The sequence below is a fragment of the Dryas octopetala genome, chromosome 8 (assembly GCF_963921425.1).
Source record: "Dryas octopetala chromosome 8, drDryOcto1.1, whole genome shotgun sequence".
Taxonomy (NCBI): domain Eukaryota; kingdom Viridiplantae; phylum Streptophyta; class Magnoliopsida; order Rosales; family Rosaceae; genus Dryas; species Dryas octopetala.
In genome coordinates, this window is record NC_141373.1 from 20290273 (window position 1) to 20361912 (window position 71640).

At 36.0% G+C, this 71640-nt stretch overlaps 6 protein-coding genes and 1 pseudogene across 15 annotated transcripts in view; 5 read left to right on the forward strand and 2 right to left on the reverse strand.

Moving 5' to 3' along the window:
• LOC147277889 (Restriction endonuclease, type II-like superfamily protein) overlaps positions 1–1863 on the forward strand; it is a 7460-nt gene extending 5597 nt beyond the window's left edge. For 6 of the 7 annotated variants that reach the window (XM_086254316.1, XM_086254318.1, XM_086254317.1 and 3 more), the window contains 2 exons: positions 827–899; positions 1584–1863. The gene's annotated coding sequence lies outside the window, so the exon portion shown is untranslated. Of the gene's footprint in view, positions 1–509; positions 664–826; positions 900–1583 lie in introns of all 7 variants that reach the window. The other variant, XM_086254321.1, reaches the window with a different exon arrangement.
• Positions 1864–7208: 5345 nt separating this feature from the next.
• Positions 7209–7625, forward strand: LOC147277890 (uncharacterized). The gene has a single exon (XM_086255754.1). It carries the CDS (start codon positions 7209–7211, stop codon positions 7623–7625), a length of 417 nt encoding a protein of 138 aa, XP_086111880.1.
• A 1836-nt stretch (positions 7626–9461) lies between these two features.
• Positions 9462–12517, forward strand: LOC147277891 (phosphatidylinositol N-acetylglucosaminyltransferase subunit C pseudogene; annotated as a pseudogene). 3 transcript variants are annotated; one of them, XR_015124002.1, is made up of 2 exons: positions 9462–12041; positions 12159–12517. The product of XR_015124002.1 is annotated as a phosphatidylinositol N-acetylglucosaminyltransferase subunit C pseudogene, transcript variant X2 (transcript). The 3 variants fall into 3 exon arrangements; XR_015124001.1 differs by having other exon boundaries at positions 9462–9595; positions 9918–12517; XR_015124003.1 differs by having other exon boundaries at positions 9462–9595; positions 10036–12517.
• A 34-nt stretch (positions 12518–12551) lies between these two features.
• LOC147277892 (sequence-specific DNA binding transcription factor) lies at positions 12552–14798 on the reverse strand. The gene is made up of 5 exons (XM_086255242.1): positions 14574–14798; positions 14149–14278; positions 13860–14060; positions 13449–13616; positions 12552–13278 (listed from the first exon to the last, which is right to left on the reverse strand). The coding sequence occupies exons 1-5, from the start codon at positions 14717–14719 to the stop codon at positions 12775–12777; spliced, it is 1149 nt and encodes a 382-aa protein (XP_086111368.1). The 5' UTR covers positions 14720–14798; the 3' UTR covers positions 12552–12774.
• A 389-nt stretch (positions 14799–15187) lies between these two features.
• LOC147277893 (Polynucleotidyl transferase, ribonuclease H-like superfamily protein) lies at positions 15188–24959 on the forward strand. Its single transcript, XM_086253911.1, has 14 exons — positions 15188–15341; positions 15707–15763; positions 15904–15969; positions 16648–16781; positions 16883–16962; positions 17816–17941; positions 18037–18107; positions 19150–19209; positions 19944–19999; positions 21656–21716; positions 21897–22164; positions 22664–22845; positions 22945–23240; positions 24676–24959. The coding sequence occupies exons 1-14, from the start codon at positions 15225–15227 to the stop codon at positions 24797–24799; spliced, it is 1698 nt and encodes a 565-aa protein (XP_086110037.1). The 5' UTR covers positions 15188–15224; the 3' UTR covers positions 24800–24959.
• A 5146-nt stretch (positions 24960–30105) lies between these two features.
• Positions 30106–34554, forward strand: LOC147277894 (thymidylate kinase-like). Its single transcript, XM_086255756.1, has 4 exons — positions 30106–30111; positions 33091–33150; positions 33604–33708; positions 34234–34554. The coding sequence occupies exons 1-4, from the start codon at positions 30106–30108 to the stop codon at positions 34348–34350; spliced, it is 288 nt and encodes a 95-aa protein (XP_086111882.1). The 3' UTR covers positions 34351–34554.
• Positions 34555–43089: 8535 nt separating this feature from the next.
• On the reverse strand, positions 43090–49787 carry ETR1 (Signal transduction histidine kinase, hybrid-type, ethylene sensor). The gene is made up of 7 exons (XM_086252919.1): positions 49637–49787; positions 48216–49163; positions 46609–46977; positions 46243–46509; positions 46017–46144; positions 45674–45871; positions 43090–43746 (listed from the first exon to the last, which is right to left on the reverse strand). Exons 2-7 carry the CDS (start codon positions 49119–49121, stop codon positions 43389–43391), a joined length of 2226 nt encoding a protein of 741 aa, XP_086109045.1. The 5' UTR covers positions 49122–49163; positions 49637–49787; the 3' UTR covers positions 43090–43388.
• Positions 49788–71640: the final 21853 nt, after the last annotated feature.

The window sequence follows — 71640 nt, forward strand, 5'->3', positions numbered from 1 at the left end:
AGAAGGAGAGTTTATTATTTGAAAAGAATTTTAATGTAATAAGAATTAGATGCAATTTTACATGAAGGTTTTCATAGTTTTATTGTCTATCTCCATCTCCATCTCCATCTCATTCCCATTTTATGTTAGTAAATTGTTACTAAGGCCGGTGATTGAATCATTGTTGTCTCTTTCTGTTCTTTTTTTCATTTTTGAAACAAGATCTTCTTTCTTTTGCATTTTGTAGTAGTGCGTGTTTTATTTGTCCACGCACATTTTTAGATTCTTTTAGAGGGGCAAAATGCTGAGTGCCAAATCAAATGTTTTTGTGTTACTAGCATGTAAAAGGTTGATGCTTTAATGCAACTACTATTTAGGTCTATGCTCACTTTTGGAAGGAGCAGAGTATTTGCTTCTTCGTATATATTCTTAAGGAGAGCCAAAGAAATTAAGGTAAAAATATGGAGATTATCTTCTTCAGAAGCTTTATGCTAACAGAGCCTTTTCCCTCCTTCTTTTAATACTTCTAGGCTTCTAGCTTCTCGGGGCCAGAGGGGGGGAGAGACAGAGACAGAGACAGAGACAGAGAGAGAGAGGGACAGAAACTACATATCCAATGACTATTACAATTCCTTAAAACTTTTTACAAAGTTTATTCAATTGGTGGATGCAAATCCTTTATGGGTAATTTCTGTTGATTTTTTTTATTTTCATTAAGATGGTTTGAAGCTCCATATTTTGATGTGTGTTTTGCACAAATTGACTTTGGTACAATTTCTGATTCTTTTTTTTTTGTTGTTCCCTTCTTTTCTTTTGAACTTTGCTACGACTATCTGGGTTTTTGTAGGTGCAGTCAACCTTACAAAAAATTTCCTGTACACTAAAGGGATCTTAACCAGATTCAAATTGGTGCTAAAAAGGTATATATATGATCATCAAGTATAGCTTTACTTTAACTTTGGTGTTTAAAGATTGCCGTGAATTTTCTCTCCTTCCATTGACGTTGTCTAAATATTGGTTAGAAACACTTTGTGAATTGGTTGAAAATGATGCTACTAATGGTATCAAATGTTTAGTATACAACAATAGCCCATTAATGCTAGCCTCAACCTCTTATTCTGCAGTTTGAAAATGATGCTATTATACTTTTTGATAGGAAAAATTATGCTATTATTGGTGTTTGGCCTCAATCTCTTATTCTGCAGTTTGAAAATATTTTGGCCGCTGCTACTTATTTAAAGTTTTAGGTTGTGAATGATGTTAAGAAATGAGCTGCTTCTCATTTTCTGTTAAATGGTTTGTACTTTATCTTCCCTTGCAGTTTGTCATAATATGATACAGTGGACCTTCTTAGTTTAATTAAACTTTTTTCTTTGTTTGTAATTGTACCCAACTACTCTCATGCGGAAAAGAAGTATATTTAAGAATATGGCTCAGTAATTCTGTAAACTGGGGTCAGATGGAGGTTGAATCCGAATGTAGTAAAGTTAAATCATGAATCCTCAATTCCAAATTTTTAATAGTATTTCTCCCTCTCTCCCTCTCTCTCCCTCCCTCCCTTCTCCCTCTCAATGTAGTTCAAGAGTTTGGTTTGTTCTGTGCAGGATTTGGCTTTTTGGGACTCATAACTTTTGTGTGTGCATGTATTAAAAGATAGCATAGTTACTATCAGGGTGACTGGTGAAGGGAACATAGGTGACTTTTGAAGCTGCATAAGCAATGATAGGCGAAAACATTCTTTGTTCAGGACTATTTGAGATGCACATATTTTTGGCATATACTATTGTGGAGAAATTTTCATTATTTTGTCTCTTGCTAGGAGAATACTATATTCTTTATCCTATTGGAAACTCGCATAAAGGAAATAGTATCAGGTTTTGGGAATTGTTGCAAGTTCAGTCAAACAACACAACAGCTGAAGAGAAAAAGATTATGGAACTGTATATATATATATATATATATCAACAAAGTATCTAAGTCACATTTAATATATATGCTAGATTTATGGGTGATATAGGTTTACACACTTTTATCAACTTTTTTTAAAATTTTCCGTTAGAATTTTAAGTTCATGAAGTTATTGCAAGAAAGTATATATTGCGGATTGTTAGCTAATGTGTCAAAGTCATTGAGTTTATATATGCTTAGATTGTTCTTTTCCCACTTTTTTTTTGTGGGGGCCAAAGGCAGATTGTAGTATAAAGTGTAAACCAAAGGCAGACCAAACCCCACAGAAGCCATAAAACCAGCAATTATATTTCGTTTCCTATGCATATTATTTAGTTATTTATAGGAATGCATGTACTTTACATGTATCATGTATGTGACATTGCAGTCTCATTCTTTATCCATATAAGTCTTGGTTATATACCAATTTTGAATTCTTGGATACTATTTATAAGAGTTCTTTATTAATAAGCCAAAAAATATAATATTTTTTAGTCATAAACTCAAAATTTTAATTTATTTATTTTTGAGCCACAAAATATATTTTTAAGCCACAAAACGTATTTGTAAGTAAGAATTCAAGAAAAATCAAATATGGAGCATTCAATACTATTTAAACTCCAGCATGCCAAAGTTAGGTATTCAAGCATATCCAAATTTTAGTTAAATTAGTTTTTGAATTCTTTTATTGTATAGGATTAAAATTTAGGGCAAAAGTCCTAAAACCCTAAATATGAAATCATAAAACCCTAAATATGAAATCATAAAACTTAAACTCTAAATACTTAAACATTAAAACAATACTAAATCATTCAAATAAAGTGTAATTTTATGAAATTATAAAGTGTAACTCTACAAGAGTTATATACTGTATCAAAACAAAGTAAAGTATAACTTTTTATATACTGCATCATAACAAGATCAAGTATAACTTTGTGGCCTCGTTTGTTTCACCTTCTTACACAGAGATTGACTAAGGTAAGACCTTAAGCCCATGTTTGGTGAGCTTGAGATTAAAAAAAGTGGGGCTTAGTGAATCCTCTCTAACTTAAATGAACCTTCTTAGGTAGGTTTAGTGAAATCCATGAAAAAGTGAAGGTTTAGCTAAGAACCTCCTTGGCTTGCCTCACCATCATTATTGGACCTCCTCCCTGTGATGCCCTCCATTGCCAGCCGCACTGCCACCAGTTGCCTCTACAGCTCCAGCTCTCCAGCAGCTTGCCCAACCACCCTCGTTGATAGCCTCCGCAACTCCAGCTCTCTGGCTGCTTGCCCAACCACCTGCACGTAGCCCAGCCACCCTCGTAGATCGCCTCCGCAACTCCCTCTAAATTAAGTACCCACTTGAAATTTTAGTTAAAGGAAATCTCAGATGTCTAGCTTGTTAGTCCTACATTGCACTAAATATAAAGACAATTCTTAGCTAGCTTAGTCCATGCCAAATCAGTCCATGTCAATCCTTATAGCTAGTCCATGCCAAGACAGTCATGTGAAACAAACGGGGCCTATGAGTTTTACATATGTCGTCAAGAAAAAAATTTAGTTTTAAGCCACTCATTGTGGCTTAAAAATAAATAGATCTTTTACATGGGTTTTAAGTGAAACAAATTTTTGTGGCTTTTTGCTAATTTACTAACAATTATATTGTGAAAAGGTAGGTTGACATAAATAAGCACTTATGGTATAGTGAAAGAAAAAGAATAAAGAATAAATATGAAGAGCTATTATGTAATTTAAATTTATCTCACCGATTGACAATAGAAGCATGTGTTTGTAAATCTATAAAGTTGGGCACATATAAGTGATCATTCTAGCTTCTTAAATATATTATTTTTCTAAAAAAAATTTTACATGCATTCTAGCTAGCTTCTTTATTGTCATTTCAATCTCCAGCCGATTATCCATATAAGTGAAAATTTATAGTGAGATGGTATTTATATATGCACATTCGAAAAAGTTTTGGAGACACTGTTTGTGTCAAAATATTGACGTTTGCACAATAAACAAAAAAACCAAAAAAAAAAAAAAACCCATTCGCATGTGTGTTAGAAGAAACATGGCATGGAGATGGATTAGAAATGTAAATGAAATTATTTTAAGAGAAATAAGATGTATAGGAATTGTAAAAAAGTTTCCCCCTAGAAGATTATTTTTTATATATATTCTCTTTAGAAAATTTTTAGACACACACGGTATGCGTATAAAAATATCTCTATATTTACACAGTAGGAAGAGCCAATTTACACTAACGAGTGCAGAGAGGCTAGTGTTAAATAAAAATATTAACCAACACCTAATAGGTTTACTTTGTACTCCCTGTTATCATTTGATGAAACAGCTTGGATTTTTGAAAAAAAAAAAAAGGAATGGAAATTAAAGTTGGTTTTGATCAAACTAACTAGGAATTTTGCACTTGAAGGAGTAGGGTCTGTTATTTTGGGTTTAGGAATAATTGTGCAGTATGTAACTCTTACACTTCATAAATTCATATAGTTACATTTTGTTGAATGATGTATTATTGTTTTAAGGTTTAAATCCTTAGAATAGGTTTTATGGCTTCATATTTAAGATTTTAAGGCTTTAGCTCTATGTCTTAAAGATTACACCATAAACCCTAAGCTCGAAAAAGAATACGAATTTAACTAAAACTGTAACTCTCAATGAGTGTATATTTTATTAATTTTCACCAATTTATATTTTACTTCAATGTGTGTAAAATTTTACATGATTGAAGTGATGTATTAGATTTAAGGTCTTAAAAATTTGGACTAAAATAAATTATAAAAAGTAAGAAAACTAAAATAATAATATATTAGTCATTCGAACCCTTTATTTGGGTGTTTGAATGCACACTTAGCTCAAAGATCTTACTTAGAAGTTACAATGCTTTATGCTTGAGTTTGAAAAAAATAATAATCCTAAAAGAAAGTTTAAATTAAAAAAAAAAAAAAAAGATAAAATGTGTCATCCATTTGAACACTTTACTTGGGTGTGCTGGAGTTTGAACAGTATTTAATATTTCATACTTGATTTTTTCTTGAATTGTGGCTTCAAAATAAATATATTAGAAGTTTGAATTTATGAATAAAAAAAAGTTGTATTTTGTGGCTTATTGATAAAGAAATCCTAACAGATTGAAGAACAACCTTTATCCTCAACTCTCTTTTCATCTTTAATTAATTTTGTTAAAAGCAGGAATTTTGTGCATTAATTGACTATATGTTAGAGTATGTACAATACAATGGCTAGCTAACAGTTATGACTATATCTATATATGGCTTTTTATCCCCAAAACCCTTCTTCAATGCAAGTGTTAGAGCATGTACAATGGTTGGTGCTATGCTAAATTGCTAAATGCTATATTTAGCATAATTTTTTTAGCTTTAGTTACAGTTTTTGTTGGTTTTGCTCCAATGACACAAAAGCTATAGCTAAATGTTAATATGTTTATCTTTTAATATATTCATATATATTTTAATAAATCAAAATTCATAAATTATATTATTTTAATTAGATCTTTAATATGAGCCCAATATTGAAAATAAATAGATCTTTTACATGGGTTTTAAGTGAAACAATTTTTTGTGGCTTTTTGCTAATTTACTAACAATTCTATTGTGAAAGGTAGGTTGACATAAATAAGCACTTACGGTATAGTAAAAGAAAAAGAATAAGAATAAATATGAAGATCTATTATATAATTTATAAAGTTGAAAGATACAAGCTGATTGACAATAGAAGTGTGTACTTTGTAAATCTATAAAGTTGGGCACATATAAGTGAACATTCTAGCTTCTTAAATATAGTATTTTTCTAAAATTTTATTTACATGCATTCTAGCTTCTTTATTGTCATTTCAATCTCCAGCCAATTATCTATATAAATGAAAATTTATAATGATATAGTATTTATATATGCACATTTAAAAAAGTTTTGGAGACGCACAGTTTGTGTCAAAATATTGACGTTTGTACAATAAACAAAAAAACAAAAACAAAAAAACCCATTCGCATGCGTGTTAGAAGAAACATGGCATGGAGATGAATTAGAAATGTAAATGAAATTATTTTAAGAGAAATAAGACGTATAGGAAATGTGAAAAATTAAAGTTTCTCCCTAGAAGATTTATAAATTAGATTATTTTAATAATTATATCATTGTAAATATTTTAATTAGATATTTAATATAAGCACAATATTGAATATATTTAAATATTTTTTGTTTTATAACCAAATTTTAATATCATGTCAACTTGCTATTTCGAATTCTACATTCCATCTACTTCCCACTTTCTTCTCATTTACCTCTTATTTACCTCCTCACCTAACTTCTATATAGCTCCTATCTACATCTCACTTAACTCTCCTCTACCTCTCATCCAACTCCTCAACTAACTTTTATCTATCTCTCATCTAACTCTTCAACTAACTCTCATCTACCTCTCATTTCAACCGCTATAAAGAGAACGACATTACACACTCTTCATCCACAACTCTCATCTCCTCATACACATTTTTTCATTCTAAATACTACCTCATCCTGAACATCAAACACCTTCTCAATGGATCCCAACAACTTAATGGATCCTTACTCACATGGTTTTAGTGATGAGGAGGATTACAATCTTGCAAATTTCATTACTGTGTACACCTAAATGGAGGAATAAAGCGCAACTGAGGAGTGTACGAAAGAGAGGAGAAGGCGTAAATACGTGCATCGACGGTCGGTTGAAGGCGCTCAACGACTTTGGTTAGACTACTTCGCCCTTAACCCAACCTACAATGTCCATTTCTATCGGAGGCAATACAGAATGTACCCCTCCCTCTTTGATAGGATCCAACAAGGGGTATGTAATTTTGACCCTTACTTCATCCAAAAAGCAAATGCCGCTGGTCATAATGGGTTATCCACGGAGCAAAAGACGACAGCGACCATGTGTCAACTAGCATATGGCGTGGCTAGTGACGCTTACGACGATTTGTGCAGAATAAGAGCATCCACGACAATCAAGTGCTTGAAGAAATTCTGCAAGGCTGTGGTCCACATCTTCGAACCAGAATACCTTCGTGCTAGTAACACTTGCCGATATGCAAAGGCTGCTACGCCATGGAGAGTCATGTGGCTTCTCTAGACTGATCGGGAACATCGATTGCCTGCATTGGGAGTGGAAGAATTGCCCCACTGCTTGGGATGTCAAATATAAAAGGCATGTGAGCAAACCCACATAGAACTTAGAGGATGTGGCTTCATTTGACACATGGATATGGCATGCGCATTTTGGGATGTCTGGGGGTAAGAACGACCTCAATGTCTATTTTGCATCGTCAATCTTCCATGATCTATATCATGGAAAGACTCCTGAGGTTAATTTCTCCATCAATAAGTGTGAATACAAGATGACATATTACCTTGGGGATGAGATCTACCCAAAATGGGCAACTTTTTTCCAGACTATTATGCGGCTAGGCAACTGCAAGAATGCACACTTTGCAAAAAGGCAAGAAGCATATAGAAAGGATGTGGATAGAGGATTTGGGATTCTACAATCGCATTGGGAAATTGTCAAAGGAGCTACCCGGTATTGGAACGTGAATGTCTTAGCATACGTCATGAAGGTGTGCATCATCTTGCACGAATGGGTTTCGGATGATGAAGATGCACTGCCAATAAGACGCAACATGATCGTGGAGCACGAATGAGTTTCGGATGATGAAGATGCACTGCCAATAAGACGCAACCCTGGGGATTACGATCACCAAGAAGGAACACCCAGTGCCAAGCCTCCACTAGAACTAGGTTGCTCTACATCCGTAAGACGTAATTTTGTGGCGAGTCGTTACGACCCAAACACTTTCTCAATGGATTGCTATAGACATGTTCGGAATGAAAACACACATATTAATCTTCAAAATGATCTTATTGAGCATATGTGGGCGCGAGAGGAGGGGTGGAAATTAGCATATGGCTTTTATGTCTTGTTATGCTTGATCGTCTTTAATTTTTTGTGTGTCGTTTTATTGTCTCCAAAATTAACCTTATCAAAACCCAATAAACACACCCAACAATTCCTATTTTCTATGCCCAACACCCATCACCACCACCACCGCCGCCATCCAACACCAAATTGGGTATTAGCAATGGCATAACTGAGATCCATTCAAGAGAAGTGTTAAAGACGTCTTCAATCAATTGAACAAAAATATTGTTGAAAAAACTTAAAATTCATATACAAAGGGATTTGGGCATTCTTGCATTTATATAGAACAACTAAAAGAGATTCATTCACAAATCATAAAAATCAAATAGAAAATGCCACAATTCATATTTGAAGAGACCAAAATATATCATTTATATCAAAGATATGTGGCAATTACAATTTGTATTTGACAAAATCAACCAAATTCAAAAGAAAAAAAAAAAGAATAAACGTTTGATTGATAGAGAGATAGATCCACACAAATTGCGCCATGAAACGATTCCTACTTTCTATACCCAAATCCGAGGACGGAGACCACCGCCTCCCTTGCTCTGTATGTGGTTCTGCAAATTGATAAAGAGAGTGAGAAAGAGAGAGAGATGAGGTGGAGGGTTGCTGATCTTCTCCGTCCGTAGTAAGGTGACAGAATGAAGGGGCTATCGGCAGGCTAAGGGAGAAGAAAGAGGCTGTGGCAGAGTGTTGGGTTGCTGTGGGGATGAGACGTGGGTGGCTGTTTTTTTTTTTTTTTTTTTTATTTTTTTTTATTTTAGAAATACTGAATAATTAAGATGCAAAAAATCCAATTTTAATTGAGAAACATATTTTTTTAGTTTAATGAAAATACTTCAATTTATTTAATTTAAAATAAATGTTCGTGTTGTGTTGGATATAGGTTTAAGTTAAAATACTTTTAAATAAATGTTTGTACTTAATGGTCAATTTACATTAGGATAAAATTAGAAATTAACATTTGATTAAATTGTTGAGGCTACTAAGGTCCGTTGACTTTATGTACCAAATTGCAATGTTTTTTCATTTTAACTACCAAAATGTTTATGTCATTTCACTTTAGATACTAAAGTTTAGTTTAGGTACCAACTTTAAAAAACATGGTTATACTGAGTTGTAACTGTCTAACAATCATAACTTTTTTATTGATTTGTTATTTTTTCAATGTTTGCAAGGTTTAAACTTTAATGTTCAGTTTCTCGGTTATAAGACTTCATCCCCCAATCATAAATTAAAAACATTAAACTCATATAAATTTTAAATTTTTATGAATTTGAAATAATTATAACTATATACCAAACCGATTTGTTACCTAATCTAAAATGTCATGCTCTAAATTAGTACCTAAACTAAAAAAAAATTAGTGTCTTACACTCTTACTTCTTTATTGAAAAACTATTAATATTTGATATTTAATCATAATTTTTAATAAAATAATTAAGTTCGAAAAGCGGTAACCAAACAAAATTATACATACAGCCTTTGTTTTCCTACTATTATTACAGTCCATAGTCTATACAGTTAGTTGCTATAATCTTGGAACCAAAGATTGATTATTTGCTTTGCTTTTGTGTGCCGAAGATTTCTCCTTAACTACGTTGTGAGAACACCCAACTCAGCCCTAACCATGAGGCGGTGGAGATGGGATTTGTAACGATACTCCGTCCTGTTTGAGGAATTGAGGTATTACTCTTTCTTTATTGACACCCACTCACCCAGAGCTACATTTTCTTTTCTTTTATATGAATCTTTGAAATCCAATCCTTAGTGATAATTCTTTTCAACAAAGTTCTAAATTGAAGTCTGCAGATTGTGTTATTCTTCTTTCTGTTGTTGGTGTCTGGTTTGTCATATTACTATTCATTGTTGTCTATGTTTCACATTCTTTTCAACAAAGTTCTAAATTGAAGTCTGCAGATTGTGTTATTCTTCTTTCTGTTGTTGGTGTCTGGTTTGTCATATTACTATTCATTGTCGTCTATGTTTCACATACTTGAACAAACAGGTTGAAACCAAACAGAGCAATTTTTCATTTTCTCTCTGCAATATAATTGATTGCAAGACCCAATTGGGTTTGGGCGTGATTTGTTCAACTGATCAGGACAGATTTGGGTTTTCCTCAGCATTTGGATTGTATATGATGGATACCCTTATGAGTGAGTTGATGATCACATCTCCCACAAGACCCAGATGGAGAAAAGTGGCATATGGAGGAATGCAACCTGGGTTTGATGACAATCACACTGATGATTCTTTTCTTGAAGATATGGTCATGAATGCCAATGTTGTCAAAAGGGACATACTAAAAGTCATGCTGGATTCTGTTTCCATCTCCCAATACCTCTGCATTGTTGCCCTTGTTGGTTTGGTGTGGACCTACACCCTCAGATCAATTCTCAATGAGAATTCACTCTTGCTTCTTGATGTCTCTCTTCTCGGATTGGGTTTCCTTGTTCTCCTTTTAACCAAAGAAATGCTTTCCCTCAATCTTTTCTTCCATTACTTGCTCAATATTTCATTTTTCATCAGTGGCTTATATGTTTTAGCTCCCATTTATCAAACACTTACAACTTCCATTAGCCTAAACTCCATTTGGGCAGTAACTGTTTCACTCCTTGTGCTCCATCTCTTCCTCCATGACTACTTTGGATCCACCGTACGAGCTCCTGGGGCTCTACACAATCCGACCTTGAGAAGCTGCATTTCTTTAAATGCCTCTGTTGTGGCCTCGGTTTTCATAGCTTCGTGCCTTCGGTCAAGGCTGCTTGTTTTTGCCATCATGCTTTTCTCTTTGCAAGTTTTCCTTTTTGCTCCGTTGGTTACTTACTGTATCAAGAAGTATTCCTTCCGTTTGCACCTTTGGTTTTCTTTTGGTCTGATGATTGCCACCTTGGCTTTTGTTTACACCCTGCATTTGTTGCTTTTTGTGATGTTGTTAGGGTTGTTGATCTTTGTAACTGTGGTTTGCCCATATTGGCTTATACGGATGCAGGAATACAAGTTTGAAATCAATGGTCCTTGGGATGAGGCTAAACTTTGTTTTGATATAACTGATTGAGGTTTTTAGGGACATTTTGACTATTTGTGGTAACCTTTGAAAATCAATGAAGAAAATCAGTTGTTTTATAATTTTGGTTGTATCTTTTATCTTCTGTGTCTCTTACCATCCATCGTATTTAATCATTTTTTGTATCTGCATAGAAAATGCACTCTTCCATTTCATCATGGATGGATTTCATGGTATTCCATTGTCTTTCCTTTCAAGGAGATTAAAGTTGGGATATGTTAGGTTGATGTTATTAGGAAAACACAATACATTATTCTCATGTGATAATTATATGCACTTTTCATCTGTTGTTGACGGTACGAGATAACAGAGGTCGCTATTCAACATAATCTAAAAGTTCTGGGGGGACATTACAATGGCATGAAAAGTTAAAAGTATAATTTGATAAAACCCCTTATTTTTCATAGTTCATAGGGGTATTCGTGCACATTGGTTTTGTTAATGAAGCCCTGCCTTCTACTTTTGATGAAAGACATTCAATGCTATAATGCTAAAACTATGTCTGCTTCAACATTCATTTGAATGCCATCTGTCAACTAATCTATGTGAAGATACAGTCTGTCTGCAAATCATTGCACACTTACTTAATTGAGTTAATATCAGTTTTCACCATAACCTGTTAATTTCATATATGGAAAGCAGACAGACAAATTGAAAAGCAAAACTGATTTGGTCTTCTTGCATTTATCTGGGTGATGAAGATAGATATGATACATAAACGAATTCAGTTGTAACTGTTTCAGCAGTGAATTATGATAATTCATCATACATTTACTTTTCCATTTCTATACACTCAGATATGTTTTCCATTGATCTCATAAATTCAAGATGTACACCTTCATGACCTCCCAAACATTTTAAAATTTATAATAAAAGCTTTTTTTTCTTGAACATAGATTCTGATAAGTTGTACAGATAAGCAGTCTTTGTTGCATATTACTGCTTATTTTTCCAGCAAGCAGCCTCAGAAGTTCATTACAACAGAAATAGTTCTTTCCGGAATGGTAAGGACTGCCTGATGCGACCAAAGGTCACATCTTCAAGAGCTATGAAAGCCTCATGGTAAATGATCTCATTTTCATTTGTATCTGACTAAATCCAGTGGAAACTCCATCATTTTGGTAGGTAAAAAAGAACTTTTGTTAAGTAGTTGCTATTAATTGTTTGCCCATTTTGTAGAAAGAGTAGCAATTAACAAATGCTGAATGTTCTTTGCTGTTGCCATTTGCAATGCATTCTTCCCGGCTCTGAGACTAGAATTTGCCAACAACGTCAGTTCATGGTTCCAGCATTGCAAATTTGACATACACAGAAACTTGGGAGTCCATTTGCATAGTATACCTACAGGTTCAGGGGGTCCATTTGACATACACAGCTATGGGCGTTGCTCTCCTTCCACATAAGATTTGTACGCACCTATTATTATTAGGTGCCCTTTTGTGAAAATGAACTTCTGCTATATCCATTTATTTTAAAAAAAAAAAAACACGGGCTTTTTCTCTATCCATTTAGTGCTTTGGTAATTGAATAAACAAAAAGACAAGCAAAAGTATAAAAACGAGAGTGCAAATCTACAAAATAGTAGCGCAAAAACTACTACCATTAAATAATGAAACCCAGGTCACCAGGGAACCATATACACAGGAGATAATTTTTCCATACAAAATTGTAGAGTAATTTAAGTCCAGTTTACATTGGTTTTTGAGTAAACAAAGAGATATATGTCAGATCACGTAAATCAATTTGCAGAGTAACCAACTATCTCAGGCTTTCAAAATTTTACATTTAATCTCCATTAGAATGAATAATCCTTCAAATCAGACTTTGAGTCACCCATTTCAATGTCAGCTGCACATTCTTCTTCAGTAAGAGGAGGGAGTTGTCTGGTTTTGCGTCTTAAATTATGCTTGTGCCACTCACTCTTGAAGTGATCCCTATACTGCTTGGAATCACCCACAAATGCATTGCATGTGCTGCATCTGTTTTGCTTTCCATCGCCTGCAGCATTTCCATTCCCCGTAGAGATGCTCTGGTTTTGCATTTTCTCACTCAGTTTTAGCACAGGATCAGCTGATTCCTTCGTTGATAAGTCAGAATTCGTAGTTTCTTTTTTCTTTGATACGTCAGAATCAGAGGATTCATTGAGTGAGCGTGACGGTTCATCCTCGTGATCATCATATTGATCGACAACAGCGTCACCCTCCGCATGCACAGAGAGTGCAAGAACTTCATATCTTCCATGCAAATTCATCAATACCCCTTCACAGTCACGGTAAAAACCAGGGTCCAGTTCACAAATCTGCACAACAATCAAATGCAAGAAATTTCACAATTACTCCCACAATGGTAGTGCATAAACCATTGTAATGTGCGTGACTCAGTAAAGTAGAATGCTTATAGGCACATAAGTTTCTAATGCGCTTTAGGAAATTAAGTTGCCAAATAATAAGGAAAATACTTGGGACTGACAATTGATAGCTGACTTCCAGATTGTTCTTTTGAAACTATGCTAGCATTCCAGGCAGTCAGCTTCTCCGAAAGAGATGAAAATTCATGTTCAGGAACTGTGAGCCGCAATTTCATAGGAGACCGTTTTATTGGAAAGTGCTTCTGAAGCTCATGAATAACTTCCAGAGCCTGCATAAGAAATAGTATTAGCCACATATCCTCAGACAATAGCACTAATTTGCAAACTGGGAGACCCATTCTAGGACTCATTAATCTTTTTCCTATCCATTATGTATTTACCACAACTAATAACAAACTTAATTCTCACGAACATAGCCAGAATTCACATCTATCAGGCACATAGTGAACTCCATACAAGTATACAACTATAAAATTCTTATGTAAGATACAGCCAAAATCACATTCAATTACCTGCTTCTTTGAACCTCTATGTGGATCTACAGCAAAATGAATTTCATGCATCAATCTCTCAATCAAGCTAATAGTGTAAGGGCGTCGAGTTTCAGGATTATAGGTTTTCTGCATAACAATCGTTGCAATGTCCCGAAACTGACTGGACAACACCGATTCCCTCTCCTTCCCAGCCACTTGAAGCTCTCCTTTATCCAAAATCTACAACAACAAAGCTTACGAGTCAACTACATATTTACAACAATAATGGAACCCGATAAATAACTGGAACGATATTCATTTCACTGACCTCCAAACAAATCTTGGTCTGATCATCTGACCCAAATGCAGCCACCAAATCTTTTGTCTTGGCAAGAACACCTTTCGAAACATTTGTGAAAACGGTATGTGACTGCAGCACTTCATCCAAATCTTTCTCTCTGTCCGAAAACATATCATTACCACTTTTTATATTCTTTCAATGAAAAAATGTTAATGCTTTTGATGATACTAAACAAAATTCAAAAAAGTTCTAAACACAAAATAAAAAGATAACATATTAAACAAGTTTCCTTTATATACACAAAATATCAACACCACCACAAGTTTGCCAAACATTTCTTGTAACCATTGTTTTAATAGTAATATATATATATATATATTTTTTTTTTTGGGTTTTGATTAAAAAAATTAAAACAATATTGGGGCTGAGAGTGAGAGATAGAGAAAGCTTACACGCCAGAACGCCATGATAGGACCTTGTTCTTGTAGGAAGCGATTTCGAAGCGATTGCCGTGCTTTCTCAATCGCACCACCGCCACGTTCGTCAGCCTCTTTTGCCCTATGGGCTGCACCAGTGACCGAGATTGCCGAGACGACATCCTCCTCTCGCTCTCGCTCTCGCTCTCGCACTCGCACTCGCACTCGCACTCGCACTCGCACTCTCTATCTCTCTCTCTCTCTCTCTCTCTCTCTCTCTCTCTCTCTCTCTCTATTTGTGAAGAGTTGTGCACATTCTGGAGTCCTCTGATAACTATATATGGGGGCTGTTTGGCAGCCCACAACCTGTTGATATTTGTGAAGAGTTGTGCACATTCTGGAGTCCTCTTATAACCATATATGGGGGCTGTTTGGCAGCCCACAACCTGTCATCAACTTGACACTAACACTGATTGAGGTTATTCTTATCCCCATTCTGGATAGTAATACCACAACACTCGCAAATTTCGAGCCCAGCCCAGCCCAACTTAAGTTTTGGGTCTCAGGCTCATTCTTCTACGGTCGGCCCAAACAAAATAAAAGGGTTTGTAAGTCTTCTACGTCGCCTTTGTATCGCTGTGTGCCTGTCTCTCAATGTAGTTGGGTTTGTTAAGCTTCACAGAGGCCATGCCTTCTTCCCACGATAAATGCGAAGCTTTAGCTTCCGAGGAAGATAGCTCAAACAACAACACCAACAACAATGATTACAAACTTCCCAGTTTCTTCGATGTTTATGGGCCTCAAGTACTCTCTCTCTCAATTTTTCTTTATTTAAATTTCATTGCCTTCTATTTTGTTTTGTTTTTTGTTTTTTCATGAATTGGTATTTGGGTTCTAGAATTTGGTGCTCATGTTATTGCATTATAATTCAAAATCGTAACTATTTTTTTATTTTTGAACTTGGGAAGTCCTAAATAGAGGCTTTTTTTAGTGCATCTGTAATTGGTTTTATAGCTTTGGATTCGATTTTGTCGGTTTGAAAGTGTTAGAAGCTTAAAATGGTTATGCTAGTAATGCATTTTCTGCCCAAAAGTTTTATTCTGTCTGGTGGGCTTTTGATAGAAACTGAAGTCTAGTGCATTTGCATTTAATCTTATGTGCCTTTGCAGAGTAAAGCAGAAGTGGTTTTTAAGATGCCAGAGGCCAACTCAACTCTGAATTTGCAAGTAAGTATAATTATTCACCCAAAATTTTTGAAATCTTGTTTCTTCTCTGTGAAGTGGTATGAAATTTTTTATTCGAGTTTGACAATTTATTAATCAAGACAAGAAGAAAGAATGAGTGGAGTTTTGGTGTTGTGATATAGGAGGTTCAAGAACTAGTGACCTGGGTACTTGCTGAGGGATTCATGCCGTCATGGGTTTTTATTAAGGTAAGGAATACTTCCATTCCTTTTTCTCTATTTTGATGATTCCAGTATTTGTATGGTTACTGATCAATTTGATGAGAGTGTATTACCAAAAATAGGTGGAAACTATTCATACCTAAAGGGTTATATCCATTGATCAGTTGTGAAGATTTTAACCATAGATAATTTCTTAATCATCCCATCAAATAGGTGGAAGACTCATGAAACTATGAACTCTGTGTGTGTAGAAAAAGCTTCTTAAGTGGTCGGCCGAACATTTTTACGTGTCACCGATCGAACGATCGGCACAGAAATTTTTTTAAGTTCTGCCAGCCAGTATTGACCCCCCAAGGGTTTTGTGTCTCGTTTTATAGATTTTAATCCCAATCTTGACTGGTTAATTACTTCGGATGTAGAATTGTCGTTTGAGATTAGGTTTTTAGTTTTAACTCTGCCCAAAACTCGAGAGTTAAAAACCTAGAGTCTAAGTGATTAGTGGTTCTGATCATTCTGCATCTGAAATTCACCAAAAATTATTATGTGCCGGTCGATCTGCATTGCTCATGGATTGATCAACGGCTGCATCCGGATACTGTGAACATCCAAATATTCTTAATCTGTTTGGTGCATGGTTTATAGACATACAGTAGAAAGAAACATGGATGCTTAGAGTTGTTTATACAGTAATCTTACATTTTGCAGAACAAGCCTCTCATTCCCAAGGTGGTTATGCTCTATGTACCGGGCCTGGATGCAGCTTTGTATTTATCACAGCATCGACTGCTTAGGAGTCTCAAAGAATTCTGTGGCAAGCCAAGGCCAGTGTTAGCTCTCAGGTTGGTAATAAACATGATATCTTCCTTTGACTTTCGAGACTATTGTTAGTATTTTTCTGTGCTGTGCACTTTTTATGGCTTTGTTTTTTGTTCTATGCTAGCTGTATCTCAGATGGAATGCAGACAATTGATGCACTCCTAACATGCAAGCTGAAAAGAAAGAGGGAAGAAAATAGTTCAGGTATGAGGAATTTGGCATCTGAACAAGGTCTGTGACATGTTTGAAGAACATCAATCATACTGAGCTTCTTGCCCTTTTCTCTCAATTTTGTGTATTTGCATGACAAAGTTGGGAATTTTACAGAGTTAAATGATATGAATACTATTCCAACTTGTGTGAGTAGAAAAGCAAGAAACAAGCACCCTAAAGCTCTGTCCATATAGGTCTCTGGTGTTTCAGTAATATGCATGAACTGAGATTCTTTCATATGGAAGTCTAGAAAAGCTTTCTTTTTTGAGATTCATGCATTCATGCTATAACATTAGTTTAATCGGTATGAATAGAACCCAAGTATCTTGTTACTTTTCTCATGTCTTGTAGAAATCTTTTGTATTGGTTGCTTGGCCATAAAGTTTTTGCATTTTCAAGTTAATTTAGGTTCTTATCATTTGAGGTGAGCTGCATATTAACAATTATCAGTTTTTTTTTTTTTTTTTTTTGTTAAAAAGAAAATTAAAATAAGTAACTTCCTCACTCAAGTTAGGCAAGAAAAAGGAGGTCTGTACTTGACCTTTCTTTGGTCTTATTCCTATGAAAAAAAAAAAAAAATTCCTTTGATCTATGCATCTTTCATTTTACCTGGACTTTATTAAGGTATTTTTAACCTTTCTTGAGTTTCTGCCGTTCGTGCCCTAAATTAACTTACACAATTAGGCTGTTCTGTGATGGGAACATGTTAAATGAAGGCTTGTAACTTTTGTTTATATATAACTTGTATGCATCCCTTTGTTCTGTGAAATTATTTTTCCACTCCTTGAGGATCCCCTTAACATTTTTTTTTTGTTTTCTATATGGAATCTTTGTTATACCGAAGAATGTGGTCATGGTACAGATGATCCATCCTCTGTTGAACTTATGAAGGATCTACCTTTCCCCATTACATTTTACACTCTTACAGCAAAACAACTGGAAGACAATGGATATTGCTTCAATCAGCCAGGTCAGAAGACAAATGTTGTTTGAGTTATAAATTAATTTTTTTCTTTGATTTAATCAATGGCTTGTTCTTTAAAATCTTATATTGATTCAATGCAGATTTTCTCTCTACTCTTCCTGCCCCTTCAGGATCAACCCCCTATGAAATATTGGCACTTGATTGCGAGATGGTAAATCCTTGAATGTCAATTTTGAGAAGATAAGAAAATGTTTTAATTTATTTCCATAAAGTGCTAGATAACTGTTAGCTTGTGGGATTTCAATGATGAGGCACATTATTCCTTCCTATTTATTTTGTACTTGTTAGCTGAATCCTAAATGGGTGGTTTTTCCACCAGTGAGTTCTTTTCTAGGTCTGTAGCTTCTTATTGGAATGTTCACTCATACGGATAGAATAGAGATGATACCCTGTTGTATTTTTAATTGGTCTTTGGTGTTATGAATTATCAATTGATATTTTTGGCCCACCACTGCTGAATTTAGTTGCATCGTATGAATTTAGAAACAAAGAACCAAAACGAAAAAAAAAAAATCATGGTTTTACCCTTAAATTCTTGTTCATTTAATGCTAGAAAAAGATTTGATCATGTGAATAACTTGTATTTGGAATTTTTCCTTTCCCCTCGAGTTCACTTCCTTTATGTGTGTCCTGTAATTGCCAACTTCAAGCTCTGTTAGTGATCTTGAGCTTGACAGTTATGTTTGGTAGATGTTTTTTTTTTTTTTTTTTTTTATTACGGGCGGGAGGGGGGTTGCTTCTACTAATTTTTTTTTTATAGGGAAAATTTGATTGTGGGAGAATGGTGTTGGTTGTGGGGGAGAAGGGGTGGCACAGTGTCTTCTTTGTAGAAGAGAAAGGACAATGGGTAAAGGAATAAGAATTAGAGACTTGGTTATAGATGAAACTCTTTTTTATGACATACAGAGTGCTAGTTGTTAGTGATTGATAAGAGGTCACATACTTGCATTTTGGCTTTAAGCTCCACAGCTAGATTCATTACCTTCTGAAAGTTGCTTTTTGAATGCATCTGGTTTTGCTTTTCTCAGAATCATACATGCTAATGTTTCTTGTTGTAGTCAGTGCTTCAGCTTTTAATCTTCCCTCCCTTTATCTAACTTTGTTGGGATAGTGGGAATTTAAGATTTTTCTTTTTTGCTCAGAAAGTATTGGCGTACTCATGTCATCTTGGTTGATCTATTTTGTTTTGTCAGTGTGTCACAAGTGAGGGGTTTGAGCTAACAAGAGTGACATTGGTGACTATCAAAGGACAGGTATGTTGTGTATTTTTTCTTTCCTCATTTTGCAAAAGGAATTGGATTTGAATGTGATTTGGATGCAAGATTTTGTGTATTTCTTCTAAATTTAATTTAATCTAAAAGTTGCTTTTTAATGTGACTTCCTAATTGTGTTTTGCTCTTATTTAAATTAGAATGTTTTAACACCTGTAAGTTCAATTGAATAAAATATCATTTTCGAGTGATATATGATGTACCTTTTTTATACTAGCTTATGTTATAGGATTTAGGAAGGATTCAACTTTAAATTTACACCAGATGAACATTTTGTTTTCCATTCCTTTTGGGGGTTTGCTTTCATAACTAACATTTCATGATTTCTATATAAGGTTTTGCATTAATGGAACAAAAATTGTTTCTCTGATATGTCTACTCTCATCTCAAATATGTGGACACATATTGTGATTAGTACATTGGTGATGCATGGATCTTGTTTGCCTTTCTGGAATGCAGTATTTTCTTAATGATATAGCCACTGTGGCAATGCCCCGTATAAGTTTTTTGGAATTCCTGATATGACATGATATCAAGAACTTGTACATCAGCTTTGTGTAAATTTTGACTAGTGATTATGAATCTGATTTGAATGCTTTAAAATTTTTAATGTAGCTCTAGACTCTTAAAATTTCTTCTACCTTTATATATCTTTGTTATCATAATTAATGATCTGTCTTCTTCAATATTTTAATGTGCCCTTTGATGAATCTCAGGTTGTTCTAGACAAATTGGTTAAGCCAACAAATACCATAATAGATTATAACACCAGGTACGTTTTTATTTTAGCTTTGCTAGTCCTTTACTGAATATGTTTTCTTGAGTATTGAAACCATTATAGCTTCTGATGCTTTGGCTAAAATATATATATATATATATATGTATGTATATCCTGTGTATGTGTGTACTTACATACGTATGTATGTACACATATGTCTCTGCTGTCTTTGTGCTCACATAGATAATGTGTATCCTTTAATTGATGTTACTCGAATAAGATGCTTGTTTCATTTGTTGGAATTGTGTTTCAGTATACTCATCTCCTCTACCATATGAATTCTAGTCTTACAGTCTTTTCTAATATGCAAATTAAATTTATATTTTTAGATCTTTTCACGATACTTTTTCATGTTAGTTTTGCTCAGCCTCGTAGTCTTTTACCTTCTACTTTAACTAGTCTTCATATGGTTATAGGTGTATTTAGTAGTCTGTTGATGATGCAGGAGCATTTTCTAGGGTTCCAAGAATTAGTATTTTTGTAGTGTCTTTCTAATTATTATTTCCTAGTTGGATTAAGAGCCTAGTTTCCTGATTTCATTAGCTCTTTTAAGGTCATTTTACTCTATGTTTTCCTAGTTAGTTAAGGTTTATTGCTTTCCTAGTCAGTTGAGTAATATGTTTTCCTATATAAGTTTAAGCTTTAGGTTGTAATAGACAATTTTTTTATCAATATTATTCTGAGTTTTCTGATTTTAGTGTTTCTCTTGGGTTCCCAAACCCTAGAACTCATCTATCTACATTCCAACTTTGATTCTATAGCTTTATTCTCTCTCTTTTCTACTGTTTATTGCTGGAATTTCCTTCCTACTGTGGTTTTTTGCCTATTACTGAAGCAAGACAGCAGCCTTTGCTTCTGTCCTGCATCATCTGTTGTATATGTCCATCCACCAAAGCCTAGTTTCTCTTATCTTCTCAGTAATAGGCTTCACACTGTTTCGGTAATACATTGACTTTAGTTTTGTTTTGTTCTTTTTTCCCAAATCACTCCTATCATCGAACGTTTGTCCTTTAATACGTGTTTTTTGTATACTACATTATGTTGGTCGAATTAAATGCATGGTGGTCATTGTATTTCTATGGGGGGTAAAAAGAGTGAAGCTCAGTCACTTCTGAGATGGTAGGACTTTGGAGGTACTGTTTGACATGCTAGTTAAATATTACTGAGTAGAGTGAAAAATAAAGTATCCTGAAGTTTTGAACTTTTAAGTCTCAGAAGAATGAAAGATGGTTTAATTTCTATTACAGTTGCATTACAAATTTCGCCTAACCTGGATTCACATGTAAAAATAAACTTGATGGAAATAGGAAGGGTAAGAAATCAAGACATTTTGTTACAGTGCTCGAGTGATCCGTAAACAGGAGATGATTAGCAGGAAAAAAATGAAGAGAATGTGCTAAACGGTTATGATCTTTTTTTTTTGACTTAAGCTAAACTTGGGGCTTTTATAGTTTGTTATTCAATAAGAAAAATAAAGACAATCTGGAAAAGTTGTAAAGATTTAAAGAAATCACCGGTTTCTTATGATTTGATTTCTTGATATTATTCTTACTGTTGATTCTTTTCTGGATAAACATCAGTCCTATAATTTGATTGCAGGTATACTATTTGATTTACTGCGGTGTGAATGACAAGAGACTTTCTATGCAGGTTTAGTGGAATCACAAGTGAGATGTTAGATGGGGTGACTACAAGTCTTAAAGATATTCAGGTTCATTACTTGAGTCTTACCATTCATTTTTGTAAATACGTATGTGTGTATTTATTTATACATGCTTACTGGTTTGCCATGGCTGTGACTTGTGAGTAGTTCCTTCACTTATTAATTTCATCATTTCATGTTAGGACACTATTGCATTCTGGTTTACATACAGTTGCTTTCCATGCTCAGGAGGACTTTCTAAAGCTGGTTTACAAAGAGACCGTCCTAGTTGGGCATTCATTGGAGAATGACTTGCTAGCATTGAAAATCTCTCACAATCTAGTGATTGATACAGCAATATTGTACAAACACTCTGGTCGTGGTTCTTACAAATCTGCTCTTCGAGTTCTTGCCAAGAGATTTCTTTCTAAAGAGATACAGCAGTCAGGGAATGGTCATGACAGTACTGAAGATGCAAGAGCTGCTATGGAACTGGCACTTCTAAAGATTAGACATGGTAAGTGAGTCTTTCTTATGCATTTACATTGCACCATTGACTAGTGGAATTTATGGACATTGTCGGAGATAAAAAAAAGTGTAGGTAGTTTGTAAATACGAACAGGCACATATGCAGCCTGCCAAAGAGTTTAAATTTTGCGAAACAGCCTTCGCTGACACCTTTTTTCTGTATCATGGTGCAGTGTGTCCATGTCAACAGCATTGCTTTTCTTAAACTATATGAATTTTGTTACAAAGACTTATGTTGAACCTTGTCATGGTGAGAAATACATTTGTTATAATTTATATGGAAAATAGAAAGTAAAACAAAGGGCAGTTTATTGCAAAAATAAAAATATAATTGCTTCTGAATGTAGAAAGAAATAATTGAACAAATAAAAGTAGCTAGATATATTTCTGTGGCTGAGACGATGATTATTTGCTTTTGTGTTCATCAATCTCTTTTAATGTAGAAATTTATTTTTAATTATATATTTATGCTTCTTTTGTTGGATTAGGACCTGACTTTGGTACGTCACCATCACTGGTGCGAAAAAGGCTCCTAACAGTTTTGAGTGAGAGTGGAAAGACCACTTCTATCATTGATGATGTTTCCATTGTGAAGCGTTATGGCTCTGAATTATCCCATTCATTTCCTGTGTCCTCTGATGATGAAGCTCTATCCAAAGCTCAAAAGGAGGTAGACTGTATAATAAATGGTTGTGTTCACTTGTTTTTCTCATCCCTATCATTTGGCTGCATATTTTAACCAGCTTGTTTACATCTATGTTGATTGTAGGCAAGGAATGAGAGAGTGCAATTTGTTTGGACTCAATTCTCAGAATTGAATCGTCATTTAAAGAAACAAGCAGAGGATGTGGAGAAATTAAATGGAAAACTTGCAGAGATGATATCTTTGCTTACATGTCAAAAGAAGTCTGGAAGTAAAAAAGGTATTAGATGCAGCTTAACATCCGAACTAAAGGAAATTCTTATTCGCATGGATACTAAAATACGCACTCTTTACGCTGCATTACCCACGAATGCCATGCTTATTGTTTGCACCGGTCACGGAGATATAGCAACTGTCTATAGGTATGTACTACATTTCACCTTGATAATTATTTATGTTATTATCATTTCTTTTGTCCCTTGCAAATACATTAAAAGGGCAGTAGATGAAAGGTGATTATTGGCTTACTGTACATTGAAGATGTTTGGGGGCTGGGAAATATCAATCCATTGTGCTCATAGAATTTATTTCCACTGGTAAAGAAACGCTTGTCCTGGGCATGCATTTCTTAATATTGCCATGTGACCCATAAAATAAATGAAGTCAATAAACCAGATGCTTATTTTATAAATGATATTTTTTATAAAATCGTCAATTAAATATTATTTTAAAAGAAGAAATCAAGATATGTGAAGTGGTTAAAAACTTAAAATATTCCAAAGTTCCATAAAGATCGAACAGATTACTGTCATAAGCAAAAGAAAAGAGAAAAAAAAGGTTATTTTCAACCAAAAGAACAAAGAAATCAAAACCAATCTGAGAAGCTTTTAAAATATTCAGTGTGCATTACACATCCCCGCCCTTGAGGTTTAGTGAAATTTCAAAAACATCCATTGTCCATAAGATAACTTTTGAAGTAATTATAAAATAAATTATCATTGCTATTTTCTTGATCGCTTATATATCACTTGAGATGTTTAATTAAGCGAAAAAAATATCATATGCAATAATAATCTTTAAAATGCTTCATATAAAAAAAAAAAATTCTACAAAAATGCTATCATCAGAAAATGGTAATTCATACTTTCAAGCAAAAATTGTTAATAAATTCATCTCAGAATTAAAGATTGTATGTCCAAGTAAAACTTATTCTGAAATCAGTCATGAGAATGGAGTGTTATCTCTAAAACTGAAAAACATTAAACCTCAAGGAAGGTTCGTGTAATTGATTTAAATACTTGATTAGACATGGGGTTGAGTTTGGTATTTGTCAATAATGATGGCATAGTTTATTATTTTAAAGAATATTTTTTTTATAGGAATTACAGAGAGTATATAAATGCCATATGTAAAGAAATCAGAGCCTCCGCTTCAATTTTATATGGGTAGAATAGATTGTAATACATGGCTACTTGAACATTTATGCATAAATTCTAGGACAGGGTAAGCACTTAATTCCATAATTTAGTCACCTCTAGTGTTAGAGTTTTGTGAACATTCTGTAGAGTTTTGTCTCTTGGAAGTATTGAAGTTGGTAGAACATTCAAAAGTGTAACTTGATGAATCCAAACCTCACTTTTGGTATGTGTCCCAAGAGAGATGCAGCCAAGGGACAGTCGTCTTTGATTGGTGAAGATCTCGTGGATGTCATTGTTACATTGGAATTAAACGCTTTGAATTCAACCGTATGGTTGACATCTAGAAATCTTATAGATTTGGATTGTTACATGCCGAGTTGATATATTTCAGTTGATTCACATGTCTGATCCCCCCTACTTTTCTTGTGCATGGATGAAGACTAAGGAAAATGCTTTTGGATCGTGGTGAAACCACGATGTGCCGTGAGAGCATTGTAAAGGTCTTGGAAGAGGTCCAGGCCCAAGCTGAGGTAGCATTGTGTTTTGTTGGTGTGAAGAGTTGAGTATAGAATATAACTGAAAATTTGTCGTAATTGTAATTTATAACAGCTTTCACAATTTTGATGTAATGAAATTTTCAATTCCAGTATGGGAACATAATTAAAATTAAATGTGTCACCTTCTGTCTTGGTGGTTGGGAGGAATTCAACGTTGGCATGAGATTAAGTGTTGGTGTCATTTGCTCAATTTTAAAGAGCCAAATTTGTCTACATAATACCTTAGTCCCATTCATTCTAAACTCCCACCCTGCAATTGGAGATCATTGTTTTGTGCATAGACAATTAGGCATCATCGAATTGACCAGCAGGAGTTGGTAATTGATTTGCCAAAAGGGAAAGCAGGTTATAGAATATAACAGATTTGAACAAACTCTTAAAATGATAGCTAATGCAGAAACCAAGGTATATTGAAGAAAAACCAGTGCGGGAGACGGGGGAATGGGTCGAGTAAACTCCCATGGGGCCGAAAAATAACAGATGAAGCTTTACTTAGATAGGGCTTCACTGACCGCGTTCATCAATGTCTCCCCACTAATTAAGTAATTAGGCAGCGGGACAATTTTTCTCTTAACTGCGCGGGCAAAATGCGTGCATCCAAACACTCGCGCCTGTAGGATGGTGCTGCCCCAGTAAGAAGTTCAAAAAGAAGTTAATTTTAACTTCACTTCCATGAGTTTTTGTAGTGTGCTTCCGTGAATTAAATCTTTTATTAACTAGAATAGCTGGTAAAGACCTAGATAGAGAGAGAGAGAGAGAGAGAGAGAGAGAGAGAGAGAGAGAGAGAGAGAGAGAGAGAGAGAGAGAGAGAGAGAGAGAGAGAGAGAGAGAGAGAGAGAGAGAGAGGGATTGATACTGTATGTGAGAGTGTGAGAGACTGAGAGGGATCTACTCTTAACATAGAAGATGATATCTATACAGATGGATCTTATATATATTGTACAATTTATATATATATCATATAATGAAGTACCATATGAGTGGATATATAGGAATCAAAATATGTCGAATAACTCATCTTATGATCTTCTACATCCTAGGTATTCACGTTCCTTCATCTGGTTTATGTTCATGTAAAACGCCGTCATTTCAATGAAGATGAAAAACAATGTTGACTAGAATCATGATGCAAGCGTAAGGTATTATTACCCAAGGAAACTTATGGTTAAAAGCATATTATTTTTTTGGCCAAAAAAAAAAAAAAAAAAAAGCATATTATTTCCTTTTTGAGAAGCTTCATGAGCAATTAGAATATTGTCTTGAATCTGTAGGAAAAGAGAAATGAGATGAGGAAGAGATACCTTCAATCTGTTAGCCAACACCTTTGAGAGAATCTTTGGAGGACATGATGATCCCCAGTCTTTTGGTTCCAGCTTGGGCTATGACAAGAATGATAAGATGCAGTCCTACAAAATTGCAGAACTAGATGCATATTCTTCTCTCAAAGTTGTCTTGAAGCACAAGTTTGTTGAAGAGGTGATGGTTATAAGAGTGAACAGAGGTGTGATTGAAAGCCTCAATTAAACTGAGGTTAATCCTTTGTATTTATTAGAAGCAAAGTACATGTGCAGAAGTAAAACTCTATATATTCAAAATACAAAACAGGGAGTGCTTTAGATAGGATAGAGTTGTTGTGTAGCTGAGATAGAGTTTATCCCATGTGCAGTATATGACTAAGAGGATGGGCTTGGGCGCAGGTGGTTTAGACGGGTTAGGACAGGTCTCTATTACACCCCCGCAAGCTGAGAGTCCGTGGTCGGACTGGAAGCTTGTTTACCAGAAGTGAGAAGCGTGGAGAAGACAGCCCCTTTGTAAAAATATCAGCACGCTGATCGTGGGTAGAAACAAAACCAACTGACAGCTCACGACGAACCACTTTTTCACGAACATAGTGGAAATCCACTTCGATATGCCTGGTTTTAGAGTGGAACACAGGATTGGAGGCCAATGAAATAGTCGAAATATTATCACACCAAACCTTTGGACATGTGAGGTGCAACCGGAGGTCACGGAAGAGAGCACGAAACCAGGATAGAGTAGCAGCAGTAGCAGCGAGCTGACGATACTCGGCTTCTGTGCTAGAGCGAGAAACACCAGATTGTTTCTTGGAGCTCCATGAAACCAAGTTGGAACCAAGATAGACACAATACCCGCCAGTGGACCGCCGATCGTCAGGGTCACCCGCATAATCAGCATCAGAAAATGCCACTAAGTGAAGAGAGCTGGGAGAGTAGAAAAGTCCATGACCATAAGTGCCTTTAAGATAGCGAAGAATCCTCTTAACTGCAGTCCAATGATCAGAAGTGGGAGAGTGCATGAACTGACAGACTTGATTCACCGAGAAAGCAATGTCTGGCCTGGTAAGAGTAAGATACTGAAGGGCCCCAACCACACTACGATACGTAGTAGGATCAACCAATGGATCACCATCGTGGAGACTCAGCCGACGACCAGCAATGGCCGGTGAGGGAAGCGGCTTGGCGTCAAGCATATTGGTGCGACGGAGGAGCTCAAGTACATACTTGGGTTGGGAGAGATGAAGGCCAGAGGATGAGCGAACAGCTTCAATGCCAAGAAAGAAGTGAAGTGAGCCAAGGTCTTTGATCAAGAAAGCACGGCCCAACTCAGCAATGAGTGTTTGCATATGAGCGGAGTCATTACCTGTCAACAGAATATCATCCACATACACTAATAAGTAGATAATCACAGACCCATGAGTATAAACAAAGAGAGAGTAATCGGCAGTAGATGGTTGGAAGCCTAGGTGTTCCAAATGTTGAGAAAGACAGGTGAACCAAGCCCGCGGGGCTTGCTTAAGACCATACAAAGATCTCCGGAGCTTGCAAACATGGTGAGGATGGGTCGAGTCAACAAAGCCACTGGGTTGGGCCATGAACACATCTTCAGTGAGATAGCCATGCAGGAACGCGTTTTGAACATCCAATTGCCGAATAGGCCAATGATGTTGGACAGCAAGGGCAAGGACAAGGCGAATGGTGCTATGATTAACCACTGGGCTGAAGGTTTCGCCATAGTCAAGACCAGATTGCTGGCGGAAGCCATTGGCAACTAGGCGAGCTTTGAAACGCTCGATGGCTACACAACAACTCTATCCTATCTAAAGCACTCCCTGTTTTGTATTTTGAATATATAGAGTTTTACTTCTGCACATGTACTTTGCTTCTAATAAATACAAAGGATTAACCTCAGTTTAATTGAGGCTTTCAATCACACCTCTGTTCACTCTTATATGGTATCAGAGCTTGGTTATCCGCGTGTAAGGCCCAACGGTCACACGTGCTCCCACGTCACCCAATATAATTTGTTCACGTGTAAGGCTCAAAATATCGCCACATGTGCGGGGGCGTGTTGAGAGTAATGTGGAGCAATGTCCCACATCGGAAAACTAAGGCTTACCATATGTGCTTATAAGTCTTGGGTCTCTCCACCCATAGCCAATTGATTTTGGGTTAGATGTTCTAATTTTATCAATGGTGAGTGATGATGATAGGACTTCCAAAGCTGTTGGTCCATTCTCTCTCGTTCAGTGTTCAAAAGGTTTGGTGGGTCATCATTTTGGGTTTTTAAACCCAGACACTGGTTAGGGGTTGGAAGGTAATCCTTCAAGAACATGAAGGCTGTACAATTGCTTCATTCATCTGGAGACTTTTTCTCCACATTAAGATGGATAGGTAGTTCTCCATTTTCAAAGGCCTGAAGATTCATGTTGTAGCATCTTTTTGGTTATATATTTTTCTTCTATGTGTATATATGTATAGGCCATTTCGTTGAGGTAAACCTCATCTTAAACATGATGATGTATATTTTGTGAGACCCACTCCGCATTATAATTCGATAATCGAAGACATTTACAATTGAGCTGAATCTTTCACTTCCAAAACCAGTTTTATCTGAATGATGTAAAAACGTGAATGTAAAGCAAGCAGAGCTAAAGCTGTTGAACCGTGCACCTTGCATCATGCTGGTGTCTTAAAAGGTTGCATTCATCAGTTACAACTTACAAGCGTTTGTTTAGTTTTTATATATATATATATATAATAAATAGGAGTTTTAGCTGTATTTTTTAAACACATTGCACTACAGCCCAAGAGAAGAAGGTCACATGTGATCGTTACATCCAATCAAGAGGGCCGGTGGATCAAAGAGAGCATATTTTGCTTGAAATAGTTCTCCATAAATTATCTCCACGGATGCTTATGCATATTGCATGCCTAGGCTACAAAAAAGCAGTATATACACTCCCTTTGCGTAACATTTTCACCCTTCAAATGTTCAATAAAGCCATCGACTTTTTAAACATGGGAAAAAAATGTAACGTAGTTCGTTTAAAAATGAGAGGTTGACAAACTGTTTGATAAGAAAAAAGAGCAAACCTATGAAAGTAAGACAAATGGAGGGTAAAGGGAACAAGAAATTATTAGTGCTTTATTTACATATTTAAAAGTTATATACTATTATTCATACAAAAAAAATTATATACTATTATATAGGAAAAAAGTATGGAGTCGGCTTTTAAAAAATCAAGGGTAAATTACAATTTAGTATCTCAACTTTATTTCGGATTTCAAGTTAGTACCTCAAGTTCAAAAAGTTGCAATTTCATGCCTAAACTTTCATTTTATTTCAAGTTAATACCTCCATTAGTCTTGTCATCAAAAATGCCGTTATCTGATGACGTGGCACATCACTAAAAGGCTTCATTTCAATTTAGTACCTCAATTTTACCATGTTTTTCAATTCATACCTCAAGTTCAAAAACTTGCAAATAAATAAATGTTTTCCAGTTTTTATCTCAACTTCATCCCAACTTTTGACCCATCAAATCTTCACTAAAATCAACAATTTTATACTCATTTTGAAACTATGAATCTCCTCTTTATAACCATATAGAAATAATTAAAAAAGAAGCTATGAAACGCGAAAGAAGTAGTCACAAATTAGGCTATCCAAAATTGTCAATTTGTTTGAAAATTTGGCACTTTCGTGTAGTCTACTTTGTGACTAATTATCTTGGGTTTCATAACTCATTTTTGCATGATTTTTATATGGTTGTAAAGAGGAGATTCATAGCTTCAAAATGAGTATAAGATTGATAATTTTGGTAGAGATTTGATAGGTAAAAAACTGGGGTGAAGTTGAGATAAAAATTGAAAAACATTTATTTATTTGCAAGTTTTTGAACTTAAGGTATGAACTTGAAAAATATGATAAAGTTAAGGTACTAAATTGAAATAAAGCCCTTTAGTGGTGTGCCATGTCATCAGATAACGACATTTTTTATGGCAAAACTAATGGAGGTATTAACTTGAAACAAAATGAAAATTGAGACATGAAATTGCAACTTTTTGAACTTGAAGTACTAATTTGAAATATGAAGTAAAGCTAAGGTATTAAATTGTAATTTACCCAAAAATCAAATATACCCTTTGATTAAAAAATTGTAAAAGAATAACTTAATTTAGGAGGATAAAATATTAATAACTAAGTATTTTTAAAGATAAAAAATTCATTTATATTAATTGAAAATACACCCAATAAAAATTTAAGCTAAAAGACATTTTATGCATGTGCACGCATCTGTCAGCGTAAAAATAACCGTATCGAGCGCTCAACAAATGCATATGCAGCATGCATCTACAATTGAGCTGAAAGATGCAATTTTTGAGCTACATATGCAAATGTAGCTTCATATGCATTTTGAGCTGCATCTACAATTATGAGGTGCAAACCCAAGTGTATTTAGGCTGAAAATAGGTGCCGAACATTAAACAGTAATTTTGTCTTGAAAGATAAATTTTAGGCCGGATAGTCTGTGGGTTAATGTATCTAGTCCTTTTGCCCTAAAAATTAAAGCACCCCTACAAAAAATCTATTAACACAACAGTAACTATAGATTAGTGATAGTTTATTCACAATAGAAAAAACTATTGGCACGTCAGTAACAATGGATTAGTATTTAGCACTCATGATAAAGTGAATAACGACTCTTTTTCTTTATTTTTAAGATGAAATAAAAAATTTATTAGTTTTTAATATAAAAAACCTATCAATACTTCGGTTTACAAGACCGACTCATATTTGAGGCATGCCGTATGCAGTATGCCTCGAATCATAGTCAAAGTGGCAAGATGCACATATTTTAGGAGCAAGATCAAGCCATTTACTCCTAACCCAAGTCCTTATGATATCAACTATGTAGTAAATAACAATATATATATAATATATATATATATATAAAAATTAAAAAAAAAAATGACTTCGATTATCATCGAATTACAATGCAGAATAAATCCTACAAATCATATTTTATCATATTTAAAATAAAGTATACCTTAATAAAAATGGCTATATATATATAGAAGCTTTTGCTTCTGTCCAATATATAATTACTGAAGCGAAGTTTGGTTGCTAATCCAATCAGTTCATCAATGGTCGGCAATTCATCGATTGTCGACAAGTATACAAATATGATGGTTCTAATTATGATACTGTACTAGTGTACTGCATAGGGGTGTGATTTGGATTGGAAAATCCGAATCCGACCGATTCCTATCCGAAAATTGCCATTTTTATTCCGAATCCGAAAATGCCGAATCCGAAAATGCCGAAATCCGAAAATTCCGAAAAAAATTGGATTGGAATTGGAATGTTTATGAAAATTCCGATTCCGATCCGAATTCCGATCCAAAAAATTCCGAAATGTTCCGAAGGCATTCCGATCCGATATTTCCGAAATTATGCCAATTTATTCCATATTATATATTTTATCATTTATTTAGTATGATACATATAACATATATTTTTAAAAAGATGACTAATACTATATATTAATATAAACATATATCCATTATAAATATATGTGTATCATAATAACATAAATGGTAAGTTGGTAACACAAACACCCACATTTTTCCGTACATGTAATTACTATATTTTTTTTATTAGGGAGGGGAATTGAAGATATGAGGCAATTTTATAGTTGTTCCAACTGGAATATCCCACCAATTGTAATGACTAATTACTAAATATTTAAGCTTATTATATTCAAAATTTCAAACATGATATATATATTATTTGAGTAACATGTATTTATATACACATATATACAGCAGCCTTCAGTTGCGGGATCCCGCATCCAGCCTTATTTGCGGGAGAAGAGTGCTGGCCGTTGGATCTCATTAAAAGAGATCCAACAGTGGAGGTTTAACATATCTCTAACCCATCCCCCAACAGAGAAAACCCAACACTTAACCCATCCCCCAACAGAGAAAACCCACACCTGAAGAAGAAAACCCACCCTTGCGCCCACGACCCAGCAACCGACCACCACCATCACCCAGCTCGCCGTCGACCCCCCCTTCCGACCTAAGCTTACCGGCGAACACACCAGGCGCCGGCCACCCTCCCGAGCTCACACTCTCCCCTCATTCTCTCTCTCGCCCCGTGTCTCTCTCTCTGCTCTCCCCCTCTGTGCGCAGCACCGGCCATCAACGCCGGCCTCCCCTCGCAGTCGCCACTCTCCGGTGACCTTCCCTCAGGCCGGCGACCTCGCCCAGCACTCCTCCAGCCAGCCCAGCCGCGCGCACAGAAAACCTAGAAAACCAGCAGTTTGGCTCGCCTTTGTCTCGTCGGATTCTGACCAATTTCCAGCGCCAATCACCTCCATTTTTGGTGAGATTTCTTCCTCTTCCTTTGGGCTTTTATTTTCCTAACTGATATTGATTAGATTCGAGTATATAGGAATTTGAAAATTTTGGGTTTTGAAGCCATTCGGGTTGTTCTTAAATTTTCGGACTAGAGGGCTATTTTGTTGATTTGAATAATAAATTCTATTCCTAGGAACCCCAATTGTGGTTTAAGATTGAAGGATTTGAGTGGGTTTGAGGAATTAGGCATTTCTTGGTTGAATTTAGAGTTGGGGCAGCCACCTTGGGTAGCACCCATAGTAACTCCGAACCCCCCACTGCCATTCGTGAAACTACGGATTATTTTGGGCATTTGTGCTTGGTATTGAAAGAGTTGCTGCATTGTTGGTTGCTGCATTGTTGGGTAGTCCTGTACAATTTTGGTTAGTCTTCTTGGTTGCTGAATTGTCTTGTACAATTCTATAATGTTTCTAAATTATATGAATCTGAAATCATGAACACTAGATGGATTGGATAGCTCCATGTATTCAATTTACGTTCTGTCTGATCTCAAAAAATTCTTGAGTTTTTCCCCTAATGAAGTTTACGTTCTCTGTCTGATCCCAAAAAATTTGAGGTGTTCTTTTGCAGGCTCCAGAGATTGGGTTATTGGCTCTAGATGTGGTAGTGTACCTTGACATACCACCTGAGGTAAGTAGTTATTTTAATGTTTACAGTGAATATTAGGGAAGAAAAACGTATAAATATAACCAATATCCTGTAAATGCTTAGGTGAGAAACTGTCCTGTTTGATTGCTTATGGTTATATTTTCTGAGACACAAAAAAACCCCTCATAAGAAATTGATTTCTACATAGTCGGTAGCTTCTCCGATAAAGAAAAGTAGAAAACATATATGGTTGGCCCTGCCCTTTATGGCTAACTGCAGATATTTTAAGGCTGTTATGCTTTGCAGATATTTTATTGTTGATGAAAATGATAGCAATTGCATTTAGCATGCTATTACAAGGACCTTAATATCCAGATAAATAGTTACTCTTAATTGACTAGCCTGGATGGTGGATGCTGCAAATTTGATGAAGCTAGTAATTCCTCCCCAAATGCTTTTAAAATTTTAATTGATTTATTAAATTATAATTGTCAGAAAGCTGCAGAAAGAGGGGGATATGGAGGTGAGAGATATGAGCAGCTTGAGTTTCAGAAGAAAGTTGGCCAAAGCTATCAGGTCCTCCGTGGTGCCACTTGGAAGGTAGTTTGTTTCTCTATTCTTCTTAAATTGCAATAGGGAACCGGCATATCTCCTGCCAATTGTGATGCTCTCTTGAAGGTGTCACCTTGGATGCAATTTTTAACACCAAATTTTAATTAGGCACTGTAGGTCCATATATTAGAATATAATTTTCCTATAGTGGCAGTTAAAGAATAAATTGAATGGTAGATGATTTGAGTTGCACAAAGCAAAGGTGGAGTTGTGATGTCAATTTTTCTCCTTCAATTTGATTTCCAGGTGTCAATTTCTAATGTTTTCCAACAAGCACCAGATATGAAGTCCGTTTGATTCGGACTTAACCCTAACATATAATTTAGATGCTGTCTGGACTGTCACTATCAGATGATTGTTACACATATTATGCAAATTGATAATTATTATATCAACCATGAAACAAGCCTGCAAGACCATAAAAACGTTTGTTTTGCTCTGTAAAACTTGTAGTATATGGGTGAGTTGAGTTGTATATTATGCAGACATTAAGTTTCTTTTGGCCTGATGCAGATCATAGATGCTTGCTTACCTATGGAAGACGTCGAGGAACAGTTGCAAAAGATAGTATTGGATTATGTAAAAACATGCCAAGAAGGAAAACCCCTGTCATGTCTCTGGTCCAGTTAGACGCTTGTACCTTTGAAATGTTGAATGTCTGCCCCCTCTGTATCTTTGATAGCCTCTTTTCCTAATTGCAGATTGCAGGGCTCACAGAGTTTTAAACATACGGTCCCTGTTATCCATTGAATATTTCATTTTTCTACTCTTGTATTTCAAAATAGTTGCGGTCATTCTTTGACAGCCAAATGAACCAAAAGAATAATTGTAGTCTATGTATTTCATCAAATGGTACTGAGACAGAGGACCCGAATTCGGATCTCGAGTGAAGGAGTGAAGGGGTAAATATTCTTAGCTATTAGAGCTACAAGTTTTCATGTAGTTGCCGTGCCCATAGTAACCAACCAAAAACTAAAGATTCGGACCATTCGGTGCTGGTAGAGTACAGCTTAGTAGATAACTAGATTAGGGTTTATTAAGATTTAAGCTAGAGAGTTTTACAAGATTAAAAGGTGATGAGAAGGTGATAGCTACAGCTTTGGGGGCATTTATTCTAATTTCTAGTCACTGGTCGGGGCTTTGGCCAGCCATAATTTATATATGTATAGCCACTTAATTAACGAAACGAAGGCCGATCTATATGCATGGGCACCCAATAGCTTGCTGCATCTTGTCATTTGCCAAAAAGGTCAATAATGGTTAAATTAAGCTATTAGGAATTAGGTTATCTTATGCATGCCTCAATATCCAATCAAAACATGCCATATTATATAAGATAAGAACCATCAAATTGTCTCGACCTAAAGCCCTCTGTCTTTCTATTTCTTAATTGTTGGAACTTTGGAATCTCCAATTAATCTGAAAAATTAGACAGAGACATTAAATTCAAATTCAAATGTTAAAATATCTATGAGTTAACCCTGAGATGAGAGAGCATGAAGTGTCAAACCACAATTAAAGAAATGAATGCAAAGTTGAAGAAACTAAACTAGTTTCATCAATGGGTTAAGATTAATTAATTATGGAATTCGAAAGTTGTGAGTAGTTTCTGAAAGTTTCTAAATCAGTAAGGGGATATTGAAAAATGATTCAGAATCCCATCAAATCAAGAAAAAATAAGTCTTTGGAAATAAATGGAGGAATTTGCAAAGGACAAATCAAGGGAAAAAAAGTTTTTGGAAAGAAATTGAGGCATTTGCAAAGGACATATTAGAGTACACAATCGAGAAAGTTATGACCATAATAGAGAAAGAATAGCAATTAAGAACTGGATAAGTGGAACAAGAGAAGCGTCAAAATCACAACCGAAGAACTGGATACAAAGATTGAAAAATAGATCGCAAGCTTCATCAATGGGCCAAGGTTATGGAAATTGAAAGATGTGGAATTTCATTATAAAAATTTAAAATTAATTAAAAAGGGGACGCTGGAAATTGAATAATTTAGAATTAAAAATGGAAAAGGCAAAGGCCTCTACTTTTACCTTAGTTCCGTTGCACTTCAAGTTCAAAGGATCGAGTACAATACTACAATCATACGACCATACAAGGTTTTACGGGTTTTGTTTGCCATGCATGTGGAGGTGATTGGCGCTGGAAATTGGTCAGAATCCGACGAGACAAAGGCGAGCCAAACTGCTGGTTTTCTGGGTTTTCTGTGCGCGCGGCTGGGCTGGCTGGAGGAGTGCTGGGCGAGGTCGCCGGCCTGAGGGAAGGTCACCGGAGAGTGGCGACTGCGAGGGGAGGCCGGCGTTGATGGCCGGTGCTGCGCACAGAGGGGGAGAGCAGAGAGAGAGACACGGGGCGAGAGAGAGAATGAGGGGAGAGTGTGAGCTCGGGAGGGTGGCCGGCGCCTGGTGTGTTCGCCGGTAAGCTTAGGTCGGAAGGGGGGGTCGACGGCGAGCTGGGTGATGGTGGTGGTCAGTTGCTGGGTCGTGGGCGCAAGGGTGGGTTTTCTTCTTCAGGTGTGGGTTTTCTCTGTTGGGGGATGGGTTAAGTGTTGGGTTTTCTCTGTTGGGGGATGGGTTAGAGATATGTTAAACCTCCACTGTTGGATCTCTTTTAATGAGATCCAACGGCCAGCACTCTTCTCCCGCAAATAAGGCTGGATGCGGGATCCCGCAACTGAAGGCTGCTGCACATATATATATGAGTAACATGATATATATATATATGTGTGTGTGTGAGTAACATGTATCTACTAGTGACATTTATTTTAACAATGTTGGATGAGCTCTAAAGATTAATCCCCCACCTCTAAGATATGTGCTATTAAGCCTATTATACATTCATAGTGACATTTATTTCTCTTATATATTATGTATGTTATAATATATAATATATACTATTAAACATACACAATATATATCATACATAATCTAGCAATGAAAACCTTGCTAGATTGCATCTTTTTTTTTTCCCCTTCTTTTCTAAATTTTTTTTTATTGTAATGGTATGGGATGGTATGGTTCTAAATGTTATTTAAATTAATATTTTGAATTTTCTTTTTAAATTGGACATATATTTTAATTACATTTTAATATAAATATATATTGAAATGCATCATAATCTATTGTCTTTTAATTTTTTTTGTTTGTTAATTTCATCATAATTCTAAAAAAAAAATCCGAACATGTTCTAAAAAATATTATGAAAATGTGAAAATTCCGATTTTTTATTCGAAAATTTCAAATGTTTATCCGAAAGTTCCGAAAATGTTATATTCCGAAAAATTCCGAAAATTCCGAGAAATCCGAAAATTTCGAATCGGAATGAGATGTTGAAATTCCGATTTTTTGGAATGGAAATTGGAACATAAATTCCATTCCAAAATTTTTTGGATTGGAATTGGAACACCCTATTTCCGATCCGATCCGGCCGAAACACACCCCTAGTACTGCACTTATTTCATGTATATTTTACCGGCGGCTTTAAAAGAGCTCGCAAATTGACTTGGGTTATGGATGTATTGACCGCATATATTAACTGCACCGCCAGTAACTTTTACCCTTTTGGGAAATATTTAAGCTAATCCATACTCACGTCTCAGGACTTGATCAAATAAAAAAGTCAATACACCTATAGATTGACAGGGTAAAAAAAAAAAAAAAAAAAAAATTCACTTTTGATCCCTATAATTTAGGCCAAGTTTTTCTTTGATCCATCTAATTTTAGTTAGTTATTCAGATTTTGATTCTGTATTTTATAAATTATTGAAATTCAATAACACATTAACATTTTTGTTCATTAAATCGTCAAATTAGTTACGCTTTTAGTCATGTATTTAACAATAACAAACCGTAACAATTTTGATCATATACTTTAAAAAACAATTGGTGATTCAATAACGGATTGGATGAATTAATAGACAAAAATAGTAAAGTATCCTTAAATTGTAATAATTTGTAAAAAACAAGACCAAATCAAAACAATTGAAACAATAAAACATAATCCAAACTACAATGACTTGTGAATTTTGGCGAAAACTACAGACCCAAATCCACTTTGACTATGATTAGAGGTATACTGCATGCCTCAAACCTTAGCCATTTCAATCAAAACCAATGAATCAAAAACAGGTTTTTGAAAGAAAATCCTCAAATCCCCTTGACTCCGATTTTAGAAAAAAGAAGGTCAAGAGACAAAAATACTCCCAATATTAACAAAAAGGGCATGGAAACCCCCACATTGCAATATTTTGAAAGATGAAAGGAAATAAAACTAAGTTTTAGTTTTCCCTAAATCGAATCATATGCTGGCAACTTATTCCTCTATGTAGATAATTTTGTAATGTTGGGAGTCTCCAAATATCTTGGAACCATTCAATTTATATGATTTACAAACAGAATTCAGGTGAAATAGATGTTGGAAGTAAAGCTTCCACTGATTCTCGGGTCTGATATTAGCTTAGCAAATTAAACAATGCTGATGTGGTGTTCTAGTTAATTCATTAAAGTGATGTAATAGAGTATGACAGATGGCATTGTGTAATTGATCAAGTGTGTGTGTGTGGAGTGAGTGAGGTAATAGGCTCACGCACCCTCCTTTCAGTTTTTGTAACAGAATTGCAATGATGAATATAAGAACACACTCTCAACGTGAGTAAGCAATGTGAGCTACTCCATTTTTACACAGCTCTATTTTCTTTCCTTCCTAAAAAAAAACAAATGTCCCTAAGTAATCAGTAATTCAACATGGTATCAGAGCCATGGATTCGACCTTGAGCTGGGCGTATTACTGTGATTGAGTTTTTGGAAGTTTAAAAAAAAAAACTGAAGAAAACACAAGGATTTCTTTCAGAAATGTCTGGATCTGGCAGTATGGAGCTACGAGCTCCAGTGTTTGATGGAACAGAATTTGATTACTGGAAGGTGAGAATGGTAACAATCTTCAAGTCTCAAGGACTTTGGAAGCTGGTTGAGAAAGGGATCACAGTCCCTGACTCTAAGAAGAAGAAGAAAGATGGAGAGGCTGGAGGTGCTGATGAAGACGATGAGATCAGTGCCTATGTTGAGGACCAGAACATGAAAGATGCCAAAGCACTTGGAATCATTCAAGGAGCTGTGTCAAAGACAATCTTCCCTCGAATTGTGAACCAAGAGACAGCAAAAGGAGCTTGGGATCTGCTGCAAGAGGAATACCATGGGGATGAACAAGCCAGATCTGTGAAGCGCGCTACAAGGTTTGCGCAAGGAGTTTGAATACATGAAAATGAAAGATAATGAATCTCTTCCTGCATATTTTAGTCGTTTCTTTGATCTAACTAATCAAATGGAAAAGTATGGTGAGATTATGTCACATCAAAGATTGGTTCAAAAGGTTTTAATAAGCTTGACTAAAATCTATGATCCAATGTGTGTGATAATTGAAAGAACAGTTGATATGAATTCTGTATCTGTGCATGAGGTTGTTGCATCACTTAAAAGCTATGAGGTGAGACTGAGTAGGCATGAAGAGGATGATGAGAATTCTGAAAAGGCCTTTGCTAGCATGAGCATTGGTTCCAAAAATCGAAATGGCCAAGGCAGGACCTATGGCAATGATGGAGGGAAGCACAATCAAAGGCTCTGGAAAGGCAAGCCCAAGAAGTGGGATAACAAGCTTGCAGGAAGCTCAAAGCAAGTGAGTCACAGTGATGCAGGGAAACAAAAATGCAGAATCTGTGACAAAATGCATCTTGGAGACTGTTGGTTCAAAGGCAAAGTGAGGTGTCACAATTGCAGTAAATTTGGGCATGTGATGAAAGAATGTCATCAGCCTAAGAAGGAGCATTCAGTGAATTATGCAAATCAAGTACAAGAACCAGCTGCCATGTTCTATGCATGTCATAAGGCCTCTGTTGACAAGGACAAAGAGGTCTGGTACCTAGACAGTGGTTGCAGCAACCACATGACTAGCAATGAGGCTATGCTCATTGATATTGACAGATCAATGACATGTAAAGTGAAAATGGGCACTGGTGAGTTGGTGAAGTCAACTGGGAAAGGTACTCTTCCCATAGAACATGAAGGTGGTGTCAGATACATCAAGGAGGTGATGATTGTGCCTGGACTCGATGAAAATCTATTGAGTGTGGGGCAAATGGTGGAGAATGGATACTGGTTGGTGTTTGGTGACTTCATGGTTAAAATTTATGGTGATGAGAGTCTGCAACAACTTATTGCTGCTGTGCCAATGAAAGGAAACAGATGTTTTCCCTTCTCATTTGACAGCCTCAATCTAATGTTGGTTAATCAAGCCACTGTTGTTGATTCCACATGGAAATGGCACAGAAGAATGGGGCATTTAAACTTTGAGAGTCTGAAAAGATTACAAGATAAAGAGATGGTGATTGGTCTGCCAAAGTTAACTGGCAAAATACATGTATGTGAAGGGTGTGCTGCAAGCAAGACTCACAGGGCAACATTTGATAAAGGGCAAGTGAGAAGAGCTGCTGAACCTTTGGAATTGGTCCATACAGATGTGTGTGGCCCTATGACTGAGTCCATGGGAGGAAACAGGTACTTCCTTACATTTATAGATGATAAGACTCGAATGTGTTGGGTGTATTTTCTCAAATTCAAGGCAGATGTATTCACTGTTTTTAAGAAATTCAAGTCTATGGTTGAATTGCAAAGTGGCTATAAACTGAAGAAACTAAGAAGTGACAGAGGGGGAGAATACACTTCACATGAATTTGTCAAATTCTGTGAAGATGTGGGAATTGACAAGCAACTCACTGTTGCATACTCACCCCAGCAGAATGGAACAGCAGAAAGGAAGAATAGAACAATAGTTGAGATGGCCAGGACAATGTTGCATGAGAAAATGATGCCAAGGAAGTTTTGGGGTGAAGCAGTGCATACTGCTGTTTATCTCTTAAACAGGTGTCCTACTCAAGTCTTAGACAACAAGACTCCATTTGAGGAGTTCAGTGGGAGGAAGCCTGGTGTCAAGCATCTCAGAGTTTTTGGCTCCATCTGCTACACTCACATTCCATCTCAGCAAAGGTCCAAGCTTGATGAAACAGGCCAGAAGGGAGTCTTTGTAGGGTATGGGACAAGGGAAAAAGGCTATAGAGTTTATGATTTGGCCAGTGACAAAGTTATTGTCTCGAGGAGTGTGACATTTGAGGAAGCAGGTATGTGGAATTGGGAAAGCAAGGAAGCTGTCTATGTATCTGTTCCTTGGGATAACAAAGATGAGACAAGTGAAATTGATCCTGGTTTTGAGTTGTCTACTCCAACACAAGCTGTGCAAACTAAAACCATATCACCAAGTTCATCTGAATCAAATCTTGGATCAGAAAGAAGACATATAAAGACTGAGGCACAGAATCAAGAAGGAGATGTTGTTGAAAGTACAGAAACAAGTGAGATTGAACTATCAAACACCTATGACACCACACCACTGAAGTGGAAGAATCTAACTGAGGTTTTTGCACACTGCAAACTCAGTGTCATTGAACCAGAGAACTATGCTGAGGCTGCAAAAGATATGGCATGGCAAAAGGCAATGGAGGATGAGATTGCAATGATAGAGAAAAATCAAACTTGGGAGTTGGTTAGCAGACCGAGTGAGAAACCTATTGTGGGGGTCAAATGGATCTTCAAGACCAAGCTGAACCTTGATGGCACTATCCAGAAACACAAAGCAAGGCTGGTAGCTAAAGGCTACACTCAAAAACCAGGGGTAGACTTCAATGAGACCTTTGCCCCTGTGGCAAGGCTTGACACAATTCGAACCTTGATTGCTTTGGCTGCTCAAAGGGGCTGGAAACTCTATCAACTTGATGTTAAGTCAGCATTCCTAAATGGAGTATTAGAAGAAGAGGTCTATGTGGATCAGCCAGATGGATTTGTGGTTGAAAATGCTGAACACAAAGTCTACAAACTGAAGAAGGCTCTTTATGGCTTAAAACAGGCCCCTAGAGCTTGGTACAGCAATATAGATGCTTATCTGCTGGAATGTGGATTTAAGAAAAGTCCTAGTGAAGCTACATTATATGTGAAATGCAAGGAAGGTTTTGGGACTCTAATGGTGTCGATCTATGTTGATGATATTGTTTATACAGGTGACAATGAAGTTTTAATTGAAGAATTCAAGAGAGACATGATGCAAAGATATGAGATGACAGACTTAGGACTCCTACATCACTTCCTTGGAATTGGAGTAATTCAGCAAGAGAATGGAATTTTTATACATCAGAGGAAATATGCAATGACTCTACTAGACAAGTTTGGTTTGAAACACTGCAAATCTGTATCAACTCCATTGGCCACCTCAGACAAGCCTAGAAAAGAGGATGGAAGCAAGCCTGCCAGTGAGGAGTTATATAGGAAAATCATTGGGAGTTTATTATACTTAACTGCAACCAGGCCAGATATCATGTTTGCTACCAGCTTACTTGCTAGATTTATGCATTGCCCCACTGAGAAGCACCTTGGAACAGCTAAAAGGGTCTTAAGATACATCAAAGGTACTCTAGACTATGGCATTCAATACCAGAAAGGGGATTCACCAATTCTGATTGGATATTGTGATAGTGATTGGAGTGGAGATGAGGATGACATGAGATCAACCTCTGGATATGCTTTTTCATTTGGAAGTGGAGCTTTCTCATGGGCCTCTGTCAAACAGCATAGTGTAGCTCTATCCACAGCAGAGGCTGAATATATAAGTGCAGCAGAAGCTACAACTCAAGCAATTTGGTTGAGGTTTGTGTTAGAAGATTTTGGTAAAGAACAGGTGGAACCAACTACCATTATGTGTGACAATACTTCTGCTATAGCCATGACCAAGAATCCAGTGTTCCATCAGAGATCGAAACATATTAAAAGGAAATTCCATTTTATAAGGGATGCATTGCAGGAAGGTGTGATAGATTTGTTATACTGCAGAAGCAAGGATCAAATTGCAGACATTTTCACTAAGGCTCTTCCAAAGGATCGTTTTGCTTTCTTGAGAGACAAACTTGGAATTTAATCAGTGCAAGCTTTAGAAGGGAGTGTTGGAAGTAAAGCTTCCACTGATTCTCGGGTCTGATATTAGCTTAGCAAATTAAACAATGCTGATGTGGTGTTCTAGTTAATTCATTAAAGTGATGTAATAGAGTATGACAGATGGCATTGTGTAATTGATCAAGTGTGTGTGTGTGGAGTGAGTGAGGTAATAGGCTCACGCACCCTCCTTTCAGTTTTTGTAACAGAATTGCAATGATGAATATAAGAACACTCTCAACGTGAGTAAGCAATGTGAGCTACTCCATTTTTACACAGCTCTGTTTTCTTTCCTTCCTAAAAAAAAACAAATGTCCCTAAGTAATCAGTAATTCAACAATAGATTCATCCATTTATAGAAAAATTAGTTTTGCAGGTCATGGAATGACAACCAACAAATTTTAATAAAATGTGGGCATCATCAGTTGATTCCTTTTACTTCTATATTTTATGACAATTGCCCAATAAGGATACCTGGAGACTGCTTTTAACATGCAATGTCATCTTGCAACATTTCTCCATCTTTATTGTATTGTTATAATGCCGTGTTTTATCCACAAATTGCTAGCAGAAGCTTTCATTTGCCTTTTCCCTCCAAGACTTTCCTAAGCTGCAGCAATGTTCCTGCATCTTACATCGCCTCAAATAGAACTCGATGCTCCAATAATTCTGATAAAACACTCCTCATCTTATCAACTGAGACAGGTTTTAGTATAACTCCATCCATACCGACCCTCATGCAGTTCTCCTTTGTCACCTTGTCCATGTTTCCAGTAAGTGCTACTAATACTGGCCGTTCATGACGCTTTGTAAATTTTTCATGAATCTGGACAGCAAGTTCGAAACCATCTATGCCTGGCATGCACACATCCATGAACACCACCTTGTGCTCCTGTGAAATAACGTGCAAGAACTCATCACTTGAGCTTACAGTTGTTACATCACATCCAAGGTGCACAAGAAGTCCCTTTGTCACTGACCTGCTGACCCTGGATCATTGAAAAAGCAGACAAAATAATACAGCACTCAGTTACGATAGTAAACATACATATGACAAAACTGTAATTCCAATATAGTTCACCAAACTCAATATGATATTCATTCTATCTTCATTATGAATCAACGTATACATACTAAGATTAGCAAGTTTCCACACCATGATTATTATACAATCATAGATGTAGTACTTATGTCTTAACATAGAGAGGGAGAGAGAGAGAGCATCACTAACAAAAAAAAAAAAAACTTCCATACAATGTCTAACTTGAATTTTTGCCAAGAGAATGTCAATTTAAGTTTTAGACAAAACTCCAAAGACATGTCTTTCTTAAAATGGTCAAAAATATGGTATTAGGTATACAAATTGGAAAATTAGAAAGAAACATATATCTGGACAGGCTAATAGTGGCCTAGACACAAAATCCAATCTGGACATAAAGAAACCTACCTGAAATCTACCTAGAACTCAAATAAAGCTCAACCCAAAACATAGATTGGGATTCTGACCAACCCAACCGAATTGATAGTTCTAGTTCAGGAATTATTTGGTGGCAAAGCTTATGGACATGATTTGAATGTTGAAAATCTCAAGGACATCATGGGGAATTTAGGTTGTGTTTGGAAACTAAGATTTGGGTTTGAAATGCATATGCATATGTGCATATAAACACATACACTAGACATTTTAACCAGGAATTTTAGAACAAATTGTTCATATTTCTCTAGAACTCTGAGCCGCAAGTCCAAAACCCCTTGATTTAGAGAACTTTTATTTGAATGTTGAATACACAACCACCACATCACATAAAGCACTGGCTAAAACAAAACCTCAAGAAATCAAGACTTCACCCGTACATTATATAGTGCACACTAAATTGAGCAAGGGAAGTAGCATAAAGAGGACAAAACCAAAGGAGTCGTAGAATGGTGGAGGACTGAATCTTCACCTGCCAAACACCCACCAATTCTTCCAAGCCCAAATCAGACTGAGTTAGCACCATGTTGCTGCCAAGATCAAGCCTGCTAGTTGATATTTGATTATCATGATCTTAGAGAGAGAGAGAGAGAGAGAGCCACTTTTCAACTAGATAGCCATCTCTCTCTCTCTCTCTCTCTCTCTCTCTCTCTCTCTCTCTCTGTGGGTGAGTGTAACTTAATTCGTATTGATTTGGAAAATCCCAATATTTTGGCATTATTCCAAATCTGACTAAGTTTTAAAGTCCTGAGTGGATTTCTAAGAAATCCAAAACCTATCCTTGTAACAATTTGAAATGAGGGATTTGGATTTGGGTCTCCAAATTCAAATTCACCCTCCTCTAAATCCATCTATCCAAAAGGACCATTAGAATTAGATTATGCTTCAGAAGAATGGAAATGGGTTTCTTTTATATACAGGAGATTAGAAACTGTGGCAGGAATTTTTGGACATTAGGTACTTTAGGTTTAGGGATTTCAGTTGCGGAGAATCAACAGTAGGAAAACATTGGGTGATATAAAAGCAGGGTGAGTTGTGATAAGGAATTAGATTCAAGAAGATAAACTAGGCATTACACCTTGAATTCCATAAAGGTCAAACCTAGGCTTACAACACTGCATCCGTCTAGGATGTAAACCCTGTTGATTTACTAGTGTTGCATACATGTAAACTTCGACTCCTTGTATGACTTGCACTACTGACTCAAAGTATGAATGACCAAGTTAAAAACTACTATATAACAAATGTATGCGCCCACTAATTCCAGGTCACACATTTTCCAAGCTCATTCTGTTATCACCTTGTAAACTGGAAATCATAGAATAAATCATGCCCAACTCAGCTTGATTATAGTCTTATACCGTATTTGAAAAATAAATATTGCAAGAGGGAGTAATACATCTGAAAATCAACAGAGTAGGAAAGGTGGTTATGCTACTGACCCATTATCATCCATGACAAGAACTTTCAACCCAGGAAAGTTTGTTTGAACATGATTTGCTTGCACCTTGGGCATAAAAGGAAGCTTAGATTCATTCGAACACTCTGGAAATCCAATTTTCACAATGAAAGTGGCAGTACATCCCTTGCCTAGACCTTCACTTTCAATCCATATATGTCCATCCATAAGATTTACAAATCTGATCACAACATAGAAAAGGAAATGGAATTAAAACTGCATCTTTATGAAGAAATCTCTTATAAATATAAATTCGAACTCCAAAAATACACAAAATTAAAGTACCACTTTCAAGCTGGATATGGTAAAACACAAAAATAAAGTACCTCTTACAAATTGCAAGGCCAAGTCCACTACCACCAGAATTTCGAGTGGCTAATGACTGAGTTTGTGCGAATTTGGTGAATAGCTTTGGAACATCCTGGGGATTAATACCAGATCCAGAATCTTTTACCTGCACCAGAGAAAGGAAATGTAAAACACATTGCTACTTCAGATCAGAAGAATAATCTTCCAAAGAAAGACTTCAATCAAGCATTTGAAGATATTAACCTGTACACGCAGGTAAAAGTGATTATCACTTTGCACCGGAAAGAAATCAGGAGCACGGAAATCTCTTAACGACTCTGATTTCGCAACAAAAGCTGTGATTGAGATACTCCCATCTTTTGAGAACTTCACAGCATTCCCAACAACATTTAGGATAATTTGCATAAGGCGCTTTTCATCACCTATGGCATACACTGGCAAATCTGCTGCTAAATTTAATGCAACCGACAACTTTTTGACAGATGCAACAGGCTTAATCAAATTATGAACCTGCAGTTAGAAACACAGATCTCACTGAAGCAAACCACTAAAAAAAATGCAAATTGCACGGCATCCTTAAAATCCAAATTAATCAACACATAATCTAACCTCTCTGAACACAGAATGGAGGTTAAAAGTTGCTATGTCAAGTTGAAGGCTGCCATCTTCAAGCCTTGAAAGATCTAATACATCATTTATGAGAGTAGCCAAAAGGTTACTGCTCTTTAATATCGTTTCAACCATAAGACGCTGCTCAGGTGTCAGCTCAGTTTCCTGCATCAAGGAAGAAAGAGCAATAATTGCATGCATGGGAGTTCTCATCTCATGGTTCATAACAGCCAAGAAATCATTGCGAGCACGAATTGCAGTTTCCGCTTCCCTCCTGGCCAGATCAAGTGCAATATTCTGCTCCATAAGAAGATCCCTTGCCCTCATTGACTCTTCTAATATTGCAGCATGTGACAAAGCAACTGCCACCTGTTTCAACATTAAGAAGAAATAAATTTGTGCTTCTTTATATTATAATCAACCATATAACATTAAAGTAAGCAAGAAACAGGGAGAGCACGTTTTCAGATAGGCAATCTGCTCTGTTTCTTTATTCGATTTTCTATATTTTTCTTATTTTCATTCTATACACCAAGTACTACAAAACATTACTCAAAAATGCAATTAATTTCCAAGAACATCTCCGACACAATCAAACATTTAATGCTGTTGATATAAAGTTCTCACGTGGAGGCTTCTGGTTTTTTCCTTGGAGGGATGAAAGAGAATTGGGGTAAAGGTTTTGCCCTAAGGTCAAGCCTTACCAATCAATGGGAATATAAATTAAAAAGTAAATGTTTTGTCATTCAGTTTTCTGCATGTAAGGAATGGACTTTAGAGTAGGCTGCAATTTTTACCCATTTAACTGAAGTTCCTATTTCTCAAGGTTGGAATATTATTCTTCTAATCCCTCAGGACTTGGATTCTGAAATATGAAACTATTAAATTTAAACGAAAGCCCTTAAAAACCACAATACCTCCATTACATAATAAAGCCAAAGTACGACACATGGACCATAATCACAGCCATCTAAAGCATATATAAAAATTACAGATTTAACTCTGACTTTTAAAACATAACTAAATCGGCAAGAAACATAAAAAATAGGACCCAATTGTAACTTAATTAGCCTACAGAAGATTGCAGTCAACCCCTAAATTAAAACTAAGCCATAAACAAATAAATTTTTTATTAGTTGTACAAATAATTGCTTGATCTTTAATGTTTCTTTTTGTTGAAATTCTTGTTGCCTGCATCACATGGAAATTAGGAGGCAGGGTATCGGGGCATTTTCCGGTAAAGAATAAGGATAAAGTTTTAGAGGAAGAGACTTGGGAATTAGTATATGGATAAATATACAAATGATAAAACATTGAGCCACAATATTTCCAGATGAACAAAAAGCTACTATCATGTCACCCAATTTTCATATGCAAAAAAAGATAATTAGACCACATACCTTGAGAACTTATAGCATTCGACTGAGGGTTCTACTTCTACCACACTAGAAATACACTCAACTTACAAAAAGAATGAAGCTCTTCAAAAACCAATAAAATTCTTTATAGGACATAATTACTAGCACATAAAAATCTAAAACAGCAAATAAGAACAGAAATGTGTTAAAATATTCTTTTTCAAAAAGATAAACATTGTTGCTCCTTACCTGATCAGCAACTACTTCAACCAGCTCTAGCTCATGGACATGCCATTGCCTTGCACTATCAGAGGGAAGCATTAACACCATCAAAGCATAGCGTTTCGTTGAGAGCTCTGGCCAGTCATTAATTTGGAAGTTCGAGAGATGTAGGAGAGGGACACGAACAGCAACTACCTCCCCAGGCATGTGTTTTCCTGCAAGAGGTCTTAGTCTTGCCACTGGGGAATTAGGAGATATTTTTACTGCATGGTTGCTACTAAATACTTGATTGATCACAGGAAGATGAATGGGTACGGTATATCCTACTGGATTCTGTTGACGGAGCGTATAGGATAGTTGAAGCTCTAACCCAGTGCGTGTCGGCATCCACAAGGCACATTCTTCCAAAGCCAAAGTTCTACCTAATTCGACAAGGGTGGTTTTTAGTATAGTATGTCTATCAAGAGTGCTTCTGATCTCATGGGTCAGCATCCTGACATGTCGACCTGTTTCCTCCTGTGTGCGAATCAGACCCATTTCTCTATCGAGCTCTGCAGCCTTGTTTTTCAAGAATAATTCTCTAGTTTTAACACTCAATAAATCAGGAATAATATGTACAAGCATGAGGGCAGTTGCACATGATACCACAGCAGTTAAAAGCTTCGCAGTAGTCATTACTATGGCCACAGTTCTTGAATGCATGTTAAAAGTCCATAAGTTAATAAGATGCGTCGCTCCACACAATACAATGAAAGCACCAAACTGAACAAGGACCCATCTATATGGAAACACAGCGGATTTCTTGACAAAGTAGATCAGTTCCAAAGGGATGGAAAAATAAGCAAGTGCAATAAAGAAATCCGAAATGTACTGATATTTCATCAACAATTCATCCGCTGGCCATTGTGGCTCAATGCAGTTGCACGCCTCCATGATGATTGAGCCACTAAGCTGATATTACTTGGTTCTACATGCCTGCAACATATTATACTGTCAAACAACATATTATACTGTCAAACAGATTAAAGCACAAATTAAAAATAAAACAAAAGAAGAAAATGACAACACAATCCCAACCAGTGTTTTAAAAGGCGAGGCGTATAGGCAAGGCATATAAGCAAGCCGTTTTATGTCCCACAAGGCGAGGCATAAAGCCTTGGGGCGTTGAGGCGTAAGTCTTTTGAACAAGAATTAATTTAATAAAATAATAATAATAATAATTTAAGATACTTCAAAAAAAAAAAAATTCAGAGCATAAATGTCTAGCAATTCATTAAAAAAAAAAAAAATACAGCGCATCATTCACAGTATATGAATTCCAGAATTTGGTAAAAATTAATAACAGCATATGAATAAGAAGAAAAAGGAAAACCCAAACAATATCAAAAATCAGGGAGAAACAACATCAAAAATCAGTGAGAAACAATAAAACCCAAACTAAGTATTACCTGCTGTTTCAGACGGTGGTACTGGTGCCTTAAAAGCTTAGAGCTTGGAGGCTCGACACTCCAAGATTGCGGTGGCAGTTGGGAAGAAGAAGAAGGGGGAGAAGTGGATAACTAAAAATTGATTTTGAAACCCTAAATGGGTATCGGGAGGAAGGGTGAAGTTGGAGCTGATTAATAAGTGATGGAGCTGTTTTTTCACCCAAAAAAAAAAAAAAAAAGAGTTACGGGGCTGTTTATTGACCAAAAAAAAAAAGTGACGGAGCTGTTTAGTTTTGTTTAAACAGTACAAGACGCAATACTCACCGCCTCGCCGGCTCTAGTTTTCAGGACATCCTCTTACAACAGCGTGGGTCAATGAGGCACCCTCTTCCGTGAGTTATGGGTCCCACCTCATTATGAAAGAATACGGCATTGCCTATTAAGGCAGTTCCATGTAAAACTTTCTCATACTAACTGTTCCATTCAAACAATAATTAAGGGACAAAACGACATAAGGGTTTATTCTCAGTTTTTTTAACTTTTAATGACTTTTAAAGACTTTTGTTAAATTAAAAAATCAAAAAGTACTCAATCTGGAAAGTCTATGAAAGTTAGAGTGTACTCAATGAAATTTTTTTAAAAGTCTATGAAAGTCATACGGTACTCAAAATGTCAATGACTTTCATAGATTTTTCATGTTAATAGATTTTGAAAGACTTTTAGCATTAAGGTATAAATATCAAGCCTTCTTATTTCTCTCACATTCCCCCACTGACTTTAAAAAACTTTTGGCATTGAGGTATAAATATCAAACCTCCTTATCCCAATTTCTATGGATACCTATGCTTGGGTTATTCTCTGCTAAGACACGGTTGCTGCATTGTAAGCCTTTTAACCATCTTCTTCTTCTTCCACACAATGCAAGCAAAAACTGTAAGTCTGTCTTTGAATTAGAGACTAAGGGGGTGTCTCCCAACTTGAATTTTATTGGATTTTAAAAGTCCAATGAAATTTAGATGTCCCTCACTCAGATTTTAATGGATTCCAAAGAAATCAAGGTGTCACCAACTCAGATTTTAATAGATTCCAATGAAATACAGGTGTCCTCAAAAAGTCATTTTATTAAATGAATGATTTTAATGGATTTGGATGCATTTTTTACACATAACAAATTTCATGAGAATTCCAGCCAATTCCTTAGATTTTGATGGATTCTATGGATTTTAATATCCATTAAAATCCAATAAAATCTGAGTTAGGGACACCCCCCATTTTGTGTTATTTTGTTGAATTTGCAGTTTGAGGTTTATATGCTTGCTATTGACTATACTGGGTTACGTTTCAGGAATCATCTACGCCTTCTATGCCACTGTCTTCGTCGATCGCGACAACTATTTTGACGAATACCGTCGTCCCCTTTAGTCCCCTGCTTAGCTTAATTGTTTAAATTATTCAGTCATTTTCACTCTAACTCAAATATTTAGCCTTTTTGTGTTGTTAAAGAGAATCTCATGTTTTGTATTTGTAATAAAAGTGAATGATTTCTAAGTGTCTGAAGTATGAAAATGTGAAATTGATTATCTATGTTTGTTTATTAATTTGGATATGCATGTATTCTGAGCATGACAACCATTGAATATTGATGAATGATATCTAATAGACTACAAATTAAAACTTCTTTTGCGTTATTGAGAAAACAGTCTAATTTAGCTATATGAGTCTCAAATGCTTCTTGCTAAGAACAAGTATGTGTAAGCCAAATGAAAATCTAATACACGTCAACATTTCTAATTTAAATGATATATACACATCGGTATTTTTTATTTAAATGATATTTTTCAAAAAATAAATAGATATTTGATTGTTATCTTTACTTAATTTTGAATTAAGAAACCAAATAACTTTTGGAGTTTGAATTTACAAACCATATTACTATACAAACTAGATTATTTGTCCTCATCTTGAATATTAGCTGCTTTAGCTACGGGCTCTTGATTGTCTCTCGATACACCCTTGTTATATTCTTCATGTACATTATTCTCTAATAAAAAGTGTCTAAATGCATGATGTTCAATCACTTTCCCTTTTGGATGCATGAAGACCAATAAAAAAACCATTAGTTTATATATTGTACCAACCGTGCATAGACAGATTTAAAATCACGGGCCCTTTAGCATGTAGATGGATGAAACTCAATCCTCAAAGACAATGATCGATAATGGAAACAGAATATGATTGAATATTATATACGATAGAATTTTCTATCTATCAAAAATCATTTGCAAACAAATGGGCACCAGCCGCACCATCAAATGGTCATTTAGTAATGTACATTTACAATCACAAGTGATGCATTTAGTAAATGAATTGGTACATTAATGGTACATTCAAAACGAACTGTTGCCTTTAGATTTACAAAGTACAATTAAAGAACTACGCTATAAAGTTTAGGATGCAAACATCCTTCATCATGCACTTGTCCATACAAGTGCTCACTAAAACAATCAAAGAAAAGAGAGCAATGCCCTCATCTCTGTACACAAACTATTTAACTGCACCAATTCACAAATTACCATACACATCCCTTCACCAATTCACATAAGCAGACATTTGCAAACCAAACCCACTCAATAAAATCCAACCAATTAACTTTCATAAAGTCGCAAAATAACTTTGCAAACCAAAAAACATTGTAAACAATAACTTTGCAGACCAAACCCGCTCAATAAAATCCAAACAAACATTTGCATTTATCAATCAACTGTCATAAATTCACAAAGTAGGAAAAATAAGTATCACAACCAAAATGAACTTGATCTTCTGCATCATTCTACCAAAATGAATGATCCACCAATCCTACACATCATGGTTGTTCCAAAAGTAGAGCAACATTTGACCTAAATGAACCAACCAACCAAGCAATAAAAAAACACAAAGTACCAATGACCTGTACATGGTAAAGTCACAAGTCACTGTTGCTTCCAGACATTATTTTTGGGCTGCATTAGTTTCTAAATCATCTAACATCATTGACACCTCACCCTCATTTCTTCCATCTCATGAGGTCAAAAGACCTTTGGTATTTCCATTCCGCACATAATACTCCATATACCACATAACAGCTACCACGCAGTCAAGACTGAAAAAGAATTTAGAACCAATTTAGTGTCATACGAAATTAATAATACAAGTATTTAAAATGAGTATTCAACTTACGAATCTGCCTTTTGTTGAGCCGTCTTATCACATTTAAGAATCGGCCAATTAATTTCAGTTTGATCTATTATTGCAGGTAAAGTCATTTTTCATATTCAAACAATACATAATCTCCAAGTTTGCTCCTCAAAAATCCTACATCATCAATAATGTGGTTTGGCACAACTCCACTTTGGCTCCCTTTTTTGGAATAAGGCTTGTACCAACACATGCAAAAAAGTATTTGCCAAATCACGCTGCATTAAATGAAATATGAATTAGTTAACTACTAAACTGTACATCTACGTTTCCGTAGTATTCTAAAGTTCTTACCAGCACATTTGCATCCCCGTAACATGTGCCTGGACGATTAATAACCCGTCTAGGCTTTAATGAGTCATAATGAAACCATTTTTTCGCTTTCCTATCTAGAATGAGAAGGGTGAAAAGGTCTGGAGAAACAAGCATCATTGGGAAGAAAATTATATCGACCAACCCAAAGACAGAAAGACCCTGAATAGTGTGTCATACAATAAACGAAGCAATTGCTTAGTCAACCCTCTTCTGTGACATTCCTGCAAGATATGCGGGCAATATATTGTATTAAAAAAATAAACCAAACTAGTTGAAAAGTACTTATAATTGCTAAGCACCACTCATTAGATGAAAAAGTAATATTTTACCATTATTTTGTGTGACATGAAATAGCACTCATTGTGAAATAAATGTGGCTGAGCAAGAGACCTCTCCAAGTAGAGGATCCAAATCCTCCAATAATGTACCAAATGCATAAATTGTCTACCAAATTAAAACAGAAAAATAAGCCAAAAATAAATAAATGTAGTCCAACGTAGAATATAGTATAAGTTGTAACGCATTGCGATGTACTATATACGGGTTGTTGCGATGTCACGCGTTTAGTGGCGTCCTGCAAAACATTAAACGTCCTGCAAAACGTGAAAAAAAAAAAAAACATTAAATTTACCACCTCAAAATCCAAAAACTATGGGACATTCAATTCTAAAAAAAAAAACCTTAACCTTGGGATCTTTTTCAAAAAATTATGGTTACGACCTTCATTAGTACAACACAATCACCAATGGTACATTTTGACACCTTAATTGATTATGAAAACACATAAACTAGAAAGAAAAATCAATAAAATCACACTTTGAACACAAGTGGTGTGATTCTAAGAAACAAATCAACTGGTGATTGTGCAATAGGTACAACACATAAATTTTTTTAAATAAACAAATCAAATGGTGGTACAACACAAATGCTGCCCACCCACTAAGAATTGCCACAAACCCCAAAACTTGGTACACGGATATAAGAAATTAGAAAAAAAATACAAAACCAACCACAAAAAATCAAATCAAACACACACCAAAAAAAAAAATTAACAAAAATGTGGCCCAGCAAGAGACCTCTCTAATAATGTACCAAACGCATCAATTGTCTGCCAAATTAAAACAAAAAACCTGTGTTGGCAACATTTTGAAAGATGGACAATCAAACTTGTTGAATATTAGATGCTCCAGCCACGGGCTCTTGATTGTCTTTCTATACACCCTTGTTGTGTTCTTCATATACATTATTATCTAGTAAAAACTGTTTAGATTCATGATGTTCAATGACTTTCCCTTTTGGTTGCGTAAAGACCAATAAAAAACCATTAGTTTATGTAATGTACCAACCAAGCCTAAACAAATTGAAAACCATAGGCCCTTTAACAAGTACATGAATGAAACTCAAATATTCATCACAATAGACAGAAAAGAAAGGCAGAAAGACCATGAATCTATGTTATCTTATACCAACATTGTTTTGAAGTCAATATTTGCTACGTTCTCATGAAGCTGAGACAAATTCCACCTCATAAAGTTTGGATTGTCCAAACACCGTGGACATAGAGCATCACACAATCTTGTTTCCTCGCACACCCAAAACTAGCAAGTAAAAAAAAAGATCAACAAATTTAAAAATAGAAAATTAGGATTAAATACCAAATCCTAATAATTTTTTGGTATAGCATGAAGATCATATAATATTTCAATTGAACTACCAAATTTAAATGTACTTTTTAATATTATGTCACAAACATGTTGACCCCTTTGATTTGACCTTTTTTCATTTGATATTTTTGTCCTTTGGCCCACATATGATGAATGTTAATTAAAATTTATAAGGTTTTGACAAAATTGCCCTTGAGGCTTTTATATTATCTTGAAAATTTGCTAATGTAGTCTCAACTTCACATTTAGTTGTGACTATACGACATTCACAACTTCAAATTTAGTTGTGAGACAATCACAGTTAAGTTGTGACTTAATTAAAATTTTTTTAGAGAAATTATACAACAATATAGTATAAATAGAGGTCAAAACAATACTTTTACTCAAAATAATACATAGTATAGTGGTGTGAGTTGTCTCTTTCAATTTACTATGACAGTCACAGTTAAGTTGTGACTAGATTGATTTTTTTTTTTTTAATACAATATAGTATATAAATTAATGTAATATTTGTGATGTAATATTTTTTTTATTTTTTTATAGTAGTGGCATGTGATATAATATTTGTAAATTATAATATCTTTTACTTTATTATTTTATTTGACTTTTCAACTAGTATTTAATTTAAAATACTATTTAATTTTGGTACCTAAACTAAAAAGTTATTGAAATTTAGTAGTTAAAATCAATGGACCTATTTAAAAATCAAACGACAAATTGATTTAAAAACTCAATCTGACCTCAAATCGTATCCCTTAGTACATGAAATCGAGAAATTACAAAGAAATTAAATATGAACCAGAAACCCAATCCGACATTAAACCCTATCCCATGGTACATGAAATTCAAAAATTTCAAAGAAATTAAATAAGAACAAGAAACATAATTCAACCTTAAACCCTATCCCATGGCACATGAAATACATAAATTAAAAGGAAATTAAATAAGAACAATAAACCCAATCCAACATTAAACCCTATCCCATGGTACATGAAATTTAGTAATTAAAAGGAAATTAAATAAGAACAAGAAACCCAATCCGACATTAAACCCTATCATGGTACATGAAATTAAAAAATTATCAAGAAATTAAATAAGAACAAAAACATCAATCCACCCTTAAACCCTAACCCATGGTACATGAAATAGATATTAAACAACAACAAGAAACCCAATCCGACATTAACCCTATCTCATGGTACATGATATACAGCAATTACAGAAAAAAAAAAACCTCAAATGAAATCTCAACTTCAAAACAAAACGTACGTACTATTTGTGGTTCAATCTGTCCATTTGAATGTCTCATGCCAACCATGGTCGATATGGTAGAAGAATGAAAGATTTAGTTCCAAAATTAACCACAAAACCCAAATGACCCCAGCAACTCTCTCGCCTACCCAGCCTGGTACAATCGAAACTCAAAACTAAAATTAAAAACTCAAACTTGATCGGATAAGGGATAAGATCAAAATTTTGAATAGAGAGAGAGTTTCGGATGATAGGAAATCAAACTAAGAACGACGTTGTGATTTGGGGCAAAAGAAGTATATTGCAAATTTAAGGAAAACAAAAAAAGGTGACCTGGACGCTGACTAATTGATGACTAGGATTAAAACTCCTAATATCAACTAGGATTAAAACGAACTATCTATAAGTTTCTTTTATTAAAAGTCGTTGAAAGTCTATCAATGTCTATGAAAGTTTTTTAATAAAACTCCATGAAAGTTTTTCATAATTCTAAAAGTCTATGAAAGTCTATCACTTAAAAAAGGTCTTTAAAAGTCATTAAATGTCTGGATTGAGTACACCTCCCGTACTTTTGTCCCAAAAAAAAAAAAAAATATCGTGGTGCCTCTGCAAAAGAACGTAGAGGTCTGATTGCCTTCCACCACCTCATAACACTAAACAGGTTATTTGGGAAGCAGAGCTGCGCCTAAGGTAATCTGCCATTGGCTTGTGTCATGGGCTGGCTTTTCACGGCACAAGACGGACCGTACGACACTTGCTAACCTTCTCCTGGGTTAAAAATTAGCCATGTGATCGAGTACCTCGAAAGGCAAAGATCTACACGATAAATTAGATTTATGCAAGCACCAAGAAAGCAACAAATAACATTCACACAACGAAACAAAAAGGAAAAGCTCACAATGCAACATATGATTGAATAAATATGCTTATTATATTAATGGCAAGAGAGTACAGGGGCTCATGTGCATGCTCTTACCTATGCTAGTGAGCTAGCCTAGCATTCCACTGACTAGTCACCCCCTTGTAAAGAGCATTCTGAGCCGTTTTCAAGATTACACCAAGAAACATCAAAATGTATGAGGAGTCATAATTCCTTCAAAAAGAAAAATAACTATTTTGCTAATTACTGAAATACCCTTGCACACAAGTAAGCGGCCAAAGGCTTGACTAATGACCTTGGAAAATCTTGGTTATGGCAATACAAAAGCAAACCCTAACATCCTCCCCCACTTAAGTTGTCGGCATCCTAAACGACTGCGTAGCCTGAAACTCTTTAATCTTCTGCTTGAATTGTTGTAAGTCTTCACCCTTCTCCCAGCTTATCTCTTCGTTGCTTATTCCTTTCCACTTGACGAGGAACTCCATGCGTGGATGTCTGACAATGACTATTACTCTGTTGGCTAGGATATCTTCAACTTTTCTAGTCTTCGGCAGCTTAATGTCGACGACAGTTCTGATTGGCTGGTTGCGTGTGGGATCTTCTAAGTCTAGGTTGTAGGGCTTGAGATTGCTGACGTGAAAGACGAGATGCACCTTCATCGATCCAGGAGAGAACGTTAATCTTGTAGGAGGCTTTACCAACTTTGGCGAAGACTGGAGCTGGCCCTTCATACTTGCGTAGGAGTCTTCGATCTTTGTCGCAAAGGAATCTGAGTTGTTTTAGCATCAACTTGATCAGGACTAGGTCCCCCACTTGAAACTCAAATGGCTTACGTCCACAATCTGCCCACTTCTTCATTCTGGAGAAAGCTTTCTCTAGGTAAGCTCTGGCAATTTCGAAATTGGTCTTCCATTTTTTTGTGAACTTGAAGGCTCTGGGGTTCTTCCCTGTGTAGTTCTCATCAATTGTGTGCGGCAAAAGAGGTTGTCCCAACGATCTCAAATGGGCTCATGTTGGTGGTCGAGCTCTTTCGAGAGTTAAAACAAAATTGGGCGGTATCTAGCAATTGTACCCAATTCTTCTGGTTAGCATTTACAAAGAGGCACAAGTACTCTTCCATGAGCCCATAGAACCTTTCTGTTTGGTCATCTGTCTGCGAATGATAACTCGAAGAGATGTTAAGTTGAGAACCAAGTAAGTTGAACAGTTCAAACCAGCACATACCTGTTCACAACCTGGGATCTCGATCGCTCACGATGTTTTTGGGAACTCCGCAATATTTCACCACATATTTAAAGAATAGCATGGCCGTCTCTTCTATCGGACAAGACTTTGAAGTTTGGATAAATGGTTGCATACTTCGAGAATCTGTCCAAGACCACTAAGATGCAAGTGAGGAGGTCTTTAACCTTCGAAAGGCTGGTAATAAAATCTATGGAGACACTTTCTCAAGGTCGGGTAGGGATCGAAAGTGGCTCAAACAACCTCGGAGTTTTCAGTCTCTCCACCTTGTCTTGCTGGCAGGTGATCTTGGTGTATTCTATAATATCATCACGCATCTGGGGCCAGTAGTATCCTTACTTCAAAAGAGCATGTGTTCTCTGCCAACTTGGGTAACCAGCCTACAAGGTGTTATAGTATCCTCGCAATAACATCCTCTACAACCCATCTGCCTTCAGGACGAACAACATTCCTCCCTTCGTCCATAATAGCTGGTCTTCAACCCAAAATCAGAGGCTCTTTCCTTCATTAGTGAGTTTCATGATGGATTGAGCTACTGAATCCTTGCCCAAACTTTTTCTTATGTGCTTCTGCACAAATGTAGCCATTGTGCTACCTGACAATGTTGCAAGTGATTGTGAGGTCGCAAACTCGACTTTTCGACTAAGGGCATCAGATACTTGATTGGTATGTCTGGCTTTATGCATGAAGGTGAAGTTGAATTCTGCAAGGAATTCCTGCCATCGGGCTTGTTTGGGCGTCAGCTTAGGCTGTGACAGAAAATGACTGACCGTCGAGTTGTCTGTCTTCACAATAAACTTGGACCCCAGTAGATAGTTCCTCCATGTTCTCAGGCAATGAATCACTGCTAAAAGTTCATTCTCTTGGGCCGTGTACTTCCTCTCAACTTTGGGCCTTTCGGCTAGTTTGTGACTCTCATAAGCAACTGGATGACCTTGTTGTAAAAGAACCCCTCCAAGAGCAAAATCTGAGGCATCGGTTTACACCTCGAAGGTTTTTGTCATGTCCAGAAGAGCCAAGAATGGATCATTCATCATCACCTCCTTTATGTCTTCAAATGCCCCCTAACATTAATCTTCCTAATTGGAAGTTGTCCCCTTCTTTAGTAACTTGGTAAGGGGAGTGGCTCTTCTTGAGTAGCCCTCCACGAAACGTCGATAATAGTTGAACAACCCAAGGAAGGATCATAGTTCTTTCACATTTCAAGGAGTTTGCCAATCTCCTATAGTCCTTACTTTCTCCATGTCCATTCTAATATGACCATGCTCAATTATGTGACCAAGGGATGCTTACTTGGGTGAACGAACACTTCTCCCTTTTCATAAACATATAATTGTCCCGTAACTTCTGAAACACTTGCCTCAAATGCTCTTGGTGTTCTTCCAATGAGGAGCTATAGACAACAATGTCGTCGTGGTAGACTATCACAAACTTATCTAGATACTCGTGGAAAACTTGGTTCATGAGCATGCAAAAGATGACGGTGAGTTTGTCAACCTGAATGACATTACCATAAACTCAAAAGCTCCATAGCGGGTGACACAGGTCGTCTTCCGTTCATCCCATTCAGTAGTGCACACTTGGTAATAACTCGACCTAAGGTCTAGCTTAGTGAAGAACTTGGCACTGCTCAATTGATCAAATAAATCGGCAATTAGGGGAATGAGATACTTGTTGTGCACCGTGACCTTGTTGAGAGCTTGGTAGTCTACACATAACCTGAGACTCTCGTCATGTTTCTTCTGGAATAGGACAGGTGCTCCAAATGAGGCCTTTGAAGGCCTAATAAACCCGACGTCGAGTAGCTCATCCAACTATCTTCGTAACTCGGCTAACTCGGAAGAGGCCATTCGATATGGTGCTTTGGTTGGTGGTCTTACCCCAGGGATGAGCTCTATACTCCTTGGTGGTAAGGACTTAGGAAGTTCATTAGGCATCACATCTTGGTAGGTCTTCAAGACTTCCTCAATCTTTGGCGGGACATGCTCTTCTTTCATCTCATCCTTCATTATGAGGACTAGCATATAAGATGGCTCCTGGCGCTTCACTCCCTTTTTAAATTGTATAGCTGACAAGAAACAAGGCTTAGTAGGTTTCTTTATCTTTGAGGAGAAACTTCATCCCCAATATAACATCGAAATCATCCATTTGCACGGCCACGAGGCCCGTTTCTCCTTCCCACGACGCGAGCTTAATGTGCACTTGTTTGGCCATGCCGATTGTTGGCAAGGCTTCATAATTCATAGCTTTCATACGCCCGATGTACTTCTTAAGCTTTAGACTCAACCTTTGGGCTTCTTCTGTTGAGATGAAGTTGTGGGTGTCACCTGTGTCAACCATCATGCTTCGAGCGGCTTTGCCATTTATTGTTGTCTCCACGAACATGAGGCCTTTGTCTGGAGCCTTCTGGTAACTGCCCATCTGCTTCTTCATGGCCCCCAAGAATCACAAAGCTCCCATATGGCCAGGCACCTTCACTCTTCAGTAGTCTGCCCCTGGTAAGGTTACGGGTTTGTTCCCTACTGCTCGCATGGTGAGGTTGGGCTTGTTGTTCATTTCTCCAAGATCCATCCTGATTGCTCTAATTGCGGCTTGGAAATCCTTCGTCAACTCATTAATAGCTTTCAAAAGACCCTGAATCATATCATCCATCGGGTCGATGGCAATAGGGCTTGTTGCGCCCACCAGACTCTTTCCCTTCTCCAAAGCTACTACCCTGACCGCCAAACCTTCTAATGCTCTGATCTTGCTCAGGAGCTCGGGTAGATTATAGCTTTGTATCTTAGCGGAAAGCTCACCAAAGCTATCTGGGAGTCCTCCAAGCTCTCCCAATCAATCATCGATCCAATCAAAATGTTGTTCATTAGTTATTCGGGACATTGTTTCCAATTGTTAGTTAACCTGGCTCTGATATCAACTGTCACGGGCCAGCTTTTCACAGCACATAACGACCTGTGTGGCACTTGCTAACCTTCTCCTGGGTAGCAAGTTAGCCAAGTAAGTACCTCAGAAGGCAACGATCCACACGATAAATTAGATTTGTGCAAACACCAAACAAGCAATAAATAACATTCACCACAATGAAACAAAAGGAAAGGCTCACAGTGCAACATATAATTGAATAAATATGCTTCTTATATTGATGGCAAGAGAGTACAGGGGCTCATGTGCATGCTTTTACCTATGCTAGTGAGTTAGCCCAGCATTCCACCGACAAGTCACCCCTTGTAAAGAGCATTCTGAGCCGTTTTCAAGATTACACCAAGAGATTTTATATAAAAATGTACGATGATTCATAATTCCTCAAAAAAAAAAATAACTATTTTACTAATTACTGAAATACCCTTGCACACAAGCAAGCGGCCAAAGGTTTGACTAATGACATTGGAAAAGCTTGGTTGTGGCAATACAAAAGCAACCCCTAACACCTTGCCTGGAGGCGCGCCTTAACAACACATTTTGAAACTGTTTGGGCCTGATTTTGAATATTTAAAATTGGCCAAATTTTGCAGGATTTAGTTGGACCGCTTGTAGGGAAAGCCTAAGTGATAAAAAAAAATACTACCTAAAGTAAACTAGGCTGATAAGGAATTAAGCCGCATAAAGACAGGCCCACATCAACAAATAAAGAACTGAGAGTGAATGGGCCGAGCCCAAAAATGACGAAGAAATTGATCAAGCCTATAGAACAAATCTTACTGAAACAAGGAACCAAAAAATCCCAAAAGATCAAGAGTCATAACTTCTCAAAGATTCTTATCGATTCCGACCTCTCAAATGATCATGACTCTTGGGAATCAAGGCACCCGTTAGGGTTTGATCATTGTCAATAAAGGCCTTCACCTCCCAAAGAAACAACTTTTTGATCCCCAAGAAATCCAAAGAAATTGAGAGCATTAAGCATCCCATGTTTTGAATTCTCATAGGTTGTTACTATGTTTCTTTTAATTTACAGGTTTTAGGCAAGTTCTTAAGAAAATCTCATGGTTTCTTTCAAGAATCTAGGATCAAAACCCTTGTTTTCTTTGGTTGTTATTGATAGTAATATGAATATGTTTCTTTGATCTGCTTATTACTAGTTTAGATTTTACTTATTTTTTCTTTACTTCTTTGCATAATAAGTAGGTTTATTGTTTTCTTATATTAGGATAGTGTTAGATTATGTGTATCACAATTCATACTCGTATTATTTCGATTAATTTTGAAGATTGTTTGTGCTTTGAATTTGTTTTTATTGTTCGTTGTACATTCACATTCACTCACTGCATCACCACCACACCAACTCCGGCCACACTACCCTAAGTCCTTGCAGGCAAGGCAACAAAACCTTTGTGACTGGGAGGTGCTTCTTCCTCTGTCAACGGTCGCTTGACTGGAAGTTAGTTTCAACTGAAATCATCATATTGCACGCCCGGTCTACAGCCGTGTACTGGCATGTCTAACGCACATAAGAAAGACATAGTTTCCCTAATTTGGGGCTTGAGTAACACGTGGTCGCAGGAAATTAGAGGCAAAGATTTTTTGCACGCCCGGTGGGACCCGTGTAATGTATGCCAACTAACACTCTGTTTCAAACCCTGAAAAAGAGAGTTAAGGAGTTTGAAGTCAGAAATAAGGAACTTGAGTGTCACAGCCCAATCAAAATAATATCTTATTATTCTTGATTGAGATGAGTCATACCTTAATGGTATAAATTAAATTTTCTTACAAGATAAATGGAAAGAAAAATAATTTTCCTTATTTTGGAGAAGAAAAACCTCTCTTTTATAAGCTATGAAAATTAAATATTTAGTTCTCTTCTAATTATTATTGGTACTTAAAATTAAAGTGTAGTTAGGGCTACAACACAAATATTCTTTATTTTACACAAATTTATCTTTGATAAAAACTAGGCTATAAGCATGACTTTTGAGCATAATCCTAGGTATCACTTGGGGGTTCCATCACTTGAGTCAAATGATTGTCAACTGCACAATCTGTTAACAACGTGAACTTTGAGGCTCAATAGGAATTTTTAGTTCCTCATGGCCAACTATTATAACAAGCATCAGAGTATGTAAATGAATTAATGAATGATGATGCATGCATGAATTCACTCTCTTTCTACCCTGTTATCTTATACGTAAGACAGACTGATGCAGTACAATCAGCCAAGGTTTACAAACATAAACCTAAAAGAACAAGAAGCCTGGAATCTACCAGGAAATTGAGAGAAAACCTCAACAATTAGTTTGATAAAAATAATAATAGAATAATTCGGCTAGCAATTGTAAAAATTGCTTAAGTACGCTTAAAGAAACCCTAGGGCGCAAATAACCATATAATTAAGGCCCACAGGTAATTACAAACCCAAATAAAATATAAACGAAAATAAATAAAATGTCTAAAAGTTTAGAATTCAGTTTTGAGGCCCTAAACGATCTCGGATGGCCGAAAAAGCCTATTCCTTACGGCATAGCAATGAGTTTGACTCGTCTCGCGATTCCCTTCGAAACGATATGCATTAGTGCCACTTTCAGAGCCAAACCCTCCGACTAGTAGAAATCATTTCCCAAATTTATTGGGTTTGCAACGACCAAGCTGTTGCATAAACTTCTCCGCCATCCATTCTGCATCACAGACAGGTTTGCATGTTTCATACCATACATTTTACCAATATGGCCCTGAATGCCCTTGTAATGTCCTAAATAATAATAATAATAATAATAATAATAATAAATAGATAAATAAACTTATATTTATTGGCTTTAAAATTGGGCTAAATTTCTAAGTTTGGGCTTTAGCCCAATTATCTACAAGATAAAAAGCCCAACTTAAAAAAAAATGGAAGAAGGAATAGCACCAATGTCTATCAGCCCTCTTAATTTGGAACCTAAGCTTAAGATCAATGGTGATGATCCCTTTAGAGGGATGAGTCATTATTTAAATAATGATTAGCCTCATTTCTTCTTAACTGAATAAGCCAATTAGATGGTTATTCTAACCAAGACTTTGGCTATAAATAAACCGGTATAAGTGTGCTTAAGAACACTCTTAAGTAGCAAAACTAAACAGAGAAAAAGAGAGAGCGAGAGAGAGAGAGAGCGAGAGAAAGAGGAAGAGAGAAAGGGACAGAAATAGAGAAAGCTTTGAAAGGAATCACATTTTAGCCTCTATTTAACTCCAGGGGATAGAGAAGAAGATGAGCTCAAGGAATCATGGGTGTTCTTAGCATTTTGTTTTTTTCTTTCTTTCTTTTGAAACTTTTATTTTAAATTTTGTTTATACATCTTTGTTTAATGTTGTTAAAGTAAAAGTAGGTCATTTATAACTTTATTATAGCCATAGGAATAGGTTCTGAGGGTTGAAAACGAAAGAAAATGAAAAACCAAGAAAAATGAAAAATCTGGAAATTTTTCCAAAAAATTCGCATGTTCGTATGGCCTCATTTCGGGTCTTATAACTTGAGTTTTAACCGTCCATTTTTCATGTTCTTTATATGGTTGTAAGCATATAACTGTAATCATTATTTGTTTTCTTTTCTTTTCTTTTACTGAAACATTGATTAAATGTGATAACTGGCCATGAGGGATCACTATACCCTACTGAGCCTTAAAAGCTCACACTCTAATAGATCGTGCAGGTGACAGAAATATGATTGATGACGTGGATCCCAAGGGAAATTTAGAGAATTTGCAGGAGTATTATGTTTTGTTTGTTTATCAATAAATTGTAATATATAAGAAGATGAACAACTGGTATGATACTCTTGGAACAGTAGTTTGCTAAATAAAATCTATTTTTCATATTCACTTTACTTAGTTTCTTCAATTATTTTCTTTTATTTTCTTTTCACGTCTTAATTGTAGAAATAATTTTATAAATCTGCGATTAGGATGTAAATCACACTTCACTCCGAGATATTAGATTTTATTCAGGATTGGAGCATGACAGGCCTAGTGCCCTACCGTATGATCTAACACCCATTAATTTTACCCCATATTTAAAATCTTTCATTCACTTTCCTCTCGGTCCCAAGACATCCCCTTTCCTTGGTACCAAAGTCCCACGAGATCACTAAGACATCCCTTTTCCTTTAGTACCTCAATTAATCAGTTCCACTTATTAAACAATTAACCATGTACCAGGTTTTTGAATGGATATGTGCATGCTTGGATGAATAATGATTACATCTCTAAGAAATGTTCAACCCCAATAATATATATATATACATATATATATCAATAATGACTATCATTATTAATGATAAGTTGATGACTTTATTTGTAATGTACAATGTTCACAAGTAATATAAATACATCGAAATGCTGAGTACCAATAACATTAGTAATTAATATATAAAAAAAATATCAATAGTACTTATGTGATATCCATAGAAATCACATATTAACAAACACACACACACACACACACACACACACATATATTTTAGTGATCTTCTATGCACCCGGGTTTATAAAAATGATAACATTCTAGTTTATTGATAGGTGCCACTAAAATATTATTCATCGTTCATGTCACCACTGGTTGCACACAATTCATAGCAGCAAAACAATCTCTTGGCCCATCACTAGTGAAAAGGTAGGCATTAAATTTAGGAAAAATCTTAGCAAAATGACTATAACTATACCCCGATTTTCAGTTGAGGATCTCGTTTTCACTTTGCTTCAATTAAGGACTATTATTTTTTAAGTGTTTCAATCAAGAATATTCCATCAACTCCGTCAAATTTTCCGTAAAAAACTTGTCACGTGACTCGTACGTGACCAGTTTGTAGGGGCATTTATGTATTTTTTGTGTATTTAAAAAATAATTATAAAATATGAAAAAAAAAAGCTGGGAATTGAAACCCAGCCACACCGACCTCACCCCCAGCCACCACTGACCCACCTTCACTCCCCAGCCACCACCGTCGACTCCCCCTCCATCACCGGTGACTCCTCCTCCACCGACGACTCCCCCTCCACTGGCCATCCCTCTTCCCCATCAGCCCAACCCCGCCAATTTTCTCTCACTCAGACTCACTTCTCTTTCATCTCTCTTTGCCTCTATTTCTCTCTCATCGATCTCTCTCTGCCTCTCCTCTCTTTTTCGCACCCAGCCTTTGCACCATGCTAACCCAACCTCGCCCCTCCCCCCACCACCTAGCCCGACCCTCTCTCATATCTCTTTGCCCCCTCTCTCTCTCTCTCTCTCTCTCTCTCTCTCTCCCTTCCCCTTCTCCAACCCATCCTCGTCACGCCCCCCACCCAGCCCCGAGCCTGACCCCGCCCCATCCCTCTGCCGCCTGTATCTCTCACTCTCTCACTCTCTCTCTCTCTCTCTCTCTCTCTCTATCTTTCTTGCTTTCTCTCTCTTCGATCTGGACGGGGCCAAGCTAGGCGCGCATACGTCCTCGTCCCTGCAACATCAAAATTTGAAAGTAAACTTAAAAGGCTATATTTATCAGTTCTTAAATAACTGTCAAATTGCTGGTGACAATTTTGGTTTTGGTCTCAAATTCACAAATTCTTTGTTACAAGTATGGAAACTTCAAGTGTTTAGTACCTCCATTGCTTATTATATTCAATAATTCTATGTAACGACTGGGATGATATTGAAAATTAATTGTGTGGTTTTAGCATTTGTACACTATTTATAGTGTAAGAAACACCATAAATTTGCAATAGAGTTAAAGGGTATCCTCTAGTTTCAGAAATGAAGGTACCCTCTAGTTTGTAATGCAAGAGGGGATTAAACAATACCCAGCCTTGGCCTCGTCGCACCCAGCCCCAACCCCGTGCCTTCCCTTTGCCGCCTCTATCTATCTATCTATCTATCTATCTATCTATTTATCTATCTATCTATCTATCTATCTATCTATCTATCTATCTATCTATCTATCTATCTATCTCTCTCTCTCTCTCTCTCTCTATCTCTCTCTCTCTCTCTCTTTTTTCTATCTCTCTCTCTCTCTCACTCTCTCTTCGATATGGATGGGGCCAAGCTAGGTGGTTGGGAAAGGGCAGGGCAGGGCAGGGCTGGGAGGGGGAAGGGGGAGGGTCGGGCTAGGTGGTGAGGGGGAGAGGCGGGGCTGGGTAAGGGAAGGGGGAGGGCCGGGTCGGCATGTTGCAGGGAGCGGTGGTGGTGGGAGATATTTTTTTTTTTTTAAATTCATTAGTTTTATTTTTTAATATTTTTTAGGAGAAATTACCATTTCGTCCTTATGAATTGGTCACGTGACCCTCATGTGATCAATTTTAACAAAATTTTGGGCGAAGTTGATGAAATATCCTTGATTGAAACACTTGAAAAATAATAGTCCTTGATTGAAGCAAAGTGAAAACGAGATCCTCAACTGAAAATAGGGGTATAGTTATAGTCATTTTGCTAAGATTTTCCCTTAAATTTAATATAGACTGTAAGGGTTATCATTGTCCCCAAGACTAACCATTGAATGATTTGGCTCCATCTTAAAAAACAAAGTCAGATACGAAGATACCTGCAAAAGTCCTGCACAAGTATTAATAATGGAAAATTCAATCTAAAAAAAGGACTAAAAGCTTGAAACTTGTAACAACCAATGTGATCCTCAGTATTGTTTAGAACCACAGTAATTCTCATAAAATTTGAAACAAGCACTAGCAATCGTTTTCAATTCCATAATAATTCCATTTTCTAATTTCAATAAGGGCAATCAATTAATCAACCATTCATTGAATTGAACAATTGGTTAGAGCAATCCGAATGGGAACTCAAAACTGGGTTCAACTCAAAAAATGAGCCCAGCCACTCGCGCACAACGCACCCAATTATAGAGCGACACGTGGCTGCTGCAGAGAAGTTTATGGGTCATTTTTCAACATTCTCCATTGGGTTTGGAGAATTTTTTATTGTATCTAAGTTTTATGGCTAAAAAATTACGACGTTTGAAATGTGAATTTGTAGCTAATTGATTGCTCTATAGCCTCTATGTGATTGTAAGAAACTGGTGGGAAAGAATGCATATTTCATCTTATTTTAAGTAATTTTCTTATCCATAATCTAAAGACTATGAAAGAAAAAACAGGTTCAAGATAAACCCTAAAGATACTTGAATAAAATATAGAAAATGCTAAAAAATACCAAATTTAAGTTGGTATATATTGCTTCTCTATATTGCTGTCATTGGCAATGATTTTTCATAAAAAGAAAATTAGCTACTTTACAAAAGGATAAGATTAAAAAAAAAAAAAAACATAAGCATTCAACCAACCTCAGTTATAATTACTATGCTGGTAAAGATACTTGAATAAAATACAGAAATCCAAAAAATACCAACTTAAATCCATATAAGATAATACCTATTGCTTCTCTATATTGCTGTCATGGGCAGTGATTTTTCATAAAAAGAACATATAGCTATTTTACCAAAGGAGATTAGTAACAAAAATTTTGAGAAAAAAGTAATTTGCCCCTTAAAAAGCAATACCAAATAGGGCCTAAAACTTACTATAATAAATCTTATATAAAAGTGAAATGTGAAACCTAGAAATTCCATCAATGATATTGAACGCAGTGCAGGTGATGAATCACAACACACACACACCTTAGACTTGTTGGTTCTCTAGATTGAGAATACCAAGAACAAGGAGCCTATAACCTTGTTGATCCAAACGGATTCCAAGTTGATAAAAAGACTTCGAAAGAAACTTCAATTTTTCATTAATCAGATTAAAAAACACCACATAACATCTCATCAAAACGTTTAAATACCATACAGTCTTAGATAACTCCCTAAAAGCCATAAATGGTATATTTAACAATCAAAATAAATACTGAAAATAATAAAAGACAATTAAAATGCAAAAAAAAAAAAAAAAAAACTACAGAAAAACTTTAAAAGCGATTTTGGCCTAGCAAACGGCCTTATTTGGCCAAAATCCCTTTCCGAAAAGGTATGGTGCACAAAAATTGGACGCTGGGACCCTAATGGTCAGATTTGCGCCTATCACTCCAGAGTCAATAGTTATGTGTCATGCGTGCTGCATCAGATATAATACATGTAAAAGTGGAACCTAGAAATTCCATTTAATGATCAAATACATGGATTTAAGCTATACCTAAATCATCATTCCCACCTCCCTGAGATTACGACGACAAACTATATAATGATTCTTCACCAACCGATACATGGAGTTAAGCTATACCTATACCAAGTTGAAAGATCATGGCCAAGATTGATCAGATTGCCATACTTCTTTCTAACAGGTTAAGGGTGACTGCACAAGGTGGCCATTGCTATATATAGCAGACCAAGAATGGTTGTTGCTGCCTCAATAACTAACAGAAAAAATTGGTGATTAATATAGGCCAAAAATGTTTTAGTGTTCTTTTGGTAATTCCTCTTCAACTTCAGTCTCCTCTTTCAATTGGTCATCATCTTCCACCAAATCCTCTTCCCATTTGTTATTTTCTTATGAAAAACGTACATTATGATAGTTCATACTCTCTTAAGTTATACTTTCATTCTTTCTGAAAGTTAGATTAGGGACTTAAAAATTTGGGCACCAGTCATTATGTAGGATCGTGTATGAAAACGAAAAAGCGACACTTTTTTTTTTATTTACAACAAATATAAAAAATAAAAAAAACAAAATCATGTATATTAAGAATATATATATATGTCAATTGTTTCAGAAATACATTGATTGTATGGAAAATTTCTAGTAGAAGATTGGAACCTTGGTGAAAAATTTGAGAATTCTTTTTATCCCTTTTTTTATTTTTTTTTTTTGGTCAAAAAATCATGTTAGTTTTAAATCCTTGTCTATGGACTGCACAGTTAAGAAATGGACGTACATCTCTCAAAACACTCGATGCAAGCTGCGAAGGTTCTTGTTTCTTCCAATCAGAGATGACCCCTTCTTGATCGAATCAAACTTTTGAGCAGCATTTTTTTTTTTTTTTTGTGTCAATTATTTATTTCTGTTTTCATAAAATAAAACGATTGTCATGATTTCAAACAAGTCATACAAAGTAAAGTGGGAACTGACGTTTGATTTTGAAAAATATTAATACAAGTCCACCTTTAGTGCTCGCACATTCTAAAACACATGTTTGTGTTATGCAACAGGGAAAGCCTCCCTTACAAACCCAAGTTTCCTGTTTGAGCATATCCTTTCTCCGAGAAATTATTGTGTGTGATCGTAACACCACGTAGTATGATGACGTAGTGTTATCAATCCACTCAAATTATAACACGTGTATAATAATTAATTTCTAAAACCCTAAAATCTAGAAAAAAAAAAACCCTAAATCTAAGAAAAAAACTCTTAATTAAAATCGTCAATATGTTATAATTTCAGTAGATAGGTAACACCACGTTATTATGTCACGTGGTATTACAGTCATATACAATAATTTTTCTCTCCGATACATTTCCTGCCACTACTTGGAATTAAACCCTTTCCATATGGACTCGGTTAAAACCCACACCCTATTTATATGCAACAAACAACATACTACTTTTCACACAAAATTTCAGTTATCTATCTCTTTCTTCTTTCACACTAAATTTGGTCACTCACTTGATCCTTTTCTCTTTAACTCTCTGCTTCTTCTTTAGTCAAGGCTTTGGGAAATAGTGCATTGATTTTCTTGGCGGCAATGACTCTTTGTGGTGCTTGTTATGGTGTCGTTTACAAAGTTGGTTTCTAATGAGTTCTTTTAGAGGCTTTATTGATTATGACAAGTGGGCTTCAACAAAAGACTTTCATGTTGTCGACACTCTAATTTTTGCTTACAGCAATCAATTCCATAGTGTTATGCAAGTTTCCGACCAATATTTCCAATCCTGCAACACTACATCGATCTGCTATTGCAACATATACTTCGGGCTCTAACACCATCACCCTAAAAAGGTCTGGCCATTTTTACTTTCTTTGCGGTACTTTCGGTCATTGTCAAGTTGGGCAAAAGATACCTATTCCAGACAATTCACGTGAAAGTCCAAGCCCATCACCTATTGGGTTATCACCTTAATTCAGCCTCAGTCTATGGTGCCACCAAGCTTAGTTTTAAGCAGCACTTGAACTCTCTAGTCATCGAAGCTTGTATTAATCACCACTTTTGTGTTATGCCTAATTAGTTTTGTATTTTAGATATATTTTGTAAGATTTTAGGAATGTTTGTTAATATTTCTTTTAATAAATAGGATGTTTAGTGAATATATAAAAAATGTCACAAGTTAAAAACTTAAAAGGCTTAAAGCCCAAATCGTAATGCACAATGCAGTCTAGGAAAGCTTAGCTGATGCATATATGCCCCATGAGCCATGGTCCATTACTCCATTATATAGTGGTGAAAATTAGAACCATTGTTTTAATTATATAAAAATAAAATTGGTCAACATGCTACAAAAATGAGTTACAAAGTATGCCATGGAATAAAAATTGAGGACTAGGATACTAGAGCGCGCG

Excerpts from the sequence above, each read along its gene's own strand:
- LOC147277890 (XM_086255754.1), top strand. The coding sequence starts at position 7,209 with ATGTCTGGGGGTAAGAACGACCTCAATGTCTATTTTGCATCGTCAATC.
- LOC147277892 (XM_086255242.1), bottom strand. The coding sequence starts at position 14,719 with ATGTCGTCTCGGCAATCTCGGTCACTGGTGCAGCCCATAGGGCAAAAG. Across the intron at positions 14,061-14,148 it reads AGACCAAGATTTGTTTGGAG|ATTTTGGATAAAGGAGAGCT; the intron begins GTCAGTGAAATG and ends TTGTTGTTGTAG. Across the intron at positions 13,617-13,859 it reads ATAGAGGTTCAAAGAAGCAG|GCTCTGGAAGTTATTCATGA; the intron begins GTAATTGAATGT and ends TTTCTTATGCAG.
- LOC147277893 (XM_086253911.1), top strand. The coding sequence starts at position 15,225 with ATGCCTTCTTCCCACGATAAATGCGAAGCTTTAGCTTCCGAGGAAGAT. Across the intron at positions 20,000-21,655 it reads ATAATAGATTATAACACCAG|GTTTAGTGGAATCACAAGTG; the intron begins GTACGTTTTTAT and ends CTTTCTATGCAG. Across the intron at positions 21,717-21,896 it reads CAAGTCTTAAAGATATTCAG|GAGGACTTTCTAAAGCTGGT; the intron begins GTTCATTACTTG and ends TTCCATGCTCAG.
- LOC147277894 (XM_086255756.1), top strand. Across the intron at positions 33,151-33,603 it reads ACCTTGACATACCACCTGAG|AAAGCTGCAGAAAGAGGGGG; the intron begins GTAAGTAGTTAT and ends TATAATTGTCAG. Across the intron at positions 33,709-34,233 it reads TCCGTGGTGCCACTTGGAAG|ATCATAGATGCTTGCTTACC; the intron begins GTAGTTTGTTTC and ends GGCCTGATGCAG.
- ETR1 (XM_086252919.1), bottom strand. The coding sequence starts at position 49,121 with ATGGAGGCGTGCAACTGCATTGAGCCACAATGGCCAGCGGATGAATTG. Across the intron at positions 46,145-46,242 it reads ACTTTTACCTGCGTGTACAG|GTAAAAGATTCTGGATCTGG; the intron begins GTTAATATCTTC and ends TCTCTGGTGCAG. Across the intron at positions 45,872-46,016 it reads GGCCTTGCAATTTGTAAGAG|ATTTGTAAATCTTATGGATG; the intron begins GTACTTTATTTT and ends TGTTGTGATCAG.